Consider the following 72,089-nt stretch of genomic DNA (forward strand, 5'->3'; position numbering starts at 1 on the left):
CGCAAGAGCAGCTAGGGCAGTAAGGGTCCACTCAGAGCCCCGCGTGCCTGAGTAAGCCTTATACAACTGAGGTGCGGCAGGTTCCCCAGAGGGTGCCCGCTAACTACCGTTCCATCTCTACAGCCATGCATCTCATCAGCGCACAGCACACCATGAGATTGAGGTTTTTTTTTATAGAGGTTTATTCCTTCCTCGCGATCCAGGCGGTCAAGCCAAGATCCTCATGCCCTGAGACACACCACGTTCCACCGCCGCGCCGCACGGTGGTCGCTGAAGTATGCCCAGAGCTTACGATGACAGGGGACTGGCGGCGCGTACCAGGCCCCAGCTCAGGAACCCCGGGATTGCCAAGCCCGTACCCAGCAAATGAATGCCGAGCCCTTGGGGCCGCAGAAGAAAGTTCGTGATTGAAATTTCGTGAGAAGTTCCCGCCGCAACAAAAAACGCATTTGTCTTAATGATGATCATCCTGAATCCTGTATCGTTTCAGTGACACTCTCTCCTGTATTTCAAGATAATACAAAAAGTGCTGGCCTTCTTTGAAGTTTTTCGACGTACTTCGTGAGTCGTATCTGGTAAGGATCCCATACTGCGCAGCAGTATACTAAAAGAGGACGGACAAGTGTAGTGTAGGCAGTCTCCATAGTAGATCTGTTACATTTTTTTAGAATCCTGCCAGTAAAACGCAGTCTTTGGTTGACCTTCCCCACAACGTTCTCTATGTGTTACAATTTAAGTTGTTCGTAATTGTAAATCCTAGGTATTTAGCTCAATTTACTGCCTTTAGATTTGACTCATTTACCATGTAACCGAAGTTTAATGGGTTCCTTTTAGCACTCATATCGATGACCTCACAATTTTCGTTATTTAGGGTCAATTGCTAATTTTCTCACCATACAGATATCTTTTCTAAATCGTTTTCCAATTTGTTTTGATCTTCTGGTGACTAGACGATAAACGACAGCATCATCTGAAAACATCCTAAGACGGCTGCTCGGATTGTTTCCTAAATCGTTTATACAGTTGAGGAACAGCAGAGGGCCTGTAACACCGCCTTGGAGAACGCCAGAAATCACATATATTTTACTGGATGACTCTCCGTCAATTGCTACGAACTCTGAGCTCTCTGACAGGAAATCACAAATCCACTCACATAACTGAGACCATATTTCATAGGCACGCAATTCACTACAAGCCGCTTGTGTGGTACAGTGTCAAAAGCCTTCCCGAAATCCAGAAATAGGGAATCAATTTGAAATCTCTTGTCAATAGCACTCAACACCTAATGTGAGTAAAGAGCTATTTGCGTCTCACAAGATAGATGTTTCCTAAATCCGTGTTGACTGTGTGTCAATAGACCGTTTCCTTCGACGTAATTCATAATGTTCGAACCCAATATATGTTCCAAAATCCTGCCGCACATCGACGTTAATGATATGGGACTTTAATTTAGTTGATTACTCCTACTACCTTTCTTGAATATTGGTATGACCTGTGCAACTTTCCAGTCTTTGGGTACGAACCTTTCGTCGTGAGAACGGTTGTATGCGCTATTCCATCATCACACTCTGAAAGGAACATCATTGGTATACAGTCTGGACCAGAAAACTTGCTTTTGTTAAGTGATTTAAGTTGCTTCGCTACCCGAAGATATCTACTTCTATGTTACTCATCGAATTCTGGAGTATTTACTTCGTCTTCTTTGGTAAAGGAATTTCGGAAGGGTGTGTTTAATAACTCTGTTTTGACAGCACTGTCTTCGATAGTATCCCCATTGCTATCGCGCAGAGAAGGCATTGATTGCGTCTTCCCGCCTCCATGCTTCACATACGACAAGAATCTCTTGGGGTTTTTCGTGCGGTTCTAGGCGCTACAGTCTAGAACCACGCGACCGTTACGGTCGCAGTTTCGAATCCTGCCTCGGGCATGGATGTGTGTGATGTCTTTAGGTTAGTTAGGTTTAATTAGTTCGAAGTTCTAGGGGACTGATGATCTTAGAAGTCAAGTCCCATAGTGCTCAGAGCCATTTGAGCCATTTCTTGAGATTGTCTGCCAGGTTTCGAGACTAAGTTTCGTTGTGGAAACTATTATAAGCATCTCGCATTGAAGTCCACGCTAAATTTAGATTTTCTGTAAAAAATCGCCAAATTTGGAGATTTGCGTCCGTCTAATTTGGCATGTTTTTTTCGTTGTTTCTGCAACAACATTCTTACCCGTTTGTGTGCCATGGGAGATTAGCTCCACCGTTTGTTACTTTATTTGGTATAAAACTCTCAATTGCTACCGAAACTATTTATTTGAATTCAAGCCACATCTGGTCTGCACTTACATTGTTAATTTGGATGGAGTGGAGACTGTCTCTCAGGAAGGCGTTAAGTGAATTTTTATCTGCTTTTTTTAATACATATATTTTTCGTTTATTTTTGGAAAATTTGGGTGTTACAATATTCAGTTTCGCTACGACAACCTTGTGTTCACTAATCAAAAATGGTTCAAATGGTTCTCAGCACTATGGGACTTAACAGCTATGGTCATCAGTCCCCTAGAACTTAGAACTACTTAAACCTAACTAACCTAAGGACAGCACACAACACCCAACCATCACGAGGCAGAGAAAATTCCTGACCCCGCCGGGAATCGAATCCGGGAACCCGGGCGTGGGAAGCGAGAACGCTACCACATGACCACGAGATGCGGGCTGTTCACTAATCCCCGTATCCGCTTTGATGCTCGTTATTAACTCAGGATTATATGTTGTTAAGACCTCAAGTGCGTTTCAACAACCGTTCGTGTGGGTTCATGAACTAACTGCTCGAAATCATTTTCAGAGAATGCGTTTAGCACAATTTCGGATGATTTTTATGCGTACCTACGGAATTAAACATGTATTTCCGCTAACATATCGAAGGTAAATTGAAGTCACCACCAACTATGATGTGTCGACAGAAGTGCCGACACAGTATGATTTGAGGGGACCGCAATGCACGCTATAAACACACGAAGGATGGCGTGAGGTCTGAAACAGGATACGTAATGAATGCTATAAAGAAAAGTACGTAGCTTTTGGAATACTTAACTTTAATCCATCCTTGTTGTATACATCGTTCTCGATGAGACATGCTTTATACGATAAGTATCAATTGCTATGCAAGGCTAATGGCGCCTTGCTAGGTCGTAGCCATGGACTTAGCTGAAGGTTATTCTAACTATCTGCTCGGCAAAGGAGCGAGGTTTCGTCAGTGTAGTCGCTAGCAAAGTCGTCCGTACAACTGGGGCGAGTGCTAGTCCGTCTCTCGAGACCTGCCGTGTGGTGGCGCTCGGTCTGCGATCACTAACAGTGGCGACACGCGGGTCCGACATGTACTAATGGACCGCGGCCGATTTAAAGCTACCACCTAGCAAGTGTGGTGTCTGGCGGTGACACCACAAACTATAACTGTGTGAGTCGGGTACGTGTTTACTTTGAACCATTCAGCAATTTTATCATCTGAATTGGGAGTTCGGTAAAAGGATTCAATTATTATTTTATTCCGGTTGTCAAGAAGGACCTCTCCCCATACTAACTATAACGATTTGAACATCAGCGCTTTCTATTAGCGCTTTGAGCTCTGGTACTTTTCCAACACAGCTACGACAATTTACAACTTTTATACTGATCGTTCGTGTACCTACGTTCTTCCTGTGTTCGGCCTGCGACCTTTGTGACTGAAGCTCTTTTTGTATTTTCCCAAGAGCCTGTAATCTAAAGAGTGTACTCCTGGTTGTGACATCACTTCATGACTTTACATTTTTATGGTGTACTGTTGTTTGCTCACTAAGGTGTCCGTACACATTTCATGCGCTACGTAGGCAGTAGAGATTCACCATTTTCGTGTCCACACTTTGTTACAGAAGCATTTTCCGGATTCTAATTATTCAATGGTATCCGCCTTGTGTGTGGGGTATTACAGATAGTTCATTAAAAAGTGTATAATATATGCCTACTTATTGCTTAGTTCATAAGATGATTGTGCAGTGCCCATGCGTCAGTAAAACATTGTAGTTAATGTTTCTAAGACTGTGCAATTTCGGGTACAACGTGAGGTATTGTATTCTGTCTGTCATATGAAAAAACTCGAAGTTTGTTGATATAAACACAGCATGTAACGGCGCAGTGCCTCAAACCTACACAAACTACACAAAAGGAAAAGAATCGTTCCAGAGATTACTTCTATTCTATGTTCACTAATGGGCATTATACCAAGCCGTTTAAAATATTTATTTCTTAGTTAAGTAAAATCTGAAGGGCTCTGTTCAACTTACTGTTATCCTTGCAGTGTTTCAGCTGAGAGTACAATCTTGCATTCTTATGCTGCTTAAAGTAATTGAAACAAATGTAAATTTCTGTAGTTGTCTTATGTTTCACAGTACGTAATTGTAATGTTTAGTTATCCGAACCATAATGAAAGTTTGCTTGCTTCTGGATTCCTGTATTGAATAATTTCCATTGTTCTTACTTATTATTTGGCTAGTTTTTGGATTTTGCGTGTGGAGTAGGGAGAAATCGTTAGAAAGGGAAGATGAGGAACAGATAGAAAGATGGGAAAGCAGGAGATGGACAGAGAAAGAATTTAGGAGGCGACGTACAGAGGAATGAGGGAGGAGGAGATGGGCAGCACGAGGGGGGAAGAGGACTGAAAGAGGGAGTAGAATCAGATGGGCCAAGAGAGGTGGAGGAGAAGATAGAAGTAGACGAGAAGAGAAACAAAGACAAGTTTAGGAGGAGATAGAAGTTGAGGAGGAGATGGACAGAGGTGGAAGGAGCCGATAGACAGAGGAGGGTGGAGGAGATGGACAGGGAAAGAAAAGAGGAGGGGATGGAGAGCATGAGGTGGAGGAGGAGATGGACAGAGTGAGCGGGAATAAGAGATGTACGGTGGGAGTGGGCAGGAGCAAATGTACAGACAGAAGGGATAGGATAAATGAACAGAGAAAGGGAAGTTGCGGTGATGGACAGAAAGAGGGGTGGGGGGGGGCTGTAGGAGATGTACGGAGAGAGGGGGAAGTAGGAGATTAACTAATAGAATACTGGAATCGATAGATAACTGGGTAACTCCGGGTACTCAGCTAGTATATTAGTAAATAAGTAAAGAGGGAAAGTGAGAGTGAGTGAAAAAGACGGAGAAAAGTGCAAGCTGAAGATTCAGTACGACCCAATTACAACAAATAATCGTGGAGAGCTTAAGATACGAGGAAGTAGGCTTGACTAGAGCAGCTGAACATCATTTTGGATGAGGCATAAACCTTTCACGTCAGCCTGACGAGAGTGAAACACGTGGACTTCGACGTCATAGGACCAACCTCAACTCTTTTAAACAAAAGAAAGCCCATAGAAGAAAAAGAAATAAAATTATGTTTTAGCTACAATTTACGTCTTGCAGAGGAGGAATTAATTTTATTTTACGGCATTTCTTCTTTAATTTCAAATCATGGGTGGCTAAGTACTTTAATTGCTCGATCGAAGAACGAGAAAGATCTTCGATAGAAGAAAAAAGATGAGTCTCTTTAACGACATCTCTTAGAGAAGTCTCAATCACGTACTGGGCCCGAGTATGGTGACATTGGCGATTGAAATTCAGGGCTAAGGGTAAGGAAGGGGGCTCTAAAAAATGTAGTTCAGTGGTCAGCATGTCTTACTGCCGTAAGGAGATCGCAAGTTCAATTCCTGGTACTCCCAGGGATATTTTGCTTCATGGGTAGACTGGAATATGGTGCACTCAGCCTAGAAGTGATAAGTGAGAAACTACTTGCGGACAAGTAGCGACGCTAGTGTCTGGAAAGTTGACACCATGCAAGTACATACTGGCAGAGAATAACACGCAGGCCCGTCGGCTCTGAAAGACCTGTTACATCCGGAACACTTACGACAGTAAGAATATTCATAGCTGTAACGAAGAAAACTATATATGGTGACATAATACGCATTTTATCTAATCGATTCCAGTCCGTCCATTTCAAAATAACTTAAATTGAATGCCAGTATTATTTCTTTCGGAACGACCCAGTCTATTTCCCCCATCATCGTTACCCAATCCGAGCTCATACTCCGTCTCGAAAAACCACATCGTCGACGAGACTTCAAATTTAATCGTTCTTTTCTTTTAGGACTCCAAACGCTAGAACATTATATTATTACAGGTCACTGTAGCAGGACGTACACTGTTACTAATGACCACCACAAAAGCAACCACTACCACCAGTTTCTCCTGACGAAAAGAATGGTTGATTTCGTCGAAAGCTCAAGATTTTACCCAGATTTAACGCGGGAAGTAAACCTAGAATGTTTAGTAAAATTCTGTCATTATGACATTTTTAGGGAACGAAAATATCCACAGAAACTTAAAATAGATTGCGTAAACAAAGAATTTGAAATAACTCACCTCGTTCTGTTCGTTCATGAAATTCGGAGCACCGTTGGTAAAGGTACCCTCGTTCATACAGTGTCCCTTGAGTTCCCGAAGACATTATTACAGTTCCACATAGTCGTTTAGTGAACAAACAGCAAGCTTACCAAGTTTGTAACCAGATTTGTGACTGAATGCAAGACTTCCTTGCAGATAGAACTCAACATGTGATCTTAATGCAACGACATCGACAGATGTAAAGGTAACTTCGGCAGTAAGCGAAAGAATTGTTATAGAGCCGTTGATGCTTGAAATGTATGTAACTAGTGGGTTTAGTGGATAACGTCGGAAATTCCATGAGGGTCTTCGCAGGCGATGCTGTTGTCTATGCGGGGGTAACTAAGCCAGAATACGAGCGAAATGCAGGAAGACACGAAAACAATCTAAGACTGGTGCAGGAACTGGTTGTTGAACCTGAACGCGGATAATTGTATCGTATTCCATATAAATAAGCGAACAGATGCATTACAGTTAGATTACATCGAAGACGATAGATCGCTGGAAACTAGAATCCGGAAAACACTGAAGAATAACCGTCCAGAGCGATCTAAAGGAGAAAGACCAAAATGAAATACATTGTCGAAAAGGCGGATACTATACTGACTCATTTGAAAAACCTTAAGGAAATGTAATTCATCCAGGAAAGAAATGAATTACGAAACACTTGTAAAACTTACTGCTGAGTATTTTTTATTAGTCTTGTACCCTTACCTCTCTGGATCAATATTCATCTTTTGGATTTGCAGCTCTAGTATTACTTCCGTGTTTACAGTTAAAATTACTGGATATAGGTTCCACCGTTTATGCAAACCACTGTTTTTTCTTGTTACCCAAACACGTTTCAGCACCTCTGTGTCACCATCAGTGGGTTTTATTTACTGGGAAACTGTAAAAGTCAATATATTTTAGGTTGTAACTGATTTAACGAAATGAGGCCTGGGAACAAAAACGAACAAGAATTGTCCTTACACCTATTTTTTTAGTTATGTCCATTTTTACAGTTGTCCAATAAACAAAGCCCACTGATGACGGCACAGAGGTGCTGAAACAGGTATGGATAACAATAAAATACAGTGTTTTGCATTAAAGGCTGAACCTACATCCAATACTGGATCAATACAAGAGATACAGAGGATCTATCGAAGAACGCCGCGTTTCGTCACGGGATAGGGGATAGATTCGTAAGCACTAGAGCGTTACGGACATGATGATCTGACTACAGTGGCAGACGTTACAAGAGAGGTGGTGTGTATCATAGGTAAGAGTTCTCCAGTATTTTGGGGAGGTACGTTCTTTCCTTTCTCTTACATTCCTCTCGAAATAACCAGAATGAGAAAATCGGAGATATTTGAGCTTATACGGACGCTCATCGACAGTCGTTCTTCCCACGTACCATTCGCGAATGATACGGGGAACGTGGGAAATGGTATGCTCCACCATACGACATAATGTAGTTTGCGGGGTATAGATGTAGACGCAGATGTATAACGTAAACCGGTCCGTCGGCCACTGTATATATTCGATTTCTAGCATTAGCAGGCTTCTCAATACTGCGGAGCAATTATTTCACTTTACTTCATTGATTTATTCTGTATTTTGAGCAACATTGCACATCAATTAGGAAGCCCGTTGTTCTCGCACAATACTGTTTCCCCAACGAGTAGAGCTGTATAACTATAACCCGTTTTCCGCGAGCAGTTCGCTCTTACGCGCAGGACCAAAGCGTCCATTAATGGAGACAGCACTATGCCAAGCCGACAGGAACAGAGTCCGTTTACGGTGCGAGCACATTAAATTAGACGTCTAAACAAGAGGAGCGCATTGTCGCGCGGACATCAAAGCCCCGCAGCCGCCGCCCCTCCCTGCGTTACCTGTCGGCACGGCGGCCATTGTAAACACCGCTCACTCACTTAGCGCTGAGCGCAGCCACCTTCCGGCGTTTCTGCAAGCCATACGTTATCGACAATATAAGAAACCGCACATCGCATAATTATCACACGAAAAGGCCACGCAACAGGACTACACTTCGGCAGTAGATTACCCGTGCACTTGTGTACGGTGCCGCAAATATTAAAGATCACAATTACATAAGCAGCAGCAACTCTAATCTCAATCCTATACTTCGAGACAAAGAACTACTGCTTCGAAAAAAATATTTTTTCATTACTGACAAAAATAAGTTAAGTATTACGGCAACAAACTAAGCAATAGAATTTTCCAAAGTGCTACCGCTATGTAATGTACAGTGAGAAAGACAGCCTGGGATGCGTGCCGAGATGTTTAGCATACCCCTAAGATGCTCTAATTCCGGCACCCGGTGACATACAGAGAAGGGAAGCTCCCCACTAAGACTGTGCAGTTTTAAGAGGAAGACCATGTCGCTCAGCGGAAACATACACGATGACAGTTATTGAACTATATGAAAAAACGTAAATTAGTTACATATTGCGGCGTGCACACACTTTACTCAACATGTAAACATCATTACAGATTTTCTGATTTCTATTATGACATGTTCGATATACTGACCATCACTGGCGAAGATGTGACGCAGACGAATAGCGAAATTCTGCGTGACCCTCTGAAGCGTCGGAACATCGACGCTGTCGATGACCTCCTGAATGACTGTTTCCGGCTCAGCAATAGTTTTCGGGTTGTTGCTGAACACCTTGTCTTTAATATAGCCGCCGGACGGTGTGGCCGAGCGGTTCTAGGCGCTTCAGTCTGGAACCGCGCGACCGCTACGGTCGCAGGTTCGAATCTTGCCTCGGGCATGGATGTGTGTGATGTCCTTAGGTTAGTTAGCTTTAAGTAGTTCTAAGTTCTAGGGGACTGATTACCTCAGATGTTAAGTCCCATAGTGCTCAGAGCCATTTGAACCATTTAATATAGCCACACAAAAAGGAGGCGCATATGTTCAGATCCTGAGAATATGGTGGCTAATCGAGGCCCATCCCAGTGGCCTCTGGATACTCCAGAGCCAGAATGCGATCCCCAAAGTGCTCCTCAGGGACATCAAACACTCTCCTTCTTCGATGGGGTCGAACTCGGCCTTGCATGAATCATATCTGGTAGAAATAAGGTTACCTTGGATAATGGGGTTGAAGCTATCGTCTAGAACCTTTACGTACCGTTCGATAGACACCGTGCCATCAAGGAATATAGCACCGATCATTCCTTGCCTGGACTTTGCACACCACATAGTCATCCATTGAGGGTGAAGAGACATCTTGATCGCGAAATGCGGGTTCTCAGTCCCCCAAATGTGCCAATTTCGTTTGTTGATTAACCCATTCAAATGAAAGTTGGTTTCGTAGCTAGACCAAACCATACATATGCGTACTAATTCCCATCATGCCCCGCGGCCAATGGTGCAGTTTTAACGTCCTAACGCAAGCCGCTCAGAAGTTATGACGATTTTATTTCACACAGTTCAATAACTGTCACACTGTACAAAAAAAAAAAGAAAAAAAAAAAACAGTTCAACTGTGTGTGAAATCTTATGGGACTTAACTGCTAAGGTCATCAGTCCCTAAGCTTACACACTACTTAATCTAAATTATCCTAAGGATAAACACACACACCCATGCCCGAGGGAGGACTCAAACCTCCGCCGAGACCAGCCGCACAGTCCATGACTGCAGTGCCGAGACCGCACGGCTAATCCCGCGCGGCTGTCACACTCTACGAGGATGTACTGAATAGTAACGCCTCAGGAATATTATGTGAAAACTCTTAAAGCTTTGTAAATAAAACAGTCGTTACCGTCATTGTACATCCATACTCTTCATGTCCTCATATTTGCAGCCCTCTGTCACTAGATGGCAGCGAGTTGAAGCGTGTAACAGCGCGGTGTGTAAAGTAATTATGTCGGTGCTTGAGAAACAAAGTGCTGTAGGCGAGTCTCAAATTCCAAGACTTCACCCACACATAGAGCACCTTCTCCTTCAACCCGACAATGCCAGACCACACGCGAGACCTGCGACACTTGCAACCATCCGACATCATTGGCTCATTGTCATCGATCATCCTCCATACTGTCCCGACTTGGCCCCATCCCATTTTCATCTGTTTGAAAAACTTAAGGAACACCTTCAGAGACTTCACTTCGACAGCGGTGAAGCCGTGCAAACAGAGCTGAAGTTGTGGCTTCGTCAGCAAAGGCAAACAATTTACAGTAATGATATCAACAAACTGGTCTCCCGTTGCGAGAAAAGTGTTCGCCGCCAGGGTTACTGTGTTGAGGGACAACTATGTAGAAATGAAGATTAATTATTGGAATGTTAATACCGTTGGTTTTACTTAGAAACGTTTCAGAGTTGTCACATAAAAGGTTCTGACGCATTACTTTCCAGCACGTCCTCGTATTACTGAGTAGTAACTATCAGGGTTACATAATCTGGAATGAAAACACGGACACCGCACCACACATGGATATACACTGATGTGACAAGAATCATTGGAAAGAAATATGCACATATTCAAATGGTGGTAGTATCGCGCATACAAGATACAAAAGGGCAGTGCATTGGCTGAGCTGTCATTTGTATTGAGATGCTTCATGTGAGAAGGTTTGCGACGTGATTATGACCACACAAAGGGAATTAACAGACTCTGTAACCGGAATGGTAGTAAGAGCTAAATCCATGGGATATTCCATTTCGGAAATAGTTAGGGAATTCAATATTCCGAGATTTACAGTGTTCAGAGTGTGCCAACAATATCAAATTTCGGGCATTACCTCTCATCACAGACAACACAGTGGCCGACGGCCGACCGAGAACCGCGGCGTTTATTTAGAGTAGTCAGTGCTAACAGATAAGAAACACTGTGTGAAATAACCGAAGAAATCAACGTGGGACGTACGACGAACGTATCCGTTAAGATAATGCCGCCAGTTCCTTTGCTGAGAGCACGACATCGCCTGTAGCGAAAAAATGGTTCAAACGCTCTAAGCATTTGGGACTTAACATCTGAGGTCATCAGTCCCCTAGACTTAGAACTACTTAAACCTAACTAACCTAAGGACATCACACACATTCATGCCCGAGGCAGGATTCGGATCGGTAGCCGTAGCAGCAGCGCAGTTCCAGACTGAAGTGCCTAGAACTGTGGTGTCGATAGTAACGATGCCACAGTTTCAAAGGTTGGCACTACCACAAGACACTGACGGCAGCGCCCTCTAGCTGGTGCTGTGCAGCTCTACGAGCTCCGCGTCTGCTTCAGCCCATTTCATCAGGTGCAGACAGCCAGGACACTTCGCTTCAACTTCGTTCCACCTTGCAAACTAAGTAATATGTTTGCATATGTTAATCCACTGGTAAAGGTGCTTAAACAGTATTTGCAGTACCGAGAGATTAGTACCTTTTCCTGTTCCTGTTCCTTACCCACGCGCCGCCTCCCCGGCGGGATACAAATAGAGCCGGCCAGCTCGCCTGTAGCGCCTCTTCTTGGCTAGTGACCACATCGGTTCGACCCGAGACAGCTGGAAAACAGTGGCCTGCTCAGAAGAGTCCCGATTTCAGTTGGTGAGCCCTGATGGTAGGACTCGAGTGTGGTGCAGACCAGACGAAGCCATTGACCCAAGTTCTCAATAAGGCACTGAGCAAGCCAGTGATGGCTGCTTAATGACGTGATGTGGGCTGTGTTTACATGGAACGGAGTGGGTCCTCCGGCCAAACTGAATCGACCATTGACTGGAAATTTTTCTGTTCAGCTACTTGGAGACCATTTGCTGCTGTTCATGGACTTCAAGTTCGCAAACAGTGAAATTTATACGGATGACAATGTTCCATGGCGAGGGTCCACAATTGTTAGCGACTGATTTGAAGAACGTTAGAACAATTTGAACGAACGACTTGACCATCCTGATCGCCCGACAAGAATCCTATCAAACATTTATGGGATATAATCGAGAGGTCAGTTCGTGCGTCAAATCTTGCACTGGCAACACTTTCGCAATAGTGGACGGCTGTAGAGGCAGCATGGATCAGTATTTCTGTAGGATACGACCTGTTGAGTCCATTCCACGTTGAACTGCTGCGCTACGCCGGAGAAAAGGAGGTCCGACACGATGTTAGAAGGTATCCCATGACTTTTGTCACCTATTTTGTAGACTGTGGCCAAGGAATGAGTTCTCGGCTCCAAAAGTAAGTATCTCGAAAACTAAGAGCGATAGTCCAGTGCAACAAAAGGCATGTTCATTGTGAAGGGTGTCAGAATTTTATAGAGATGTTTCGCAATAGCTCGGAAAGCTGCTAGCAAATAGCGCTGTACTCTGTGCAGCACGTACACTATAAGCGTGCATATTTAAACTCGTACTCTGAAAGCAGACTTCCCAATCACATCGCTATCTTAACGAAATGTTCACCACTCGCAGAACAGAGAGGCCCTAAATGAACAATGAAATTTGCCATCACATCCTATAGTGTCTCAACAGAAATGGATTCGGATGCCCACACAGCTCGACGATTGAAGCTCGTCCAGCGTGGTGGGATGGATCTTGGAGACAGTGTATTTCGATGTGTCCAACAAACAGTAGTCATATGAAGGCTAATCGGGTGAATGTGGAGGTTTATACATTCATGCGCCAGTAAATTTAAAATTATGCAGTACAATGACTCTATCCCAAATTTTTCATCAAGAAAGCGAAACATCTTTTCGGTAACATGTGGTCTGGTCAAATCTTGCATTAACCGCTCGGTGCCTGGTAGATCCTCCAAAAAGAGCTACGTGGCGACAAAATTGCCATGTTACGTTCACCAATGATGGTTTCCCATATGAAAGAAGGGTCAATAATGCTCCATCTGCATACCGCAGCCCAAACAGTAAAATACAGCGTTTTCCCTTCGTATAAATAGGGTCTTCGGAACCCCAAAAGCACCAGTTTTATTCATTCTCGACTCTATTCAGGTAGAAGAGTCCTTCATCTGTGCACTAGATGCCACCAACATCAAATCTTCATTATCAATCATTGTGAGACTCCGTTTCGCAACGTAAGCCCTATTTCGCACAGCTCCTACAGATGTGGCTTTGTGGCCCTGGAATTTGAATTGAAATATGTGTAAGCTCTGTCTCAAAATTTTCTTCGTGCTAGAACGCTTCAAAACAGTCTCTGCTGCAATTCTTCGGAGGAAATTCCTTGGAATTTGCTGACTAATTCCAGGACCCCTGGTGACACTTTCAAGGGTCAATATTCGTTCAAGCATGCGTAAGACCAATACAGGAACTGCAACTTACTATTTAGTAATTGAAAACACCTTTGTTTTAATGATTGGCACCCAAATTCACGTATAATATTCGGGATACACTCACCCCTAAATCACAACAATAGAGAAAGAGCTGCCCTTCTTTGAACTTTTTCGATGTCGTTCACCAATCCAATGTGATGCGGACCTACACTCCAAAAGAGGACTATCAAGCGTGGTGTCGGCATCTATGTAGTAGATCTGTTGCTTTTTCTAAATGTTCTGCCAATAAACAGCAGTATTTCGTTCGCTTTGCAAACAACATTATCTACAGGGTGCTCCATTGATCGTGATCGGGCCAAATATCTCACGAAATAAGCGTCAAACGAAAATAATACAAAGAACGAAACTTGTTTAGCTTGAAGGGGGAAACACAATGGCCCTATGGTTGGCCCTCTAGATGGCGCTGCCATAGGTCAAACGGATATCAACTGCGTTTTTAAAAATAGGAACCTCCATTTTTTATTACATATTCGTGTAGTACGTAAAGAAATAAGAATGTTAGTTGGACCACTTTCTTCGCTTTGTGATAGATGGCGCTGTAATAGTCACAAACATATGGCTCACAATTTTAGACGAACAGTTGGCAACAGGTAGGTTTTTTAAATTAAAATATAGAACGTAGGTATGTCTGAACATTTTATTTCGGTTGTTCTAATGTGATACATGTACCTTTGTGAACTTATGATTTACGAGAACGTACGCTGTTACAGAGTGATTACCTGTAAATACCACATTAATGCAATAAATGCTCAGAATGATATCCGTCAACCTCAATGCATTTGGCAATACGTATAACGACATTCCTCTCAACAGTGAGTAGTTCGACTTCCGTAATGTTCGCTTATGCATTGACAATGCGCTGACCCATGTTGTCTGACGTTGTCGGTGAATCACGATAGCAAATATCTTTCAACTTTCCCCACAGAAAGAAATCCGGGGACGTCAGATCCGGTGAACGTGCGGGCTATGGTATAGTGATTCGACGACCAAGGCTGGTCCAGGCGGAGGTTCGAGTCCTCCCTCGGGCATGGGTGTGTGTATTTGTCCTTAGGATAATTTAGCTTAAGTAGTGTGTAAGCGTAGGGACTGATGACCTTTAGCAGTTGAGTCCCATAAGGTTTCACACACATTTGAACATTTTTCGACGACCAATCCACTTGTCATGAAATATGCTATTCAGTACCGCTTCAACCGCACGCGAGCTATGTGCCGGACATCCATCATGTTGGAAGTACATCGCCATTCTGTCATGCAGTGAAACATCTTGTAGTAACATCCATAGAACATTACGTAGGAAATCAGCATACATTGCACCATTTAGATTGCCATGGATAAAATGGGCGGCAATTATTCTTCCTCCCATAATGCCGCACCATACATTAACCCGCCAAGTTCGCTGGTGATCCACCTGCCGCAGCCATCGTTCGTTTTCCGCTGCCCAATAGTGCATATTATGCCGGTTTACGTTACCGCTGTTGGTGAATGACGCTTCGTCGCTAAATAGAACGCCTGCAAAAAATCTGTCATCGTCCCGTAATCTCTCTTGTGCCCAGTGGCAGAACTGTACACGACGTTCAAAGTCGTCGCCATGCAATTCCTGGTGCATAGAAATATGGTACGGGTGCAATCGATGTTGATGTAGCATTCTCAACACCGACGTTTTTGAGATTCCCGATTCTCGAGCAATTTGTCTGCTACTGATGTGCGGATTAGCCGCAACAGCAGCTAAAGCACCTACTTGGGCATCATCATTTGTAGCAGGTCGTGGCTGACGTTTCACATGTGGCTGAACGCTTCCTGTTTCCTTAAATAACGTAACTATCCGGCGAACGATCCGGACACTTGGATGATGTCGTCCAGGACAACGAGCAGCAGTCAAAGCACACGCCTGTTGGGCATTTTGATCACAGTAGCCATACATCAACATGATATCGACCTTGTCCGCCATTGGTAAACGGTCCTTTTTAACACGGGTAGTGTATAACTAAGCAAATACCGTCCGCACTGGCGGAATGTTACGTGATACCACGTACTTACACGTTTGTGACTATTACAGCGCCATCTATCATAAAGCGAAAAAAGTGGTCCAACTAAAACATTCATATTTCTTTACATACTACACGAATATATAACCAAAAAATTGGGGTTCCTATTTAAAAAAACGCAGTTGATATCCGTTCGACCTATGGTAGCGCCATCTAGCGGGCCAACCATAGCGCCATCTGGTTTCCCCCTTCAAGGTAGACGAGTTTCGTTGTTTGTAGTTTTTTCGTTTGACATTTTCCGTGAGACATTTGGCCCGGTGACTATCAATGGACCACCATGTATAGGATTGTTACAATGTAAGTTATTCATAACTGTAATCCATAAGTACGCCAACGGCCTTGCCGCAGAGGCAATATCGGTTCCCGTCAGATGAACGAAGTTAAGCTCTGCCGGACTGGGCTAGCACTTGGATGGGTGACCATCCGGTCTGCCGAGCGCTGTTGGCACTCAGTTCTTGCGAGGCAAACCGAGGAGCTACTTGATTGAGAAGTAGCGGCTCCGGTCTCGGAAACTGACATACGGCGAGGAGAGCGGTGTGCTGACCACATGCCCCTCCATATCTGCATCCAGTGGCGCCTGTGGGCTGAGGATGACACGGCGGTCGGTCCATACCGTTCGGCCTTAATGGCCTGTTCGAGCGGAGTTAAGAATCCGTAAGTATGTGATTGTATTTACAGACTTTCGATTAGTGTGATTTATTGTGTAACCGAAATTTAGCGCATACCTTTTAGTGCTCATGTGGATTGATTTACACCATTCTCTAGAGTCATCTGCCACCTTTGGCACCATAAGATTTTTACATTGTGCATGAGTACGACTCGACAGATTTAAACTCGGTGATTTGGCGAATACTCTTATTAATCGTTGTCTTACGGTGTGCACTGAAATTACAATAACTGCTCACAATCTCCGTACCTTCATTGATAAAATGCTCGCTGATGATAAATGGTGATGGGGGCGGGGGGGGGGGAGGGTTAGGGCAACCTGAATATTTATTTCATCAATAACTTCCTTCAATCTTGAACTAAACAACTTATTACATCGGATAACGCTAAAGGACGGAACGAGCAACCTAAGGAGATGATAATTATCACCATAGGATTCCATTTTAATTAGTGACTCAGTTTACATTACTTCACGGGGTAGACCTCTTAAGGATTGTTTTGTCAGGTGGGGCGCCGGGTAATGAAATTACTAGCGTGAAGAATATGAGGGTAACTCTCATTTAAAGATACAGTTTCTTACAACACGGTGGCCCAAATCTCAGGTGAGGACGAAACATAAAAAAACTATTTCATGTGCTGATAGCGCTCAACATCTATACCCAAGCGGTTATGTAATTTACTGTCAACGGGGTTGGGGAAAAAATATGTTCCAACCGGGATACTTGTGCCCCCAACGTACTAGTCAGTGGCTACCGTTTATAGTAATTATGTAAACAACATCACTACTAGTGGTCTGAATAAAACTGGCGGGAACAGTGAGTAAATAATAGCAAGATATCATTGCGTGGCAAGTGAAGATCGAACAGACAAAAATACACGTTACAGAGTATCCGAAACAAACAGTACATCCTAATAAATCTTCAGGCGATTACACGTTTAGCCTGGCATAAAATTCTTCATGAACGACCGATACTAAAACTTCCTGGCAGATATAATCATATATATAATCATATAATATCATATATATATATATATAATCATATAATATCATATATATATATATATATATATATATATATATATATATATATAATCATATCAGCGCACACTCCGCTGCAGAGTGAAAATCTCATTCTGACGACCGATACTCATTGACTACGTATGGAAGATCATATGGGTGATTGGAAGTCAATTGCAAAATTTTGTAAACACCATGTTGGATCGTTCTTGGATTATTAGAAAAATTCCACACGCAACACTTCTACTATGAATATCCGCAAGAACCATCATCAGTCATTGGCTGTGTGTGCCAACACCAGGTGGGTGACTGGAAGGTAATACCAAGATTATGTAGTCATCACATTGGATCTTTCTTGGATTACTAACAAAATTACACGCAAGTGCTACTCTTAATTAACTTAGGAGGCATATGGTCCTTTCTACGTATAGTATGTCCTCGTGGGAGCATGGAGACAAATACCAAACAACATGAAACAGATATAATCAAATAATTCTACTTGCAAGAATCCTTAAACACTCGTATTGCACACTATTCACTTTACTGTAAGTTGAAGCTACAACAAATAAATGAAAGTACCTGCTCTTTGTTACAGCTGTTGCAATGGCATGGATGGCGTATAGACAATGGCTAAGCCCTATATCACAAAGAAAAAAACCTTAAGGAACCTGAAAAATTGTTAACGAAACTCAATAAACGAAGCTCATTGTATCATCAAGTCGTCAAACATTAAGTGCTCTGAAAACTGCAGAATTAAAGACTCTTCTTGGGCGACTTTTATTTTTAAAATGATGAAAAATGAATGATATTCAGTTTGTGTGTGGAGGGAGGGAGGGAGGATGATGGAGGGGGGGGGGGGGGAGGAGGGATTATTAGAATGAATGACGAAGAAATTACTGAGGCGTCACAAGTGCCTCGCACAGCTCCTTCTCAGATACGAAACCTAACTACTGAAAGTGAGGGTATACACTTGTTACAAAACGTACTTCCCCTGCATTACTCCTCTCCATTGCGGCACTTGCTTGACATGCACACTGAAACCCCATTTAAAATAACCCAAGTTAAAACGTGTGCACAGTATTTACCGTTGGCAAATCACCTGATTGTTGCACCCCTTACTTCCGAACTGGCAGAAACTTCTGTGCAGTGGGTGGACTATGTAAGGAACCTGTAACCACCACCGCGTTAATGCTACAAACTGAGCCGACCGGGGTGACCGAGCGGTTCTAGGCGCTACAGTTTGGAACCGCGTGACCGCTACGGTGGCAGGTTCGAATCTTGCCTCGGGCATGGATGTGTGTGATGTCCTTAGATTAGTTATGTGTAAGTAGTTCTACGTTCTAGGGGACTGATGACCTCAGACGTTAAGTCTCATGGCGCTCAGAGCCACTTGAACCATTTTTTTTTTTTTTTTTGCTACAAACTGAGAAAAAGTAATTATTGATAATTTATATAATCAGTATTAGAGTCTTACAAAATTGTGATAGTAGTAATGATCTTTTGAAAAGAGACTCGAATCGTTTATTTTTTACCGCTCATAAAATTTCATTTTACCCCTCAGGGATAATTACCCCCAGGTTGGGAAAAACACCCCCACGCCCTAGGGAACGTCTCACACCAGACGAGTGTAACCCCTATGTTTGCGTGATAGAGTAATGGTAGTGTACGCGTAGGTGGAGAACTTGTTTGCGCAGCAATCACCGACATAGTGTAGCTGAGGCGGAATAAGGGGAACCAGCCCGCATTCGCCGAGGCAGATGGAAGACCACCTAAAAATCATCCACAGACTAGCCGGCTTACCGGACCTCGACACAAGTCCGCCGGGTGGATTCGTGCCGGGGACCAGGCGCTCCTTCCCAATCCGGGAGGCCGTGCGTTAGACCGCACCGCTAACATTTAATACATAACTGATAAAACATATAAGGAGTAGGAGAAATGGATGTGCGTCATGAAATAAATACGTAAAAACAGCCGTGTCCATCCCTTCGCCAAAGGCTGTTGATACCTGAAGAAAATGTGAACGTGATCAGTGTGTCATTGACAATAAAGAACACGGGCTACTTCCAGAGAAAGTAACGCGGCGGAACTAACACTTCCCTTTCAATACATCGTCTCTGAATCATTTGGCAATTGGTTTGCATCTACATATATACTCCGCTAGCCAACAAAGTGTGTGTGGTGGAGGGCACAATTCGCTCTAAAGTCATATTTCCACCTCTCTGTTCCACTAGCGGATCGCGCGAGGGAAAAACGACTGTCTGAACGCCTCAGTACGAACTCTAATTTCCCTTGTCTTTGAATGGTGATCATTGCGCGATTCGAAAGTTGGTGGTAATAATATATGCTCTACATCCTCGGTGGAGATCGGATTTCGGAGTTTAGTGAGCAGCCCCTTCCGTTTAGCGCGCCTTCTATCTGCAAGTGTGTCCCACTTCAAACTTTCTGTGAGATTTGTAATGCTCTCGCGATGGCTAAACGTACCAGTTACGAATCTTGCCGCTCTCCTTTGGACCTTCTCAATCTCTTGAATCAGACCCAACTGGTAAGGGTCCCATACAGACGAACAATATTCTAAGACTGGACGAACTAACGTACTGTAAGCTATTTCCTTTGTTGAAGGACTGCATTGCTTCAGTATTCTACTAATAAACCGCAATCTAGCGTTTGCCTTTACCGTTACTTGTGTAATCTGATCATTCCATTTGAGATCATTTCGAATAGTCACACCCAGATACTTGACGGATGTTACGGCTTCCAATATCTGGGCATTTATTTCGTACTCGTACATTAATGGGCATTTTCGCCTTGTTATACGCAGTAGGTTACATTTAGTAATATTGAGAGGTAATTGCCAGTCATTACACCACGCATTTATTTTCTGCAAATCCTCATTGATCTGTTCACAACTTTCGTGTGATACGAATTTCCTGTAGACTACAGCATCATCGGAAAACAGCCTAATGCCGCTGTCAATACCATCAACCAGATCGTTTATGTAAATCGTGAGAAGGAGCGGACCTTTTACTCTGCCCTGGGGCACACCTGATGTTACTCTTGATTCTGTTGAAGTCACCTCCTTCAGGACGTCATACTGCTGTTAGAAAACTTTCTATCCAACCGCATATGTCATCGGACTTTTTGGAGCAAACGACAGTGCGGAACTGAGTCGACCGCCTTTCGAAAGTGGAGAAATATGGCATCACCCTGGGAGCCGGTATCTAGAGCCTGTTGTATATCATGCACAAAGAGGGCCAGCTGTGTCTCGCATGACCACTGTTTTCTATAACCGTGCTGGTTTCTGCAGATGAGCTTCTCAGAGTCTATAAAGGTCATCATGTCTGAACACAAAATATGTTTCATGATTCTACAACAAATCGATGTCAGTGAAATTGGCCGGTAATTATGTGCATCCGATTTTCTACCCTTTTTATAGACTGCTATGACCTGGGCCTTCTTCCAGTCCCGCGGAACTTTCCGCTGTTCCAATGATATCTGATAGATGATGGATAATAATGGTGCTATATTTGTAGCACAGTCAACATATAATCTTATGGGGATACCGTCTGGGCCAGATACCTTCCTGGCGTCTAAGGATCTTAACTGTTTTACCATCCCAGATACACTAAACACTGCCAGCCGGAGTGGCCGAGCGGTTCTAGGCGCTACAGTCTGGAACCGCGCGGCAGCTACGGTCGCAGGTTCGAATCGTGCGAATCGTGCCTCGGGCATGGATGTGTGTGATGTCCTTAGGTTCGAATGGCTCTGAGCACTATGGGACTTAACATCTATGGTCATCAGTCCCCTAGAACTTAGAACTACTTAACCCTAACTAACCTAAGGACATCACACAACACCCTGTCATCACGATCCTTAGGTTAGTTAGGTTTAAGTAGTTCTACGTTCTAGGGGTCTGATGACCTCAGACGTTAAGACCGATAGTGCTCAGAGCCATTTGAACCATTTGAACACTAAACACTATGTCAGCCATCCTTGCGTTTGTTTGATAATTGAAAGGGGTAATGGTTCTGCAGTCCTCAACCGTAAACGAGTTTTTGAAAGCTAGGTTTAGAATTTCGGCCTTCTGTTTATCATCATCAGTTACATTACCCGTACTGTTAGCAAGAGAAGGTATTGAATTATTTGTAGCGTTCATAGATTTTACGTACGACCAAATTTTTTAGAACCTGCAGATAAAATATTGCTTTCAAGTTCGTTAAAAGAATCTCTCGTTGTCCTTCTGACAGCTGCTTTCATTTCGCATAATTTCTGTTTGTCTGCGAGGCAGTGACTACGTTTTAAACGACTTCGAATTTTGTCTGCTTTCTCAGCAACTTCCTAATATATTTGTTGTACCAAGGTGGATCCCTTTCCTCCCCTATATTTTTGCTAGGCACATACTTTTCTAGCACATGACTTTACAAGACGGTAAATAACACACTCCTAAGCAAATAGCCTAAGAGGGCGGCTCAGATGTCTCCTAAATCGTTCATCTAGATCGGGAATGGTAGAGGGCTTACAACACTACCTTGGGGAATGGCAGATAATATTTCTGCTTGACTCGATGACCTTACGTCCATTATTACAAACTGTGAGATTTCTAACAGGAAATCGCAGATCCGGTAGCGTAACTGAGACGATAATCCTTAGGCACGTCAGTTCATTAGAAGTCGCTTGTGAGGAACGGTGTCAAAAGCATTCTGCAATTCTAGAAATATCGAATCAATTTGATATCCTCTATAGCACTCATTACTTTGTGAGAGTAAAGAACTAGTTCTGTTTCACAAGAATGGTATTGTTTGAATCGGTGCTGGCTTTATATCAGTAAATCGTTTTTTTCGAGGTAATTCATAATGTTTGAACACGGAATATGTTCCAAAATCGTACAGCAAACCGCTGTTCGTGAGACGGGTCTGTAATTCAGCGGATTACTCTTATTTCCTTTATGAGTATTAGTTTAATCTTTAGAAGATATTATATTATGTTTGCGATACAGACAAATAAATAATTTTTTCTCAATCTACATCTTTCAATAAACACAGATCGCTTATTTCCAATTTGACGATGCCAAATAACCGCGAAAACGAGCCCGATGGAAAAAAAGTAAGTATACTACTTATTATTACAAAAGTAGTCGACATAACTCAAAACATTTATCCCACTGTTCGACAAGACTGTCAATACCTTCAAGGAAAAATATATGCCGTTGCCTACGGAGACACAATTATACCCAGGCGCCTTACTCTTCGTCTGAAGCAAAGTGATGACCACGAATATTTTTCTGCAGCGCTCCGCCCACATGTTGCTAGCGTTATTTCGACTGCGCTGCGGAAGTTTCGCTGGGTAGCTCTTACACATCCTGCACACAGTCTTGATCGCTACCCATGCGATTTCCATATTGCTGGAGCCGTGAAGAAAGACATTCGTAGGCATCGATTTGCTTCGGAAGAAGAGGTACACTCCTGGACACAATCGTGCTTCCCTAGGGAACCGCAAATATTTCTCCACGAAGTAATTGGTGTCTTGTCTCACAGTGGAATACATTTATTAACAGTTATACCAATTAGTTATTTTATATGTATAAGTTTCTTGTGACATTAACCTACAATCAGAAGTGTACAGTATATAAAAAATTGGTACACACATGCAGAAAAAACATTAAATGAGAGATATAGCAATTAATTACTGATCAGAGGCCTATCTGCAAGGTGGCTACTCTGTTAGTAATGTGACTATGAATGCAACCAGTATCATAAGCCTTGATTTAATGGCACTGATTCTTGTAATGAAGAAACTCATGATCCAATAATCAATTTTATGATGCTATCTGACTTCGAAAAATGAATAAGCAAGTAAATGCTTAACCTACACGTACAATAAATAGGGTAACTAGTAAACGGCAGGCATAGCGTGTTTAACTGAACGTCAAACACTGTGAAAATCATTCGTAAGATTCTACAAAAATGGCAAGAGCGTAATAGTGCTGATAATACTTCTCGAGCCGGCAGGAGTGGCCGAGAAATTCTAGGCGCTACAATCCGGAACCGCGCGACCGCTACGGTCGCAGGTTCGAATCCTGCCTCGGGCATGGATGCGTGTGGTGTCCTTAGGTTAGTTAGGTTTAAGTAGTTCTACGCTCTAGGAGACTGATGACCTCAGATGTTGAGTCCCATAGGGCTCAGAGCCATTTGAACCAATTGAATACTTCTCGAGATCATTTGAACAATGGCATCGCTCGAAGAGACTGGATATACATGAACTATTGCGGAACACACAACGCATCAATGCACTCCTGTGTGCAACTCACTTCGTGGAACATGAGAATACACACTGTATATTATCTTTCGCAGCAATTCTGCTTCGGTACTCATGACAAAACTTATCTAACACCTGAAAATTGGCCTGCAGAGAATGCGATATTTACTAGTGTTGAAGAAATGAAGCTATCTGAGAAGTGAAATGATTCATTATATGTGTTTTTTAAAACCATTACGAAGAGAAAATATCTACTTTCCAACAGGCGTGCACAAGTTGGCGTCAGCCAAATGTGCACCAGAAATACACGTGAATATTCAACAAATGACTTAGTAAAGTAGGGACGAATAACAATAAAAGCAATTTAATTACTTTTATTGACTTCAAATCGAGCAAAAAAATCAAACGAGCCACTTGGCTTTCAAGGTAGAGATGGAATGGAAGTCGAGAATTATAGTACTTACACCGATTATAATTTGTATTTACGACTTTCAGTAAAATACAGAATGATCTAAATCTGATGGGAGAGTGATGAAACTGAACACGTAATCTTTGGGATTGAATGCGCACGACATAATCTTGTAAGTAACTTCAAGCTCACTGTGCTCAGAAAACATGTAACACCTCTCGCCAAAATATCACCTCGCTTCCCAAATTCATAACAAGTTTAACGCTCGAAATTACTGACAAATAATCTGCTCAACACGAATTCCATACGAAAGTATTGACTGCAACACGTTGCATGTTGGCAACCACTTCGAATGAATCGAACATTTTCACCAAATCTGTCGAACTACTACCACCATCTCTGATCTGAATATACTTACGGCACGTCTCCTGGAACATGACGTTTCAAACTTCCTAGTGACCACACCCATCTAATGGCCAGTGATCAGACCGACTGGGAGCGCGCTGAAACGCCCAGAGCTAATTACGCTTCCGCAGCAACATATCAGAGACAAATAGAGCAACTTACACTGCATATCCACACTTGTTACAAACATCCTTCCAACAAGGTAGCAAAGACAGGATCTTGAGTCCGTGACAGTAAAACTATTTAAAAATTGAATGTAACAATTGAAACGCAACTTTCAACTTATCCTGCATTTCCCATAAACTGTAATCTGAACAGTCCATTATAGCACATCACTTAGAACCGTGACCTGCCATTCACAGGTCTCTTTCAAGATTATTCCAGCAATCTATTCATCCTACCGAATGAAACAAATCGCATCCGTGCCGTCTCAGAAGTATACTCCAGCCACTGCCTTCAAGCCTAATTAGAATACGACTATGTGCTAATTCACGCACCTCAACACTCCGTCATTTTTCCCATAAACAACACATATATATATATATATATATATATATATATATATATATTAAAGTCTTCTTCAGTAGGCTACACAACCAATTCCTTGCCTGCTTCTACCAGGAATCTCCAACAACTTCTTTTTAGAATGAGATTCACTCTGCAGCGGAGTGTGCGCTGATATGAAAATTCCTGGCAGATTAAAACTGCGTGCCCGACCGAGACTCGAACTCGGGACCTTTGCCTTTCGCGGGCAAGTGCTCTACCAACTGAGCTACCGAAGCACGACTCACGCCCGGTACTCACAGCTTTACTTCTGCCAGTATCTCGCCTCCTACCTTCCAAACTTCACAGAAGCTCTCCTGCGAACCTTGCAGAACTAGCACTCCTGAAAGAAAGGATATTGCGGAGACATGGCTTAGCCACAGCCTGGGGGATGTTTCCAGAATGAGATTCACTCTGCAGCGGAGTGTGCGCTGATGTGAAACTTCCTGGCAGATTAAAACTGCGTGCCCGACCGAGACTCGAACTCGGGACCTTTGCCTTTCACGGGCAAGTGCTCTACCAACTGAGCTACCGAAGCACGACTCACGCCCGGTACTCACAGCTTTACTTCTGCCAGTATCTCGCCTCCTACCTTCCAAACTTTACAGAAGCTCTCCTGCGAACCTTGCAGAACTAGCACTCCTGAAAGAAAGGATATTGCGGAGACATGGCTTAGCCACAGCCTGAGGGATGTTTCCAGAATGAGATTCACTCTGCAGCGGAGTGTGCGCTGATGTGAAACTTCCTGGCAGATTAAAACTGTGTGCCCGACCGAGACTCGAACTCGGGACCTTTGCCTTTCGCGGGCAAGTGCTCTAGCAACTGAGCTACCGAAGCACGACTCACGCCCGGTACTCACAGCTTTACTTCTGCCAGTATCTCGCCTCCTACCTTCCAAACTTCACAGAAGCTCTCCTGCGAACCTTGCAGAACTAGCACTCCTGAAAGAAAGGATATTGCGGAGACATGGCTTAGCCACAGCCTAGGGGATGTTTCCAGAATGAGATTCACTCTGCAGCGGAGTGTGCGCTGATGTGAAACTTCCTGGCAGATTAAAACTGCGTGCCCGACCGAGACTCGAACTCGGGACCTTTGCCTTTCAGGGGCAAGTGCTCTACCAGCTGAGCTACCGAAGCACGACTCACACCCGGTACTCACAGCTTTACTTCTGCCAGTATCTCGCCTCCTACCTTTCGAACTTTACAGAAGCTTCTGTAAAGTTTGGAAGATAGGAGGCGAGATACTGCCAGAAGTAAAGCTGTGAGTACCGGGAGTGAGTCGTGCTTCGGTAGCTCAGTTGGTAGAGCACTTGCCCGCGAAAGGCAAAGGTCCCGAGTTCGAGTCTCGGTCGGGCACGCAGTTTTAATCTGCCAGGAAGTTTCAACTTCTTTTTAATTTCTGTTGGTAAATCGAAGCCTGTATAGTGGCACCTCGGCCACTGTTAACACCACAATATGAACAACGTAGATAATTAATAAATAAATAATATAAAATTTTTCATCATCCTCTACTCGTCCCTGTTCTAGGTTCCACCAACTACTCGCATTCAAGTGAATATTCAGATTCTCCCGGTATAGAGTTCCATTCGCTTCGCTCTTCATACAGTCACCCTCTTCCTATATGTGCCATACTTACGCAAAATCCGCCTTATTACATAATAATATCTAAAGCCCAAAACTGAGATACAACGTCGTTATTCACAGCACCCAGCTCAACACTGTCATCAGAATCTTATCAATAGAAATTGCCCTTTATAGTTCTTAATACTCATTTTTATCTGTCTTAAAATGCAAAATTTACTCATCTTTTAAGTTGTATTGGGCAGACCAGCAGCTATTACCAATCCCCAACCATCCAAAACGTGGTGGGGGAATGAAATGATGAATAGACAACAGGAAACCGAACTATTATGAGACGTTTACACAATGCTCTAGCATGTAGCCTTTAAACTTCATCTAGTGTGCCTGTCTGCAATATTCTTTAGTATACAAAGACAATGCAAACTACTGTACAGAGAATGGCGGAGGCTACTTGTACCACCTCTCCTCCGTGTGCAGAACACTAATACTACCACACTCCACAGTCGCAGCTCGTATATTTCTTGGGAATGAGCGGCTACATCCTGGAAGTAAGCCGCGGCCGTTGTCTTCCCCATTACGACCACTGAATCGATAAAGCGGCGGCCGGACTACTAAGCACTGCCGTGCGAGGCGTAAAGCCGGAGAGGGCTTAGGCAACCGCTCCTGCAACCAATACACAAGTTTTCATCACCTAAACTCACTCGTTCATCCCTTACATCCTGAAGAAAGCAAAATCTATCAACATTGGAAAGCCTTTGTTAGGAAGTAGTAAGCGTAAACTCATAACGTTGGGGTTCATTAATTGTTTAGCATAAGACTGCAAGCGAAGGTGATGGAATCTCGTGTTACACTTGTTGTTTTCTTGGGGACTGATGACCTCAGAAGTTAAGTACCATAGTGCTCAGAGCTTTTTTGTAGTTTTATTGGTTATTTCCCTTTTATTCTCGTCAAAGTATAATCAGCTTTCTGTAGTGCCTAAGCTAGTTAGAAAGTCAGTCACTTAATCGGCAGATTACGTTGAGACTGTCTCCCACAGCATATTAATTAGTGTACGAATTGCAGTAATAGTCTGAGCGTGGACGAGAATTACTCTGCTTGAATGAACGTACTGCATACAGGATACGGTATTTCACTGTTATGACGCAGTGTGTAAAATTTTATACTTGCGTTAAAAATAGCCTGATGCCATCGGTTAAACATAATAACACAGAACCACTAACTTGTGTTGTGAATCGCATTTTTTTTTTTTTTTTGTTATGAAACACTTCTCGTTCTGTGTAATATCTGGGAAAATATTGGTTTATTACGCTGAGGTAAGACAAGCAAATGAGACATCGTGGTTAAAAAATTGAAGGGAATAGTTTACCATTAACGTACTCGCTTCCGGAAGGGTCAGAGACAAACATTCCGATTACGTAATTTAATGAAAAGAAGAGAACCACACATTACTCAAAACCCAGTCCTCCCCGATTTTTAAACATAGATCGAAGAGGGAAATAGCGGTGCAGTCGCATATATTTGGTCGTTAGTCTCAACAACTAATTATAACCATTAACACTCCGATGCTGGACTAAGAATACAGATAGATGAAATGAAATATTATGGCAACCTACATTCTTAAGCTTTTTATACACTTTGCAGTTTTTGACAGAGATTCAGTTCCATGACAATACTGCAAAGTGATCTTCGACGAGACTTAGATTACGCATTAGTCACTTTTGCACTATCTAAAGGCTGACAGTATTATTTCGTTAAATTACCCGCCCGGATAGACGTGTGTGTTTAAAGCGCTGCTTTCGGGACAGCTGGGTGCACCGGTCCCGGATCGAATCCGTACGGCGGATAAACGAGGGGCTGTGTGCCACCCAGCCTGGCTGTCGCTTTTAGACAGTTTCTCACATCCCACTTCGTGAATATCGTGCTGGTGCCCAATTTACGACTCAGTTACACGTTTCACAAACATTTAGAAAACTTTCGGTCGCTTTCAAATGAATAACACTACACACAGACAGCAGGGTACACATATTCCGTCGTGGGTGGTAACGGAATGGCAACAGAAAGGGCATGTGGCCATCCGTTAACTTAACCATACAAAAATATATAGGTGTAGGATCGTGAGAAGAACTGTGTGAGTACATGTCTTGCGAAAAATTCATTTTAGCCAGGAGATCTTTGAGATTATCTCGCAGGCTCTGCTTCTTGGCTTCAGATACTTCACTGTTCTTTAACACCAACCAGAGAGGACGTGTGACCTAATGAAAGACACAGACGTGAACAATCCTTGTCCCTCCGACGAGGAAGATGTGCAGATACTCTCCATAAGTGGGGCAAATTTTCATCACCATCTTGTGACTGCGGTGCGAAATGACAAATTGGTGCTCGTGTTGAATCATTATGTGCTGTATGAGCCTACAAAGATCATTTCGCAGATTTCAGGACAGTGACAAGTGATGTGATAAATTACATAAACGACCTATATATCCGCATATGAGCGTTGACATTTGTGCTATCTTGTTCAGGGGAGTTGTGATTAAATGTTGACATGTAGTGGATTTGTAATCTTTGTATGTATAGTGCACATACGACAAATAAGCAGATAACCACGCAAAATCTGTTCACGACCACGCTGGCCCTGCGCCGACGTGGGAAAAATGCGTAAAAAAATGACGATGATGTTATCATTTTGTTAAGATATTTCTACTTCAGAAACTTCTTGCTTTCAGCAAAGGCATCCGGCGCCGCCTGCAAGAATGCCAAACATTCATCAGCGCAGGGTCCCACGAAGCATGAAATAGATGAAAAATTCTTAAATGAGATATTCAGTGCTCCTAAAATACTTCACCAAGCGAGGTTAAAACTGTTTAATGCACTTGATTCTTATTCAGGAACGTAAAGGTTAATACTCTGTTCTGTCATACTGATTTAAGTTTCGAGTGGTTTTTCTAAATCGATTGCGAACGTGTCCTGTTTTGTCCCCCACCCTTGGTGTTGTCATCAACGGGACTGTACTCAATAATTCTATTATTTTTTCTTTGATATATATGTGACCATATATATATATATATATATATATATATATATATATATATATATCACAGGCTAACAGCACACAAGAGAGAGCAAGGTTTCAAACATGTTTGCTGACAAGAATTTCAATAGACAACTGAATTACAGGCACCTATCACGTAGGGTGTAGCTTCCTTTCTCCCATATTTACGACTCTGACACATCAGAAATATGCTGAAAAGGATAAAGGGGTAGAGAAACAACTGCATGTCCTTGTAGTGGAAGTAATAGAATGGTGCACTGTCATGCTGAAGAACTTTTGTCTGTGCGGGTGCTGAGGACGATAAAATGGTTACAAGCAATATACATCTACACAGATATTCCGCTAGCCACCGTACGGTGCGTGGCTGAGAGTATCCTGTACCAGTACTGGTCATTTCCCTTGTTGTTCCACTCGCAAATAGAGTGAGGGAAAAATGACTATACATATGCCTCCGTATGAACCATAATTTCTCGTATCTTATCTTTGTCGCCCTTACGCACAATGTATGTTTGTATCGCCTTCAAAAGCCGGTACTCTAAATTTTCTCAACAGTATTACTCTTAAAGAAAGTTGCCTTTCCTCCAGGGATTTCCATTTGAGTTCCTGAAGCATATCTGTAACACTTGCATGCTGATCGATCACATGAGCAACAAATCTAGCAGTTCGCCTCTGAGTTGCTTCTATGTCCTCCTTCAAACCTACCTAGAAATCGACAGTGCTCAAGAAGATGTCGCACCTGCATCCTATATGCGGTCTACTTTACAGATGAATCACTCTTTCCAAAAATTCTGCCAATAAATCGAAGTCGACCGTTCTTCTCTCCCACTACAAAGCTCACATGCTCGTTGCGTTTCATATCACTTTGCTGCAATTCACCACACCAGCTAGAAAGTCGTCTTGTATCTACCTACAATCACTCAACTTCAACAGCTTACCATACACCACAGTATCATCAGCAAACAACCACAGATTGCTGCCCTCCCCGTCCGCCAAAACATGTATGCATATAGAGACCTACAGCGGTCCTATCACACCTCCCTGGAGCACCAGGGACAACATCCTTGTCTCTGATGAACACTCATCGTCAAGGACAACATACTACGTTTTATTACTTAAGAAATCTTCGATCCGCTCAGATACCTTTTGACTTAATCCATATGCACGTACCTTCGTTAACAGCCTGCAGTGGGGCACCGTGTCAAATGCTTTCCATAAATCTTTGAATATGGGATCTGCATGTTGCCCTTCATCCATAGTTCGCAGTGTGCCATGTGAGAAAAGGGCAAGCTGAATTTCGCACGAGAGATGCTTTCTAAAACCATGCTGATTCGTAGATGTAAGCTTCTCGGTCTCAAGAAATTTTTTTATATTTTGAACTGAAAATATGTTCAAGGACTCTGTAGTAAACCGGAGTTACGGATATTGGACTGCAATTTTGCGGATGCTTTCTTTTACCCTTCTTATATACAGGAATCATCTGCCCTTTTTTCAGTCGCTTGGGACTTTGTAGTGGGCGAGAGATTCGCGACCAATGCAGGTTAGGTAAGGGGCCAATACGAGCTGGCGGGTACCTATAGGTACTAGTTTAATGAGATTTCTGGCTGAAACACATATCTTTTTGCGTATCTATACCCTGACTTTGCTACAGAATGCCCCACCTTTACTGTTCTTCTAGCCAGTGCGACACATTTGTGGGTGAGAGGGTGGTGCAGAGTCTGTTGTAGTTGGATGTTGTTAATGGCCCACATCTCATTAAGAAATGGATGGTCATGATCAGACAATAGTTTCCTGCAAACAGTTTTCTAGTAAGCCTTATCGCCGAAAATAACTCTCTTAGCTGTCTGTATGGAAGATTCTCGTCCAGCCTGGATTCTTGTCAGATTTGTGCTACCTGTTCTTATATGCAGACGGTCCTCCCATGTTTAAATCCTGGCAGCAACAATTTTTGGTAATTCGAACTTTGTACGTATTGCACAGGCAACAATTTCTCTTTCACAAGTGACAATTCCTCTGTATGAGATATAGTGTTGGTATTTTATGTTTTGAAGGCTGAGAAATTTTAAGTAAGGCCTATAGTGGCTTTAACTGCGGAGTATCTAAAACAGATTGATGTTATTAACTCATCACAAGTGACATTGTGTAGCAAGGGAGTGGGTTACAGTGCACACTCCATTCCATTTTTATGCAACTTGTTGAATAAAAATTTAATTGCTGCAGAGAATTATGAAAATGTACCTGGTGAGGTAGATTATGGAGTTTATGAGTTTATTTGTAGGTATCTAAGGGTTTTCACGAGTTAAACTGAATCTAATGGACGCGCAGAAAGGCATACTAGGGAGAAGAGCGTTGGAAGAAAAAATGGCCGACATTGGGGCGTTTCCTGTTGGAATGGCTTTAATGGCTGGTGGAACATAGCTGCATGCCATCGGTTTCACAGTCTCATATATTGACACACTGATGCTTCCCCTGAATGACTTTGTCACGCTGTAGTATAGCTGCGAGAAAACCCTTTGAATAAAATAATTGAACCTTTCATTTAGCGGAGCAGAAGAGGACGTGAAACATTGTACATGATATTTATAATTTTTGAACATGCTGGTCAGATAGGTGTAATGGGACGAATGCTACGTACTTCAAAGAACGGTTTTTTTGTTCCAACATATGCTCTGGAGAAAGATCACTGGACAGTCACGGTTGATGACAACTTTTCGGACGTGATAAGTAGTGCTTTGACCCACATTTTACGGCAGGAGGCATTTTCATGGAGAATAATGCATAATGCGTGGTGTCGGAATGCTTAAAGAAAACGTCCTGAATAAAAGACATACGTCTACGGGAGCTTTTGGCACCTACAGGTAAAAAGAAGCTACTTAGTTATTTGGCACTGTTTTTACGACTAGAGCAGTTGAGGCTCTATTGACTGTATCGTGACTATCTAATCGCTGATGTAGCGTAGCGGACTACGGCAGTCTCAAATAAGCCTCCAACACGGGCGTGCCTCGTGTCTGGAAACAATCTTGACGGTAGTTTCCGAATCGCTGATGGGTAAATGTTCGCGATTACTATTGCTAGAAAGGAAGTGCTCCTATTCTTACTGCTGTTTTACGAGTGTTAATTTACAATGTATTACGGACAAGTACTAAAAACAGTTTATTCTGTGGTTAATGTGTATGACGCACATGACAGGATACAACTCGATGTGGCAGTAAATTTGATGAAAAAATCCTGCAAACAGGATATAAAACTTTGTGCCACGTTAGCTGTACTAACAAAATGCGCCTGGGAAGATACACGCTTACCACTGTTTTGGTCTCTTGGAATCGCTTTGCTCTTGTACCGCAAACAAGAGTTTCTTGGGAAGAGCGTATTCTGCAACATATTGCTTTATGAAACCACCACTCTGTTAATTAAGGTCTAGTAATTTTTATGTGGTAACTCAGTTGCTATTCATCTAACGCAGCAAATCCTCTAACGATTAAAACGCTTCGTATTGATTAACTATTCGTGTTGCGACGGTACCTAATAGATATTGCTACGCAATTGCTCTTCCTAACAGCATGCCATGCGAGCAAACCAGTTGCGTCTTAACCTGCTGTTATTCGTACTTTAGGAGCTGAGGCTATGCACAGTTCCCTGTAAAAAGAATAGTTCTATGTACTCATAGGATAGAGCCGTGCTCGTCTGCTTTCATATCCTGCAGCTGATTCACTGCATGTAGTAAGCTGTAGCTGTGGTCCTGTGGTCATAAAGTCTATGCATTCGCTATGGTTGTGAGTTCATGAAGTACAGAGAAATACAAACTTAAATTATCGAATAATTTTATAAAGAGGGCTCTATTCTAATGTCTGTAATTGCTGTAGATGACAGAAAATTACACTGAATAACGTTTATACCTGAAACGACCTCTCAGATTAATGCAAAGTGGTCCTACAATATTCAGTTAAAATACAGACAGAAAATACCTTTATGAAATGCAATGCGATGAGCGCGTTATGAGAATAGTAGAAAATAGTAGTCATCAAAGACACGCAAAAGCTACTTCCAATTTGCTGTCACAACACACGAACTATTCACCAGCTCCAAACAGTTCAGAGTTCAAAATGATGATTTAAAAAGTAATACTCATTATGCAAAGAACAGTAACTCATACACTGTCTATCCTCAGCTCCTTAACACAACCAGAATAAGTTGTAGTCCTACTCTGGAGCACATTCACACAACTCGAAATATAAAGTCCGTTCAAAAATTACAGTATTGTAGTGGCCATTCGCTGCATAGAATCAGTCACCTGTATGACTGAATCACACACGTTACTAAAGGCAGAACTACTTTCTTCCACCGCTCAGTGACCACAATTGCTCCCTTGACCTCTTCACTCCAAAAGGTCCAGCCTCCACTTGACTCCTGTAGTGTTTTGCAACAGTCTGCTTTTCCACTGACTGAAGGCCACCCCCACCAAAAATACACCATTGTTACGCACTACAAACATGATAAGCTTCATCTTGACCACTTCCTGGGCTAAACGAATGAACTACAGTATTTAAATAAAGAAATGTTGTAAACATTCAGTCACACTCAAATCATTCACAATACATAAAAGTAAAGGTTTCTCCATAAATAAAGAAGACAGTGTTCTTGTGCGAGTGCACTCATTTTAAATGACAACAAATTGTTGTTAAATATTATTTAAACAATTATTTATGCCTTCGTGACAGAACGGTCTTATGGTTTTCTTGTCAATTGTGGGATCCTATAACACATGCGATTAACCAGTTTTACATTAGCGCAGTTTTCTAATAGCACTTGCAATAATCAATATTTGAATAAAGTTACCAGAAAAGTAATAAACCGTTCAGTAAACAAACACACACGTATGATAAACTAAGAGGCATTGCTAGTGTGTTAATTTGCTGTGTAAATGTGGAGAATACGATGTTCTGACAAAGAAATGCGTAATGAAAAAGGTACAAAAACATCGTGAATCAATAAATAGAATAGATACTGACACATATCATTCAGGAATGATAGCGTTAGTGGAATGCTATAATCTGAGATATCGTTAGCTGAAATGGTATCAAACGATTAAAAGTTGTTAATTCAGAGGTTCTCTGTGAAATGTTTATTCACTGCGTAATATTAACTTCTGTTGTTTTAAAGATGTTGAAGTATTGTTGCATCACTGGATGCATCACATTTTTCTGCGCTCGCGTATGTATTCGGATTCGCCAACTTCGACAGTTTACCATACACCACAGCGTCATTAGCAAACAACTGCAGATTGGTGAGTATCCTGTACGACAAATCATTTATATGTATGGAGAACAACAGCGGTCTTATCCCACTTTCCTGGGGCACTCCTGACGATCCCCTTGTCTCTGATGAACACTCGCCATCAGGGACAACACACCAGGTTCTACCACTAAAGAAGTCCCACCATGTCAAATGCTTTCTGGATATCTAGAGGGAACCTTGCATCTTCCTGAAGTTACTATACTTCAACAGCTTACCATACACCATAGACACACTAGCAAACAACTGCAGATTGCTGAGTACCCTGTACACCAAATCATTTAGGTATATAGAGAACAAAAGCGGTGCTACCACACTTCCCAGGGGCACTCTTGATAATCCCCTTGTCTCTGATGAATACTCGCCATCAAGGGCAACATAACAGATTCTACCATTTAGGAAGTCTTAGGGCCACTTACATGTTTTTGAACTTAATCCATATGCTTATACGTATGTTAACATCCTGCAATTGGGCAGCATGTTAAATGCTTTCTCGAAATGTCGAAGTATGGGATCCACCTGTAGCCTTTCCTTCGATAGTTTGCAGTATATCATGTGAGAAAAGGCAAGCTAAGTTTCGCATAAGCAATGCTTTCTAAAACCATGCTGATTCATGGATATAATCTTCTCTTTCTCAAGAATATGTTCAAGGATTTTGCAGCAAACCGAACTTAGAGATAATGGTCTGTCCTTTTGTAGGATCCGTTCTTCTACCATTCTTATACACAAGAGTGACCTGTTCTTTTGCCTGTCACTTGGAACTTCGTTCTGGGCGAGAACTTTGCGATAAACGCAAGCTAGGTACATCTACATCTACATTTATACTCCGCAAGCCATCCAACGGTGTGTGGCGGAGGGCACTTTACGTGCCACTGTCATTACCTCCCTTTGCTGTTCCAGTCGCGTATGGTTCGCGGGAAGAACGACTGTCTGAAAGCCTCCGTCGCGCTCTAATCTCTCTAATTTTACATTCGTGATCTCCTCGGGAGGTATAAGTAGGGGGAAGCAATATATTCGATACCTCATCCAGAAACGCACCCTCTCGAAACCTGGCGAGCAAGCTACACCGCGATGCAGAGCGCCTCTCTTGCAGAGTCTGCCACTTGAGTTTGTTAAACATTACCGTAACGCTATCACGCTTACCAAATAACCCTGTGACGAAACGCGCCGCTCTTCTTTGGATCTTCTCTATCTCCTCCGTCAACCCGATCTGGTACGGATCCCACACTGATGAGCAATACTCAAGTATAGGTCGAACGAGTGTTTTGTAAGCCACCTCCTTTGTTGATGGACTACATTTTCTAAGGACTCTCCCAATGAATCTCAACGCGGTACCCGCCTTACCAACAATTAATTTTATATGATCGTTCCACTTCAAATCGTTCCGCACGCATACTCCCAGATATTTTACAGAAGTAACTGCTACCAGTATTTGTTCCGCTATCATATAATCATACAATAAAGGATCCTTCTTTCTATGTATTCGCAATACATTACATTTGTCTATGTTAAGGGTCAGTTGCCACTCCCTGCACCAAGTTCCTATCCGCTGCAGATCTTCCTGCATTTCGCTACAATTTTCTAATGCTGCAACTTCTCTGTATACTATAGCATCATCCGCGAAAAGGTAATTGAACAAACTGAGAGTCCATCTGTATCTGGAGACTAATTTGCTTTCAAATCTTAAAGTTGTTTCTCTACACCAAGGTATCCATATTGGACTCTGTCCAATGGTCAAATGATGGTATGTTTGTACGATTCTCCTGCATGGACGGTTTCTTGAATGCAAAGTTTAAAACCTTGGCTTTTGTTTTGCTACCTTCAACTGCCACAACAGACTGGTCAGTATAGGACTGAATGGAACTCTTAGATTTGCTTACTGATTCCGCATAGGACTAGAAATCCAATGGGTTTTCTGCCATATCTTCTGCTAAGATATGACTGTGGTAGTTGTATGCTTCGCGCATAGATCTTTCCACAGACACACGAAGCTCTACTAACCTTTGTATGTCATCATTTGTGCGTTCTCTTTTGAACCAAGAGTGCAAAAACCTCTACATCCTTAATATGCTCCGAATTTCGTAATTAAACAATGGTGGGTCTTTTCCATCGTTTATCCACTTACCAGACACGTAGCTCTACAGACCTCGATTTACAATATGCATGAAGTTTGCCCATAATTCCTCTACATCCATCTTACTCGAACTAAGTGACGTTAGTTCACTCTGTGAGTAGCCAACAACTGCCCATCTGCTCTATCTCGCAGACACGCTATCCTTGACTGACTTACTAATTTTCATAATGATAATTGCTATGATGATGTCATTATCGCGAATCCTCTTTTCTATACTGACATTGTTGATAAGGTTTGGGCAGTTTGTAGCTGCAAGGTACAAGATATTTCCACTGCATGTGGGCTACCAAACTAGCTGCTGATGACATGTTTTAGAAATCATGTTCAAAAGTAGTTTGCATGACAGTCTGTCATTATATCTCCTTCTCACATTACGTCTCTATCATCTTAAAAAATACCTCTTTATATTTCTAATCGCTAAGGAACTTCCAGACACATTTTATCGGAAGCAGAAAAAGTTAAACTTACTGAAACTGATAAAGAAACAAAAGGATATTATACTCTTGGTAAAATGTTATTTCAAATGAAATAATTATGCAATACAGCTAACAATTTTTCCCCATCATATGTAAAGTAAGCTGAACCATCAGTTTCAATAATTTGTATTTCATATATAATTGAGCATGATTTGGATGAACACAGCCACCACAAATATTTGTATTAATTTCAGCATCTTTACTAGGAATACGTCATTTTTTTACTTTCCGCAAACAGTGGAAAATAATACAATTCTTAGTTCCTAATTTTGTACATTTATAAAGATTAAAATATATTACATTTTTAATTTAAAATAAACTTTTTTTATCAGCATTACTAAAATATAGGCAATTATTATTCTCATCAGTAACTCAGTTCTCATGACCATGGACCTTGCCGTTGGCGGGGAGGCTTACGTGCCTCAACGATACACATAGCCGTACCGTAGGTGCAACCACAACGGAGGGGTATCTGTTGAGAGGCCAGGGGCAGCCTTTTCAGTAGTTGCAGGGGCAACAGTCTGGATGATTGACTGATCTGGCCCTGTAACACTAACCAAAACGTCCTTGCTGTTGCGGTACTGCGAACGGCTGAAAGCAAGGGGAAACTACAGCCGTCATTTTTCCCGAGGGCATGCGGCTTTGCTGTATGATTAAATGATGATGGCGTCGTCTTGGGTAAAATACTCCGGAGGTGATGATGGCGTCGTCTTGGGTAAAATATTCCGGAGGTAAAACAGTCCCCCTTTCGGATCTCCGGGCGGGGACTACTCAAGAGGATATCGTTATCAGGAGAAAGAAAACTGGCGTTCTACGGATCGGAGCGTGGAATGTCAGATCCCTTCATCGGACAGGTAGGCTAGAAAATTTAAAAAGGGAAATGGATAGGTTAAAGTCAGATATAGTGGGAATTAGTGACGTTCGGTGGCAGGAGGAAGAAGACTTTTGGTAAGGTCAATACAGGGTTATAAATACTAAATCAAATAGGGGTAATGGAGGAGTAGGTCTAATAATGAATAAAAATATAGGTGTGCGGGAAAGCTAATACAAACAGCATAGCGAACGCATTATTGTGGCCAAGATAGACACGAAACCCACGACTACTACAGTAGTACAAGTTTATATGCCAACTAGCTCTGCAGATGAAGTAGAAATTGATGAAATGTATGATGAGATAAAAGAAATTATTCAGGTAGTGAAGGGAGACGAAAATTTAATAGTCATGGGTGACTGGAATTCGACAGTAGGAAAAGAAATAGAAGGAAACGTAGTAGGTGAATATGGATTGGGGCTAAGAAAAGAAAGAGGAAGCGGCTTGGAAGAATTTTGCAGAGAGCATAACTTACTCATAGCTAACACTTGGTTCAAGAATCATGAAAGAAGGTTGTATACATGGAAAAACCCTGGAGATACTAGAAGATTTGAGATAGATAATATAATGGTAAGACAGAGATTTAGGAACCAGATTTTAAATTGTAACACATTTCCAGGAGCAGATGTGGACTCTGAGCACAATCTATTGGTTATGAACTGTAGATTAAAACTGAAGAAACTACAAAATCGTGGGAATTTAAGTAGATGGGGCCTGGATAAACTGACTAAACCAGAGGTTGTACAGAGTTTCAGGGAGAGCATAAGGGAACAACTGACAGGAATGGGGGAAAGAAATACAGTAGAAGAAGAATGGGTAGCTTTGAGGAATGAAATAGTGAAGGCAGCGGAGGATGAAGTAGGTAAAAAGACGAGGGTTAGTAGAAATCCTTGGGTAACACAAGAGATACTGAATTTAATTGATGAAATGTGAAAATACAAAAATGCAATAAGTGAAGCAGGCAAAAAGGAATACAAACGTCTCAAAAATGAGATCGACAAGAAGTGCAAAATGGCTAAGCAGGGATGGATAGTGGACAAATGTAAGGATGTAGAGGCCTATCTCACGAGGGGTAAGATAGATACTTCCTACAGGAAAATTAAAGAGACCTCTGGAGAAAAGAGAACCACTTGCATGAATATCAAGAGCTCAGATGGAAACCCAGTCCTAAGCAAAGAAGGGAAAGCTGAAAGGTGGAAGGAGTATACAGAGGGCCTATACAGGGCCGATGTTCTTGAGGACAATATTATGGAAATGGAAGAGCATGTAGATGAGGATGAAATGGGAGATATGACACTGCGTGAAGAGTTTGACAGAGCACTGAAAGACCTAAGTCGAAACAAGGCCCCGGGAGTAGACAACATTCCATTAGAACTACTGACAGCCTAGGGAGAGCCAGTACTGACAAAACTCTACCATCTGGTTAGCAAGATGTATGAGACAGGCGACATTCCCTCAGACTTCTAGCAATTCCAAAGAAAGAAGGTATTGACAGATATGAAAATTACCGAACTATCAGTTTAATAAGTCACAGCTGCAAAATACTAACGCGAATTCTTTACAGACGAATGGAAAAACTGGTAGAAGCCGACCTCGGGGAAGATCAGTTCGGATTCCGTAGAAATGTTGGAACACGTGAGGTAATACTGACCCTACGACTTATCTTAGAAGAAAGATTAAGGAAATGCTAACCTACGTTTCTAGCATTTGTAGACTTAGAGAAAGCTTTTGACAGTTTTGACTGGAATACTCTCTTTCAAATTGTGAATGTGGCAGGAGTAATATACAGGGAGCGAAAGGCTATTTACAATTTGTACCGAAAGCAGATGGCATTTATAAGAGTCGAGGGACATGAAAGGGAAGCAGTGGTTGGGAAGGGAGTGAGACAGGGTTGCAGCCCCTCCCCGATGCCATTCAATCTGTATACTGAGCAGGCAGTCGAGGAAACAAAACAAAAGTTGGGAGTAGGTATTAAAATCCATGGAGAAGCAATAAAAACTTTGAGGTTCGCCGATGACATTGTAATTCTGTCAGAGACAGCAAAGGACTTGGAAGAGCAGTTGAACGGAATGGACAGTCTCTTGAAAGGTGGGTGTAAGATGAAAATCAACAAAAGCAAAACGAGGAGAATGGAATGTAGTCGAATTAAGTCAGGTGATGCTCAGGGAATTAGATTAGGAAATGAGATACTTAAAGTAGTAAAGGAGTTTTGGTATTTGGGGAGCAAAATAACTGTTGATGTTCGAAGTAGAGAGGATATAAAATGTAGACTGGCAATGGCAAGGAAAGGGTTTCTGAAGAAGAGAAATTTGTTAACATCGAGTGTTGATTTAAGTGTCAGGAAGTCGTTTCTAAATGTATTTGTATGGAGTGTAACCATGTATGGAAGTGATACATGGACGATAAATAGTTTAGACAAGAAGAGAATCGAAGCTTTCAAAATGTGGTGCTACAGAAGAATGCTGAAGATTAGATAGGTAGATCACATAACTAATGAGGAGGTATTGAATAGAATTGGGGAGAAGAGGAGTTTGTGGCACAACTTGACTAGAAGAAGGGATCGGTTGGTAGGACATGTTCTGAGGCATCAAGAGATCACCAATTTAGTACTGGAGGGCAGTTTGGAGGGTAAAAATCGTAGAGAGAGACCAAGAGATGAATACACTAAGCAGATTCAGAAGGATGTAGGCTGCAGTAGGTACTGGGAGATGAAGAAACTTGCACACGATAGAGTAGCATAGAGGGCTGCATCAAATCAGTCTCAGGACTGAAGACCACAACAACAACAACAAAATAAGATCTATTTCTAAATACTGAATTCTTATATCATGAACTGGAACAAATAAAGGCTGTTTTGATTCATGAATTATGGGAGCACCAATTTATAGATTATATTTCAAAGAAGCACTAATATGATTTTTTTGAAGAATATTTTTCCTTCTCTACAGACACCCCATCAGCTAAATTACAGTCTATATCTATTAATTCTAATGGTATAATTTTCAGTACATTATTAGCAACAGTTTTTATTCTTAGCTTACATAATTTGCTTATTAAGCTTGCGGACGGAATTGTAGAGCATAGTAATAGGTGCTGGGGAGCAGGCATTTTCGTTGTGCCTAAGAAATCTATGGATGGACCTAAGAAATACAAGTTCTGTTGTGACTACCGGTACCTCTATAGTAAGAGAGTAACGGACGCATACCCCATTCCAAATATATCGGAGACTTTGGATGACTTAGGACAGTGCCAGTACTTTTCCACTATGGGTTTGATAAGTGGTTATCATCAGTTAGAGGTGGCTCCAGAGAATCGTCCAAAAACTGCTTTCTCTACTTCTGGAGGCCATTACTAGTACATTAGAATGCCATTCGGTTTGAAAAACGCTTTGGCTGGGTTTCAGAGGTTGCTAGACAGTGTCTTGAGGGGTTTGAAACCACGACAGTGTCTGGTCTATTTGGATGACATTATAGTGTTTTCAAGTAGTATGGAGCAACATAGACAGCGGTTAAGTGAAGTCCTTATGAGGTTAAGATCAACTCATTTGACGCTGAGCCTGGAGAAGTGTCATTTTGCATTAGAAGAAGTAAAATATTTGGGTCATATTATCACTAAGAACGCAGTGTGAACAGATCTGAGGTTGGTACAAGCTGTAAGGGACATTCTATAACTGAAAACATTTAACGAAGTCCAGTCATTAATCGGAATTTGCAATTTCTATCGAAAGTTCGTGAAGGGTTTTGGAGATTTAGCACAGTCATTGATGCGATTGTTATGGAAGGGTGTGAAATTTGAGTGGATAGAATCGTGTCAGAAAGGGTTTGACTAACTGAAAGAAGTGTTAACATCAAGTCCGGTTCTTGAAAAGTAGTTTATACTAGCATGCGAAGCAACAAATCAAGCATTATGGTGTATTCTTAGTTAGGAAATTAATGAGAATGAACATCCTGTAGCCTATGAGTCTAGGCAGTTGAATGCAGCACAGAGGAATCACTCAATGACAGAAAGGAAGATGCTTAGCGTAATCTATGGAATCACATATTTTAAATATTATTTACATGGGAGAAGATTTCGGGTAGTAACATATCATGCTGCATTGAAGTTGTTGTTGGGGTTGGGCTCCGTCCGCTAGACTCGCTAGATGGGCTGTGAGGCTTAGTGAATTCGACTAGGATCTGGTGCACTAGCCAGGGAATAAGCACGGTAATTGTGGATGCACGAAGTAGGAAGGTGGCAAAAGTAGAAGTTATAGGTTATTACCTAGCAGTATGGCAAAAATTGCAGGATGCTGACAACGATCGTAAATTTTATCGGACAGAGCCAAAATTTAATCTGTATGACAGTCTTCTGTGCAGCGAAATGATGTTAGGACCAAGGATAGTTGTGCCACCGAAGCTGAGGGATGAGGTTTTAAAGCAAGTGTGTGCCACGTGTTATCTGGTCATGGTGGGTGTAGACCGACGAATAGGAGAGTGGCAGAGTGGTAACGCTGGGGAGGTAGGAAAGGAGATGTGGATCATTATGTCAAGAATTGTATACCATGTGCGCGGAGAGCAGATTTGAGTCGGAAACATACAGCTACAACGGTTACCAAAAGCGACATGTCCACTTCCTTTGTTGGCGATTGATGTCTTAGGACCTTTCATGCGAACACCATTGGGGGACAGATTGTTTCTGACAATAATAGACAATTTTTCAAGGTATGTGAAGATGGTGGCTATGTGAAATCAACAGGAAGAATGGTCGCTCAAGCATTAGTAAACAACTGGATTTTGAAGTTTGGAGTACCGGAGACAATAATTGCCGACCAAGGGACTACTTTCATCTCAGATTTAATGAAGGAACTGTGTAAACTGTTGAACGTAAAGAAGTTCAGGACCAGCGTGCTGCATCCACAGGCCAATGGAAAGACAAAACGGGTACACAGAACAATCAGGAAGATGCTGAGTTTTTGTGTGGATTCTCATGACCATCAGTGGTACGAGTATTTTAACAATATTGTATGCACTAACGATGCAAAAGTCCATACAAATACCGGTTTGACTCCATATGAGGTAGTGGCCGTCACCATTTGATTTGATGTGGCTACAGAAAGGAAGAGCATGTGAATCTGTACGTTAATTCGCAAGGACAATTTGGGATGTTTGTAAACGAGTACAAAAGGCCAATATAAAGGGTTTGGAAAGGCAGGAAGACGCAGTAGAGCGGAAAGGAAGTTCACCGCAACACAGAATGGGGCAATGGGTAATGCAGTCTAGCCCCTATATGCAAAAAGGGGAGACGAAGAAGTTCCTGACGAGGTATCAAGGGCCATGCCAAGTTTTTGAAAACACATCCCCCGTTAATGTTCAGCTTCAGCTGCCAACTAGAACAACGATAGTACACATTGGGTGGTTACCGCCCTTTAAGGGTTGCCCGGATGTGATTCCAGGCGTGTCGCAGGAAGGAAAGAGGAAGAAAGAGAGAGTGAAGAGAGGTGCTAAGCACAGAAAAAAAAGGGAAGATAGAGTTCAGCATGAAGTACCGTATGCTTTGCGATCCAGAAAGTAGTAGATTATTTGTAGTTGTTTTTGTTTCCGTGTCATGTATCACTGGGTTTGCGTAGAGTAATTAGGCATTGTATTTTCATATGTTGTATGTATTTTCGAATATAGCCTGCTGTGGACAACAGTCCTTCTGAAGAGGGAGGAAGGGTGATGGTGATCCCTGTCCTCAGGTCACTGAAAGGGGGATGCCTTGGATCTTCTCCATCTGCAAGAATTTGGTAGTAGCACCAACCTTCCAACAGCGTCAATTTCAGGAGTCATTCAATTGAATGTTACGCAGCCACAGCTATACTGGCCAGAAGCCACTTTAGAGTTTTTGCCACGGCAGAATCTGACCTTGTTAAATAAAACTCTGGAGACAGGTCTGTTGAGATCCGTAAACCAGTTTATTTTAGAGCAAGAGTTACGCATATCAGCCAAAGAGCTTGTGCAACAAGTCGCTCAGTATTGGCGAAGGCAACAGCAAATAACGATCGTTTTGAACACCACTGTGCCAAGTGTCATCCCAGCCTTAACTTTGTTATGTGTTGTTTTCTTTCTGATCAGGCGGAGAGCTAATTCCAAAAGGGAACCAAGGGTAGTCCCAGTCCCAGTGGATTGGATACCGAGGGCGTGAGACGAGTGGGTAAGGGGGACCGAGCAGTGGTCGTCCAGTCAGGAACTTTTACGTTTCGTTTCATGTCATGGTTCTAAGGGGCACTAGACCACATTTGAGTTTTCTAATAGTAAGGAAATATGCCATAGGTGCCGACCCAAACAAGTTAAGAGCTAGTTAAGCAATGACCCAGCGACCGTGTCTTTCCGAAGGGGGAATAACGTAGCGGCACCACCGTTTAGGATAGGGAAAGTTAGACTTGTACAATATTCTGAGCACAGGTTACAGCTAGGTGCGAGCCGGGTTGCAGTGGGTTGCGCATACCAACAGTTGTGAAGTAAAATAGAGGCTACAGGGCAGTCAAATTGCTGAAAGAGTATACACGGCAGTTTTGGAAGTCACAAATCACAGGCAGAATGGGCCCACTGGCTAACCTAGTGTGGTATGAATATCTGACATGAAGTGCCACATATCGCAAAACAGAGGCGCACAGCCACGTATAAAGAGGTTTGGGTTTCTAACGAGATTCATTCAAGTGTGGCAGCTCTCCTGGATGGCGGGGCGTGTCACACCACCAGCTACACACAGCATCAGATGGGGCGCAAGCGTTCCAGTCTACAGTGGGTCACTGGTTCAATACTTTGAGGCCAATGCAGGGTCTGTAGCCAGCCAGCAGTGGGCCACTCCAAGGCTCGCTACCACGGGCAAGCCAGAGGCATCCTGAGGAGGCATCCTGAGGGGAGGGCCACAGATTCAGACGCCGGATCGCAGGCGCTTTTTGTCGCTGCTATCTCAGCCACACCAACGAGAAGCATGCAGCTGGCTGCCTGCAGCTCACCCCGAGCGGCGCTGAGTTGGCAGGGATGCAGACCGCTGAGTCAACTGCCAGCATCCTGACGATGCTGCAACACCACTGGCGTACAAGGCTGACACACAGTGCGTGCACGGGTCACTGAGGCAACCATTCCATGCTAAGCCATTTCACGGCAGCAAAGTGGTGTCCTCAGCATTGCGGGACCCAGTAACACAGACTGCGGAGAACACAGCACTGTAGTTGGAAACAATAAATCACTTGGAAAGCTCAGACAACTCTTAACATGGTGCCTTCTACATCTTCCCGCTACATTTAGTTATTCTGATACATTCGATGGCCTAAGTTGGCACTACAATAGAGAGATATTTATTTATTTATTTAACCTGATCTGATCAGTGTCATCAGGCCCTCTCTTACATCAGACTAGGTTTTCACACATAAGGTACTTTTTTACATTGTTACCTAAGAAATAACAATCTTAATATGACAAATAGCATTAAAATTATTTTGGTGTCTGAAGTGACGTTGCAAGTAAGGACTGTGAACTACTGAAGTTAATATTTGCAGTGCATGTACTACTGCTGTTGCCACCAGTAACAGCGATAATAGTGTAGGGTCCTCCAAGCTGGAAACCCTACTGCAGGATGGAGACCGTGGACATGTCTGTCGTCGTTAGACGGAATAAAACAACATTCGCAATTATACCATTTATTAATGAAAATACAAGTCTTTACTCTTTCCTGGGTATCGATTGGGGGCTATGTAATCCAGAGAAGAAATTGCTGAATAGAATACTGGACTCACGACTGCTGAGGACGCTGTGTCAGCTCGGAGTGGAGGTTGATGAGACTCTGATACGGTAGTTTTACTACACGCTCGTGAGGTAGGTACGCCCTGTCGGTAGCTCGGCTTGGATGTGACAGTGATCACAACATGTGTTTTTTGATTCACATGCTGTTTTGGGAAGTACTCAGTCTCTTTCAGGTCACTGCCCATGTTGACTCCTCAGGAGGAAAACGATGGCTGATGGTGTCTTCTTGTGCTGAATGCTGAACCTGGCCTGCCGGAAGGTATGCCCTCAGATCTGTGCGACTCTGGAGGTTAGGGCAGCTTCTGCCTTGGATCAGAGTCATGTCGGTAAATCGTCAGGCAACACACGAGAATTAGCTGTTGGGCTTATGTTAGTACTGGACACTGGAATCCATCAGCCATGGCTTCGGGTCGCTGATCGTTTTGTAGGGCAGAAAGTGCAAGAACATCAGTAGAACAATCTCACACACGAGATTTTACAGTGGCATAACCAGGGAATCGAGTGTGAACGATATGAAGGGCATCTATCCTGCTGATCGAGTGCCAGAAGTTAGTGGGGGTGGAGTGTTTAGGTCGCCAAGGTGAGGCTCGACGTCATTAATAATGATAGAACTGATTCTGCTCTTCCAGAGTCGTCAGAGATCTTCAGTTCCGCTACATTTACTTAACAGAATCGTTAGAGGATCTTTACTGCTGTCTTTGTGACTCAGCATTGGGTTGAAGTGTTTACTTTTCCCAGATGGCTGCTGGCGACACTTCCGCCTCATTGAATAACACTGGCTGTTCTAACTTAGGCAAAAAATTTTGTTATGTAACGATAGTAATAATAATAATAATAATAATAATAATGTAAGTAGGCTGTTTATGTTTTCTTATTGGCAACGTTACGTAGCGCTCTGTATGAAAATCTCTGACTGTGCTGTGTGCAGTCTGTGGCTAGCTTGCATTGTTGTCTGCCATTGTAGTGTTGGGCAGCTGGATGTGAACAGCGCGTAGCGCTGTGCAGTTGGAGGTGAGCCGCCAGCAGTGGTGGATGTGGGGAGTGAGATGGCGGAGTTTTTAAATTTGTAAGACTGGAAGTCATGAACTGCTATATATATTATGACTATTAAGGTAAATACATTGTTTGTTCTCTATTAAAATCTTTCATTTGCTAACTGTGCCTATCAGTAGTTAGTGCCTTCCGTAGTTTGAATCTTTTATTTAGCTGGCAGTAGTGGCGCTCGCTTTATTGCAGTAGCTCGAGTAACCAAGATTTTTGTGAGGTAAGTGATTTGTGAAAGGTATAGGTTAATGTTAGTCAGGGCCATTCTTTTGTAGGGATTACTGAAAGTCAGATTGCGTTGCGCTAAAAGTATTGTGTGTCAGTTTAAGCCCAGTCACGTGTATAATTTTTCAAAAGGGGACGTTTCATCAACAATACCAATAACAACAGTAGTAATAGAGGCCGGCATAAAAAAATTGTAGTTGTACAAAATAGATGTTTTCTGACATAGCGAGCTATGAGAAAAGGAAATTTAAGGAGACTGCACCAGCTAATGTCGAAGATCGGGTTGGGAAGAAGGTTGTCTGTACACGGACAAGGGCAATAATTATTGTTGTTTTAGCGGATATGTCATTAACTTTCTTCTGACTCTGAAGATGGCATTTATTTTTGTAATATACAACAGCAGGTTATTCCATAGTCAGGTTCCCCCTACTGAGAAGGATGTGGTGGTGGTGGGTAGTGTTTAACGTCCCGTCGACAACGAGGTCATTAGAGACGGAGCGCAAGCTCGGGTTAGGGAAAGATCGGGAAGGAAATCGGCCGTGCCCTTTCAAAGGAACCATCCCGGCATTTGCCTGAAACGATTTAGGGAAATCACGGAAAACCTAAATCAGGATGGCCGGAGACGGGATTGAACCGTCGTCCTCCCGAATGCGAGTCCAGTGTGCTAACCACTGCGCCACCTCGCTCGGTCCCTACTGAGAAGGACTTCGAGGAAGTGGCTGAATGATGGAGTGACAAAGAACGGAGTTTGCTGTGATGGGAACAAGTGTTTCGGCCATGCTGGTCAGACAAGAGCGTTAAGATCGAGGAGAGATATAAGGAAAGTAGTTGGCTTTTGGGGTTTCTGGCCCACCTCAAAATTTATATATAAATTAGCTCAAAACCGTTTTTAATAAAAAAGATAAAAGCTTCCCGTCGCACGCCAAAATTTATCAAATTTTTTGCACACTTCGTCGAACATTCCATAGTGAAGAGACATCTCCACACAACCACAAAGCTAAAAGCGCGCAATTTTTTTTTTTCTGAACCGACATTTTCCCATTCCAACTACATACTTAGACTTTTACAATAGACTATTAAAAATTTATCCTTTATAAATGCAAGAGACGATAAAGAAATGCATGCAGTGTGGAGAGGAGAAGCCACTTAGCGGATATCATTTGCAAAGAGTTAAAAAAGATAAACACATATGCAAAGAATGCGCAATAAGGTATACCCGAAATAGGTATTTTGTCATTTGTGAAAACTGATGGAACATTAAAAAAGTGCAACACATGTCAAGACACTAAAGATATCGATTGTTTTATGCAAATCCATCTAATAAGGACAGACATGCAGGCACATGCATATCTTGTGTACTTGAAGACAGAAAAAATAAAGTGATGTGTTAAATAAGCGCAGATTTATATTACATCTTCTTTCTAACGAGCATCGAAATTTATCCAACTATCTTCGCTGTTGATCTCCAATTTCGTAAAACTAATAAAAATTTATCCTTAATAAATCAGTAGCCAACTAAAACAATCTTCGCCGCTGATCTCCAGTTTCGTAAAACTAATAAAAATTTATCCTGTTAAATGAGTAGCTAACTCCAGCAATTCACTGTTTCCGATCTTCGCTCCTTTTGTAGGAGCAAAGGTTGGAAAGGATATAGTACGATGAGATAGAGTTAATTGATTTTATAACTAAGCAAATCATTCAAGAAAGATGGACTAGCTGAAGACTCTGGAGAAAACTGCCTTTCTCTAAAGCTGAAAGTACTGATGATACTTTTAAAACTGTCGATGATAAACCACTGAAATAAGTATTTCCATTTTCTACCAATGGGTTCAAGAGACAAAGAGACAGGACAACAGTTAATCAATATCTGGTTAATAAAGCATTTGCAGAGAGATTTCAACCAATAAATTTCGAGAACATTATAAACTTGCTTGACCCAAAATTCTTCTTGCACCCATCAAAGCAAAAAATTATTGAAACCATGAAGGAACAACTAAAGATTCAAAGGGCAATGAAGATTAATTTCACCCTCTTCTGCGAATACCAGATGCAAACAGATCAAAAAATGGCAGAGTTTATATTTCAAACACCATACTACACAATCATTACAGAGATTGATTTAATTAAACAATTAAAGCGTGGAAAGCAGGATATTCTAGTAAAAATGAGTAATTTCCAAGCTCGTAAATCATATAGGTCATTAAAGAGAATTTTTGGTCGACAACTAGGAGTTAATCGATATGTTCCATTCAGAGGATCGTCGTATATTGAATTACCAGAAAAAATAAGTGTCAAGAAAGCTCGCATTAATGTGAAAACTAATGATCAAAAATGCTTCCTGGGGTCAATAAAATCTGCATTATATCTATCAAAGAAACATCCAGAATGTGTAAGCAACTACCAAACCATTGGTCTTGAAATTGATACAAAACTCGAAAATATTGAATTTCCTATAACAGTTGACAATATTCCAAAAATTGAAAATAAAATTTATGTAGCCATCAATGTATATTCGTTTAGTGAATATCATGAAGTATATCCACTGAAAGTTACGAATGCAGAAAAGATAAAAATGTAAATCTGCTTTATTTAAAAAAAGGTGAAAATTCGCACTACTGATGGATAAAAGACTTATCTCCTCTTGTTTCGACTCAGATAACAAATCATAAAGAATCAAAATTTATCTGTTATATGTGTTTACTCCACTTCAATGACAAAGCAAATTAGCTGATCACACGCTAAACTGCTTAGTTAACAAGCAATTAAAAGTAGAATTACCACACAAAGGTTCGTATGTAAGTACTGAAAATTATCGAAATACACAGAAAGTCCCATTCGTAATTTTTGCCGATTCTGAAAGTATACTCCGAAAGATGGACAGCTGTCAACCAAATCCTGAAGAACAATACACTATGAAATATCAAAAACATGAGCCGAGTGAATTCTGCTACTACAGTATATCAGGTACATTAATGGGCATTATAAAGATCCAGTTGTATATAGAGGGCCAAATGCCCATAAGAAATTTATTGAGTGCATGAAAAAAGAAGTTGAAGAAATCGGAAGAATTTACTCTGAAGTCGAAGAAATGAAACCACTTACACCTGAAGAACAATCAGGACATGCAAGAGCAAAAGTTTGTGAACTATGCAGATGTCACTTAAAGTCCATCACCATGATCATCTGACTGGTAAATACATTGCCCCATTGTGCAATAATTGTAATTTGCAACTAAAGCATCCTAGCTCTGTGCCTATTTATTTATATAATTTATCTGGATATGATTCTCAGCTCTTTGTGAAAGAACTTGGTTATGAGGGAAAAAGAGACCGATTTCATCCTCAACAATGAAGAGAAGTATATCAGCTTTGGCAAGAAGACTGAAAATCTGAAGATGAGATTTATTGACACATTTAGATTCATGGCCTCCTCACTCGATAAACTTTCATCAAATCTGAAGAAGGAACAAATGGAAAACATTAAAAAGCTTTTTTTCAGAAGATTTAGTCAGTTTCATGATCAGAAAAGGAGTTTATTCCTACGATTACGTGGACAGTTGCAAGAAATTTGAACAAACACGTCAGGAAGAATTTTACAACAAATTGAACGACTGTGAAATAAGTGATGAAGATTACAAACATGCAAAAATAGTCTGGGGAAAATTTGGCATGAAAAATCTTGGGAAATATCATGACCTGTACCTTAATTGTTGGTAAGGCGGGTGCCAGAGTCCTTAGAAAATGTAGTCCATTAGCAAAGGAGGTGGCTTATAAAACACTCGTTCGACCTATACTTGAGTATTGCTCATCAGTGTGGAATCCGTACCAGATCGAGTTATTTGGTAAGCGTGATAGCGTTACGGAGATGTTTAGCAAACTCAAGTGACAGACTCTGTATCGCGGTGTAGCTTGCTGTCCAGGTTTCGAGAGGGTGCGTTTCTGGATGAGATATCGAATATATTGCTTCCCCCTACTTATACCTCCCGAGGAGATCACGAATGTAAAATTAGAGAGATTCGAGCGCGCACGGAGGCTTTCCGGCAGTCGTTCTGCCCTGAGCCACACACCGTTCGGTGGTTTGCGGAGTATAAATGGAGATGTAGATGTAGAAAACTGGTGTGCTGTTACTGGTTGATGTCTCCGAGAATTTCAGAAAAACTTGTATAAAAGCCTATGATGTAGATCCATCTTTGTATTTTACAACTCCTGGTCTGTCTTGGGATTCAATGTTAAAAACGACTAGACAACCACTTGATTTAATACACGATTACGATAGGATTCTGATGCTCGAAAAAGGAGTTAGAGGAGGAATATCACAGTCTTGCAAAAGATATGTCAAGATAAGCAACAAATATCTGAAGGATTTTGATGCGGCTCAGATAACAAATTATTTAGCTTATTTAGATGCAAACAGTCTCTATGGCTGGGATATGAGTAAATATTTACCAAATGCAGGATTCGAGTGGGATGACCCAAAAAGCTTTGACTCTGAAAAAATAAGCGAAATGTGAAGCACTTCTCGAGAGAGATATATATTTGAAGTAGATCTTGAATATCCGAAGGAACTGCACGATTTACATAAAGATTTGCCACTTGCAGCTGAAAATAAGATTGTACCTGGCACTAATGAGAGCAAGTTGTTGATTACGCTGAATGACAAACATAAATATGTGATCCACTACAGAAATCTGAAACAGTGCCTCTCTATGGGAATGAAACTCACAAAAATACACAGAGTCTTAAAATTTGAGCACTCTGACTGGCTGAAGAAATATATAGACTTGATCACACGGATGAGACCCAAGGCTACGAACGACTTCGAGAAAGATTTCTATAAGCTGATGAATAACTCAGTCTATGGCAAGACGATGGGAAACATAAGAAACAGATTAGACATAAAATTAGTATCAAATGGAGAAAAATGTGATAAACGTATAGCTAAGCCAAACTTTAAGGGAAGAACTATATTTAATGATAATCTGGTTGACATCCGTATGAATAATACAAAAATCACGTTTAATAAACCTATCTATGTTGGAATGAGCATACTCTATCTGTGTAAAGAACTGATGTACGATTTCCACTATAGAATAATGGAAACAAAATATGGAGAAAATATTGAAATTCCATGTACGGATACCGATTCATTCATTTACAAGATAAAAACGGAAGATTTCTACGAAGACATGAAATCGATGATTGATTGCCTTGATACAAGTGACTATCCGAAAGATAATAATCTACAGCATTCCTTAAGTAAACAAGAAAATTTTAGGTAAAATGAAGGTTGAATGAAATGGAAAATTAATGGAAGAATTCTGTGGCTTAAGAGCAAAAACGTATGCCTATAAGGTTGGTGAGAACAAAAGAGAAAAAATCAAAAGGCATCTAGAAATGTGTAATAAAGAACAACATACGCCTTCAAGACTGCAAGGACTGTCTGTTCAACAATATTGAAAAATATAGAACGATGAACCTGATTCGAGGCGAAACACATGATATCTACACACCTGAAATCAATAAGAAATCGTTGAGCCCCCATGACAACAAGAGATATGTCTTGGATAATAGAATACCTACATTACCATATGTACATTACAAAATCTAAGTTCATTATCGTCCTGTTTCGTACATTTGTGTACAAAAATTTTTAGTAGCTTTATGAAAATTAATGGGGACGAACCGTTCCCCTTAAGAGGTAATGAAAAATAGGCTATTTTTATCAATGAACCAGAGAAAGCAAAAACAGTTTTAGACTGCATCATGTTAGAGAAAAAATCGTTTTGTGTACAAAAATTTTAACCTGAACGAATCGTTCACCTTAAGAGGCAACGTCATTCGCCCGTTTTAGACTACGTCATCACGAACGACATTCTAGCATTTTTGTACGGAATTCCCGAGGGAGAATATTCTCCCCCTACAAAATTCGCAACAATTTAAAGTCGCCTACAGACTTACGACAATTTCGATAGCGGTGAAATGGCGCTACCAAAATATATGAACAAATTTATTAAAAATTGTTTTTCTTAAATGGAGTCAATTGTAGATCTCATCAACAACAAGCTTACATCCAACAATAAGCAAGTGTTCATAATTATTGATGAAAAGAATAATCCATGGTTTTATGCAAATCAAACTGCTGATCTGTTAGGATATATTCGAGCTAGGAAAGCAGTTCAAGACTTTGTTAAACAAAACTACTGTAAAACATTCGAAAATTTCAATAGCACTGAAATGCTGCTATTGAAAAATATGCATCAAAGCACAAAATTTATCAATGAACCTGGTCTCTATTCTCTAGATATGAAATCCAAGATGCTTTTTGTAGAAGATTTTCAAGATTGGGTTTATGAGGAAGTTTTACCAGCCATTCCAAAACATGGAGAATATAAGATAAAGATTGATGTAAAACAGCTCTATGTAGGTCAAATAAATCACTTAAAAGAACTGAATAAGACTGAGGATGACTACATAAAAAACTCGGACGAAATACATGGCAGAAGTGTAGAAACTTTACGAAAAAGAAATGAACAAATTAATACATTATTACCCTACGTTGTTCCTCAAACAGTTAATGGAAATTTAAGGCCACCTTTTATTCTTTTAAAGTTATTTGACGATGAACGTGAATATGATTATTATGTGTTTAGAACAAAGAGGAAAAATTTACGAAAACAGCTATATAGAATCGAAGATCGACATCCAAATTGTGAAGAACTGTTAATACTTAATTATAACCCTAACTTAGTCAATTTATACCAAAGGATGAAAGAAAATTTGAGAATTATTTATTGGCACGATTAGTTTAATATTTTGAATGATTACACTCAAGAACAGTTGATTAACGATGTAATGAATCTTCATCAGATTGGCGGTGTCTAAAGATGGCGGAGCCGCTGCTTCAACAGTCGCTGATTTGGTAGTCCCATTTCAGGATTACCTAAATATGTACAAAAATCATTTTCTTTGTGGACTGGTGCAGTCTACGACAACTTTAGCTGTCGCTGAATTGATAGCCCTATTTCAGGACTATCAAAATATATACAAAATTAACCTTTTTTCGTTCGCTTACGCAGTCTAAGACTGGCGCAGTTAGAAAGGCTGGTGACTGCCGTCAATCACCGACTCTTTATTCACCCAACTGTTGTGCGAATTATCGAAGTCCAACCACCTAACAACAACTTTATCTCCCTTCTTTCTCAGAACTTTTGTCAACGAGAGACGCAGCTGGATATTTTGTCTTCTGCAGCTCATGCTCATAAAAATTTACTCTCACTTCTTCACCACCTAGAGCCTTCAATTTATATGTGACTGGGCTGGAATGGACAAGAGATGCAATTTAAAAATTTTCGTTGACCAGTTTGCTGTGTAACCCTTCTCAAAAGGCCTTTCAGTTTGACAACATAGGTGAATGAATGAAAATGAATAAGTGGAGATTGATGAAAAAAAGGGAACAACAAGAAATGGACAACATAGATGAATGAATGAAAATGAGTAAATTGAGATTGATGATCGCTATCTGGGCGATTCACTCAATCACCAACTTTTTCGATGGTTAATTTTTTTATGAAATTCCAGGCGCTAAATATTTACTACCTGAAAAATTAACAGATTTCTGTAGAATTTCAGCGTTCATGCTCCAAATGCATATGCAGACGCAGTCTGAAGACTGAAGCGACAGCGTGTGAAGCAACTGTAGATAAACTCATTTCTGCAAACCGAAGAAAGAAATAAAAAATTCGGAGCGCGCGCCCATTCCACTTTGAACTTACGTGTTCAGTCCAATTTATATTTTAATCTATTGTTGCTCCTAGACTCTTTTCTGACGGAAAGCATTTGATATTTGCCTCATTTTGAGATAACGACATTACGGATTCCCGAAATTCCGGCTAATGAGCCCGCAATGGCCAAGCAGTACTATTTGGATTAGGGATGAATTGACTGTCAAAGGGGTTGCTGAAGTCTAAAATGCACATGATAGTCCCTCATAGTGCATCCATGGCAAGCTTCATGTTATCTCTTGCCTTTATTAAGGCGATGGTGTTCTACGGTGTTTACGGAAACCTCATTAGTATTCGTCTTGGTTCAAATTGCTCTGAGCATTATGGGACTTAACATCTGTGGTCATCAGTCCCCTAGAACTTAGAACTACTTAAACCTAACTAACCTAAGGACGTTACACACATCCATGACCGAGGCAGGATTCGAACCTGCAACCGTAGCGGTCGCGCGGTTCCAGACTGAAGCGCCTAGAACCGCTCGGCCACACAGGCCAGCAGTATTCGTCTAGTAGATTGTTTCTGGCTAGGTAGTTTTTTGCCTCTTTGTGGGCATGTATTCTAATGCCTTGGACACTGTAGGTTAGAATGCAAATAGTTCTGTCATCAGAGGGTGTTGTGGCAAGGTCCTTTCTAGGTAGCTGTTTAACTAGTCTCTGTTTCAGGGTTTCAGGGAAAACACTTGTGATTAAGGAGTATTTCAAGATACCTCCTATACTGGGCAGTAGCGGGTCAATAATATGCTTCATCATTTTCACTGTGATGTCATTGTTTGCAGTACATCCTCTGAACAGTCAACGAAATGTACATCTTACCTTTCCTGGGGAGGAAAATGACAGAAACAACGTTCGCATACTACAACTGAATGACAACAAGAACTTATGAAGCTTTGTGTGACCTTTTAGAAGCTTTTTATGTAATAGAAATGATATGTAACACTCAGGCATGCCTGCACATTAACCGACAACAGAAACAGGCCAGCTGTCTTCTGGAGAAACCAGCGTAGAAGATAATGTAAGGCCCTGAGGTGTCTGTCATTTCACACGTGTATGCTGAGGTGCAGTATATCCCGGGTGCGATGTGAATAATAGGCATCACCGCACTGTGTCCCTCGTACTACACAATCTGAGTAATTACGACGGGCGTTGCTTGATGTCGAACCGATGTGAATAAGTCACGGCAGATGATATTGAAAAAGAAGTGAAGCTAAACACGGGTCGAGTTTCCATTCAGCCATCGAATACGCAAGAAAAATGTAAATATTACCCTTGAAGTATTTCAGTAATACCAGGAGAAAAGTTACAAACTCTTTTCCGCATTTATTCATTCGCTAAATTTTCTTACGTGTTTATTCAAAAAGCGCGCAGAGTACTTAAAATCGGATGAAGATGAAGAGTTCAACGTGCACGATCATTAGAGACGGAGCACAAGCTCGGATTAGGGTTGGGATCGAGTAGGAAATCGATCATGCCCTTATGAAGGAAAAATCCTGGTATTTGCCCGGAACAATTTGGGAACTCACGAAAAACCCAAATCTAGATGGCCGGACATGGACTTGAACCGTCGTCCTCCAGAATGCGAGTTCAGTGTGCTACACACCCTGTCAACTCGTTCGGTAAAAGCCACATGAAGTCAGGTTAATGAAAAAACTTTTTCCTGCTGATTGATAGCTGAATGATGTTAATCAGAAGAAAGGTTTTCCGAACGAGTATGTGAGTGACAAAACGACGCTGCTGGAAGATCGCCTGGCCTCTATCAACAGTTTCAAAGTCTTTTAAAAGGCAAAATGTTAAAAGAGACTGGGTACCAAAGAGCCTACAGTGTATTGTGCGGGCATACAGTGTATTGTGCAGAAGCACTGGGACCAACAGGCTAGGAAAGGGTGGAAATCACTGAGCGTCAGATACGTTACATAAAACAGATTTCTTGAAAATTTCACACCTCAGCAAATTGCAGTGGGTGTTCCCTTGCAAAATAGCCTTTTATTATCAAACCTCTCATAAGAACAATTATTACGTCGGAATGTGATGATTATGTAAACCGGCAGCAGCCCAATATTTTTAAATTGCTCTTAAAACAATTCCTGATGCAACACTAAAGAAGTTGATCCGAATTAAATATCAGTTGCACTCAACAAACAGTTATTTACAAGAGCATCAAGTAAGTTGCCTCAATTGAGATTACAGTAGAAACACTAGTATATTCACAAGTCCCAACCACTGGCTAACGTAACTGCACAGGTGATAATTCTGCCAAGGTTACAATTTTAAAAGATAAGGTTGACCGTAAATTTAGGTAATGGTTTCACTAAACAGATTTTTAACCGTCACCATTTGACACCTGTTGTACTCAGAACAGCAATCAGCAATGACCATAAGCGTGTATCAACCAAATTCTGCCTACTTCATCCAGCAGCGAGATCAACATTAGAAATCATTATAATCAACCAAAAATACCAGAAATGATTCCCCCCATTTTCCAATGTTTGTTCAATTTCCATGTGTCGTTCGTTACACGCAAATACTCGTTTGATCGGTTTTCGCGTCCTTAATACTGTATACAAATTATCTCATAGTTCACGTGAAACAACGCACTTTTAGAAAAGACATTGCCATACTTCACAAATGTATATGCTCACAGCAAGTTTCAAGTAAATCAGCAGAATCAAGTAAATACATTGAACATGTTTTAATGTAGTGCCTGCAACGGTTACCATTGAATAAATAGCAAATAAATATCACAGTAATGAAGGTGAGCCTAAAGGAACACGAGCAATTTGTAGATGACTCAGAGTTTATCAGTTTCATTCGGATTAGCAACAAACGTAAGAGGCAGTAACGACGAAATCACAACTCGTAAGAAACGCATCTCTAATCCAAATGTACTTGAAAGTAGCGTGTGGGGCACCAATTCTAGCAGCTGCTTCGAGAGCAATTACAGCACTTGACAGCAAGAAGCCATAACCAGGGACACAATGATCATTACACGGTACCTGAAAACACTGAATCTCCAACACCGTTAAGGTGGACGATTTCTACACATCTTATTCCTTCACGAAATTCAGTGCTCAGTACACTCGTGACCGATATGCACAATAAAGACGTCTAGTGAGACAGTACACGCCCCTTCCGTCTAGATCGAAGTAAACAAGCTGTCTGCGCTGACCGTGCGTAGGCGACGCGCACTTGTTGCTTACTCGCTGTCACTGTACCGAGTCACTCCCCTCCTTCTACATCTACGCTGGCACCGATAAAGCCTCACTTCAGTCAAAGAGGTCATCTCAGCATCGATAGAGAGTGTATCCAACGTAACTATAGTGTCGAACATAGCACGTACACCACCGTCGTTAAGCAATACGCCTAAGGAACTAAGATATCAGCTCCGAGCATCCTCCTTCATCTTCGCCCTGATACCTTCCCTGTCGTAAACGGCTCCAAACGGACGGTGATACGTGTCAGAAATTTTTGAATTTCGTAAGGCCCACGGAATCTGTTTGGTTATTCCTTCCGAAGCCTTACTCACAGCTTGGAAATTCTGGAGAAGTATTGTGTCCCCAATTCGGTAATGGTTTGGACACCGCCCCTCGCTATGCTGTACAGTTTTTTTCCTATGTGCCTTCTGTATATTCCTCTTCGATCTCTTTCATTGTGCAATCATCTGCTGAATATTCTTTCTTCTGGGCGCAACCAGTCATATATATGCGATAAATTGCATAGTGGAAGAGCGATTCGGTAACTTAGGAGAAAGCTAACAGGTGTGGCCTGATGATGCTCGTCGCGTGCGGTGATGAACGCCAGGGTTTGCCAAGGAAGCTTCGTCCTCGCTATCATATGCTACAGGGGCAGACCGAGGATTTCTGTTAAACCTTTAAGCATATAATGGATTGCGATAAGATGGAATAGTGGTGTTGTGTCGTGTACCCATCCCAAGATAGAATTTCTTAAATTGGTGTGCTGTGATCGACATTGCATTTCGATAACTGTGAACTGTGGGGAGCCAAAGGTGCCATATATACATTGCAACTTCGTAATAACGACTTGTGCGGTTGTCCCTTTCATCGGTAGCAACCAGACAAACCGTGTAAACGCATCCGCACGCACCAAACTGAGTTTTCCCGTCTTTGGATCGAGGAAGAAGGCAGACAAAATCCATATACATACGATGAAAAGGTCTGTCTACCGTCTTGGAAGCTAGATATCAAGCACTGCTATGCAGGTTGGGCTTGATGACCGCACATACTTCCCAATTTCGTATCCCCTTTCGAATGTCCTTTTTCATAACTAACCGATAAATTATTGCCAAATCCTTCCTTCTGATTTATATGAACCTAAATGGCCACCGACTGGCGAATCATGAAAATATCTAAACAGTAGTGGAACCAATTTGCAAGGCACAACTATGTACATGTCACCCATACCCCTTTCCTTACAACAAACACGCCTTCCATCGAGGTAGGGCCTAGCATTCTCCCCTCTCAGCAGGCTCTCTTTAATTCTCTTAAGACGTTTATCAGCGTCCTTAAATTCCTTGATGTTGCCAAAATAGCTGAGGTATTTCTGTTAAGGTAGAGGTCACTATTGCTTTCCGACCATCCTCCTGTTCTTCGTTTCCTTGCTCCCTTTTCTCTTCCCCAAACATACGGCTTAAATCATCAGCAATCATCTTCTCTGGCCATTATATATTATTCACCTTAAACTTGGATGTTAATATCCGTGTCGCCCATAGGGCTTTCGGGGCCTCGCCAGCATCCATATAAGCGCCTGGTACTCCATTTCCAAGGTGAAGTGTCAATGCTCAAGGTAGTACCTAAATTTCTCCATCCCGAATAATACCACCAACTCTTCTAACTCACAGATTGAATAGCGTTTCTCAAAATCATTCAAAACCTCCGGAAGCACCGGCAGTAACCTTTTTGCCCTCTTCTTGTTGTTGCAGTAGGACGGCTCAAAAGCCAAAGCTGATGCATCAGTTTGAAAGATAAACTCCTTATTGAAATCTGGCGAGACTAATACTGGTGTTGACCGCAAGACTTCCTTTAATGCGACAAACCAAGCCTGCATGGGTCGGACACCACTCAAACTAGTAATTCCTCTTCCTAATTTCATTGAGGGGTACTGGTTTCCCCGTGAATCCACAGACACATTTTCGCAAGAAATAAGCCATCCCAACAAATCTGGCCGCTTCCTTCACGTTTCGTAACTGGGGATAATATCTGATTTCTTCCACTCTTTCAGGAATGATGGGAACAATTCGCTAGAAATCATATAACCTACAAACTTCATGCTAGAACAAGCAAACACGACCTTTTGCGGATTAACGGTAAGTCCTGCCTCCCTTTCCCTTAGGTGTTGAACATGCTCGTGATCGATTTACTGTAAGTGACCAGAGAGTGAAGATAACAACAACTATACTGAAATTTCGTTTCGGAGAAGATTGAATCCACCAAATGAGACAGCACAGCTGCACCTGTAGCCAACTCAATGGCACACCATTAAATTCAAACAGATTCCAAATGGCGTTACATTCTTAGATCCTTCCCTTAACAGCATTTCACTGTTTACTGATTAATATCTAATGTGGTAAATATCTTGGCTCCCTTGAACCAACCAAAATGTGAATGAAAGTTCGGCGTGGGTATGAAACGTAAAATTTATTTCTCATTCAAGTCTCTATAGTCCACCACAGGACGATACCTCCCCCCCCCCCCTAGACTTCTGAACCAAGAATATTAGTGCCACATAGGGTGATTTAGATGGTCGCATCACGCTCTGTTGCAACATTTTGTCTACATATTCTCCTAATTCCTTTATTTTATGTTGTGACAGCCTATATGGCCCCTTTTAACAGGAATCTGATCCGTTAACTCGATATGGAATTCACTAAATTAGCTACCCACAATTCTTCTTTTGAGATGTCAGGAAATTCGTCACATACGACCTTCATTTTCTCCCTCAAAAAACCGTCCACAGACCTAATTGCCAATCAGTAGAATTAGATTGGCTCTAGTAGTCTACTCCAACATCCTATTTATCATAGGTTACAGTGATCATCTCACTCTGTCCATGTTGGCAAAAATTTAATTTGATGTGAGGCCTGAACTTAAAATAAAACTATCGGTCCGCCAAATCCTGGATCAATCCTGTTCTAGCAACGATATCAGAGCCCAAAATGCAATCAATAGCAAAAGTTCTATCACTTCGTGGCGATTTTCCATTATTACTTTAAAATAAAAGTTTTAACTTGTAAAATGAGTGTGGCACCCAAATGTGACCTACCTGCCGTAAGACATTTAGCAGCATCACTTATTAACTCCCCCCTCCTACACAGACTCTTTACGTGAAAAACCATTTGTAATTAACAGCAGAAAATGAACTCCCAGAATCAGTTAAGGCGCAGAACGATGTGTTATAATGGCTGCGCACGCAGATGGCTAACATGGAGTTCCACCCTCTCTGATTGTGCTAATCAAATTTCATGGGTCTTGCCACAATTGTCATAAGTGTTGTTCTGCATTCACTGTGTCGCTGCACTGTCTCCTTACATGACCCTATTTGCCACAGTTCCAGTAAGTTACCCTCCCTATCTGTTTTCTCATCTGCCCTAGTAAATTTATGCCTTCTGCATACATTGTCATTGTCATAGATCCCTCCATCTGTTTTTTACTTGATTGCTGCCGTTCACACTGCATGCCTTGACTGCCATTACTAGTACGAAAATCTGTTAACGCTGAGGCCTGTATATGGCGAACTAGTTCATAATCGCATTATCGTATAATAAGCAAATTCTGCCTATTTCATCCATCAGTCAGATCAACATTTGAAATTATTATTATCAACAAAAATCATCAAAAAATAATCATTCCCTTTTGCAGTGCTCGTTCAATTCCCAGATGCCGTTCGTTACGTACAAATACTCTTCTGATCGGTTTCCAAGTCCTTCAGTGGTATACAAAATATCTAATAGTTCACCTGAAACAACGCAGTATTAGAAAAGGGACAGCAGAATGAAGCAAATAATTGTACATGTCTTAATGTAATCCTGGCACTGGTTACCACTGAATAAGTAGCGGTGATATATTACAGTAATGAAGTTGAGCCGAAGGTCACATGCACAAATAGTAGTTAACGCAGCTCAGATGAGCAACACAAACGCCGGACGAGGTTATGACTAGAGCACAAAAGGTAAAAGAATGCGTCTGCAATCAAGGTGTATATCAGAGTCTCAAGTGAGGTATCAAATCTAGCAATTTCTTCAACGGCAATTAAAGTACTTGGCAGCAAGAAACCATAACCTGGGGCACAGAGTGAGAAGCACACAGAGAGGAAAGGTGTACTGGGTCTGGCTAAGGTGGTTCGACCAAGAGGAAATGCAAATAAGGCGAGAAATAGAGCACCAAATCCGGGAGAATGTGAAGGTAGGGCATAACATCGAGACCCAAAACAAGGAGGCATTGAAGAACATGGTACAAGACAACGCAGTAGTACTTCTGCCAAAGTTGGGTTCAATCAAAAACTTGCAACATAAATTCGAAGATGCAGCAACAGAGACTCATTTAACACTGTTTTCCATCCCACTGTCAAATAGACAGGAGGTTTGCTAGGCATTAGATAACATGTTAAATGACAGCAGTCCCCTGCATGTTGTGGCAAAGACGGATGAATCGATTCGCCTTATAGTAGATTCTCAGCAGATCGCTGCTATAATTGCACCTGATCAGAGAGTCTCCATCATACCACAAAGACGCAGCATTTCTCGCGTTAGGCCGGTGTTATCAGTTCTGACATTTGCTATTTGGTCTGAAAATCTCGTCAGCTGACTCATTCACAGTTTGGAAGTGATCCTCGAGGAGTCATTGAAGCGATACATTACCAGCTATATGAATGGCCTGCGCACATCAGAGGGCTCGTGAGAAGACCATAATCGGGTGCTGAAAGCGCTGCTCACGACTTTAAAAGACCACAATGTCACTGTAAACATCGAGAAATAGTGTTTTTAAAGTCATACGTGAAATTCTTAGGGCACGTTATTACAGCTCAGGGAGCAGCGCCTGGCCCGGATAAGACAGGCTATGGCTCACCTTGCACCATCCAAGACACGAAAGGGACTGAGAAACATCCTAAGTCTCAACACCTTCTGTAAGAGATACATGAAGATAGTAACATTACCATCACCATGCCTCTGCGAGCTAACGGGGAAGAACACAACTGAGATGTGGGATCAGGCTGCAGAGAGGAGTTTGACGCTCTAACCACAACACTAGTTATGCCTCTAATACTGTCACAATCAGAGTTATCACAGGATTTTTGTATGGCCACAGACAGCGGCAAGACAGCCTTGAGAGTGGAAATTTCTCAAGAATACGAGGAGAATGGAAAGACTGTCAGAAAAACGATAGCAATCGACAGCCATGTTCTATCGAAAAGTGAAAGGAATTATTTGGTAACCGAACTGTAGATGCTGGCAGTAGTCTAGGCCTTCCAAAAGCTTCGTTATTTAATGTGCGAGAAAAAGACAAGAACATACACCGACCAGAAGGCACAGCAATTCATACTCATATCTAAATAGCTAGCAACGACGACTGGCAATATGGATTTCGTACCTCCAACAGTTCTATTTTTCGACCACCTACGTACCTGGATCCTCAGACATTGTAATGGGAGCATTTTCATGAACTCCTATCAGATTAACATGAAATGTAAATGAATTATTTGAGGAGAATCACTTCTATCTTTTTTGTCTCACGAATGTGGTCTTTGAAAATTTCATGATCACATGCATAAAAGATATTGACAAGTAATGAGGTAAAGATCTGGCGTTTCTTGCAGTAAAGAGCAAGTGGTAGGACGGAAGTCAAGTAGACACTGGGTAATATTACTCAGTAAGGAAGGGAATTTAGTTGTATCAAAAGAATATATTTGAACTGGTAAGATTACTTTGCTTTCATGAAGAGAACAAATGCAGACTAGTGCTTTTCATTTATTATAATGTTGTTCTACCAAGGACTGACGGAAGATTCAGTTAACGTGATTTGCCCATAGTCACACCAATCTGCCACCCATCAATGTACTGAGGAATCAACAGCCACAAGATTGCGTAAGGGAATGGAAAAGAATGCACGGGAAACAAGACGACACTGAGACATATTCATGTTGAGCAGAAAGTTCTGGTGAGATAGCACTGTCTCTTCAGCAGTCAGAAATCATTATGTCAGAAGCTTTTCTCAAAGTATGAGGGGCGTCTGACAATCTTCATAACTATACATACAAATGCTGTAGACCTAGAACAGTGAAATCAGGGAGGTCAGTTTGTGTTAATCAGGTGAGCAATAGCAAACCATTTATTGAATAATGAGCAGTGTAGTATATATGGGACAAGAGAGGATGTAAAATTTAAATATATGTCAGGAGTAATTATTTTCATGTGTATCAGGTTATAAATGAAAGGTACATATCCGTTTTTCAGAAATAGTTAGTTGTAGGGTATTAGTATATTTTTGTTAAATATGTCGAATGGCTTGATGAGGATAATAAATGTTTTCGTAATAATGTTAGTGATCGATTGCTCTGTTTTTCTCTAACGATATTCGTTATGTAGGAGGTCATGTTAACTCTCTCTCTCCAAATTAAGAAGTCATGAGAATGGGGGAAGTTGTATTGGATTCGTTGTGACATAAGGGCATGAACATGAATTCTGATGAAAATGTTTATTTTGGGGCTACACAGAGGAGGTGGAAGTTCGAGGAATAAGTAAGGGGTAGTGGAGTGTTACGAAAATTTGGAAAGCCTCTTATGAGCATTGAATGTAATGTGGGAAAGTTTTGCCGTTCAAGGTATCGTGAGAACGTAACAAACTCAGTGTTTAGTTGGTTGGTCTTAGATTGCAGCAGGCCGGTGTGGCCGTGCGGTTCTAGGCGCTCCAGTTTGGAACCGCGTGACCGCTACGGTCGTAGGTTCGAATCCTGCCTCGGGCATGGATGTGTGTGATGTCCTTAGGTTAGTTAGGTTTAAGTAGTTCTAATTTCTAGGGGACTGATGACCTCAGCTGTTGAGTCCCAAAAGTGCTCAGAGCCATTTGAACCATTTGCACCTTAGATTGCAGGAGAGTTAGAGTAGTATTGTATAGAGTATATGGTGTCCAAGCCATGGAAGGATTTGGGTGAGAGTTACTGAGGAAGGTTATGTGTATTTTATTCACACTGAGAGTGTCAGGACTGTATGCTAGGAGATGATTATGATTTAGGATATTCAGTATTGTGTGCCGGCACTCGTAATAGGAATTCGGATACTTTTTAGTGTAATTTTGTTTAAGCAGCGTAGAAGGTGTCAGAAGAAGTGGATCCGAAAGCTCAACGAAATACGGCAATTGTGTTTTGGGCACAAATGAGATTTCGAGAAACACCAGTCGAAAACCAAAACTCATATACATGGAACTTTAATTTAAGTAGGGGGTCATTGTCTTGATAATTGTCTTGTCTTATGAATCCAGTTTACATATAGTTACATCAGTAAATATAGAAAGGGAGATGATGAATTCAAGGATAACATGGACATGTCAAAGAGGGCTCATGAAGGATGAAATTGTAAGAAAAGAATCAAAATCAATATGATGAAGTATGAAATTAGATCATGAAAGTGCTTGACAAGCAGTAAAGGTCTAAATCAGTCTTATGATAATTAGGAAAAAAGTTAAATTTTCTTGATTCCATGTTTCTCGGATGTCCATCCGGATGCGCTCGTTGACGTGCCACGATATGTCGGGCCTAATCTTTCCGCCATCATCTGGTGGTTCTGACGGAACGGTCTGTCTGCATTTCTCTCTCTCTCTCTCTCTCTCTCTCTCTCTCTCTCTTACTATAAGTCTTACTTGAAGGCTGATTTTGCTGAAGTGTTTTGTCTTTGTGACATTTGCTTCTGCTTTTTGGAGTGGGTGGGTAATGGTCCTGGCCTTTGTTTCTGTGGGTTCCTGTCGTTTGTGAGAGAAGTGTTTGGTTTTCCTGGGTTTATCTGGGATCAGGTGGCGGGTTTATGATTTTTCATGTTCGTAGTGATTTGGGGATTTTGATCCTGAATTCTCTTGGATTGTAGTTACCAAGAGAACTTACCAGCGCATTAGCGGATTGTCTGGCTCTATCGTAGAACGCTTGGGCGAGATTTTTGAACCTTGTTTTAAGTGGTTCTATATTGACGGCAGCGTGCAAGTCTGCAGTTGGGAAAGGGGCGTCTATGTGTGGCGCTGTTGAAGGCTCTCTTCTGTATTGCTTGCAATCTTTTGATGTGAGTTTTTGCAGCGTAGCTCCATACAGGGCAGGCGTATTCGAAGATGGGACCCACTAGACTGCAGTACCCACTTACCCTTACACTGGCTGGTAGGCTGCTCTCTCTGTTTAGAATGGGGTGTAGTACATGGAGCCTTTGACTGGCTTTTATCCTTAAGGCTTCTATGTGACTACGCCATGTGAGGCGTTGGTTCATAGTCATCCCGAGGTACTTTACGCCAGGCCGCCACTAATTGTTGCGCCTGTTGAGACGGAGGGTGGGGTGTGAGTTGCGCCGTGGAGGTCTCTTTCATTTTCTATGCGTAAACATAATGGCTTGGGTTTTTTTCACTGTTCAGGGTTGTGCTCCATTTCTTGGCACATCTGTCTGTTTTGTCAAGGACGTTTTGTAATCGTCATGTGACGAGATTCCTGTTTGAGCTCTGTGCGAAAAAGGAAGTGTCATCATTGTACTGTGCTGTTTCTACTGACGGTTCCGTGGGGGTGTCCTCTGTATACAAATTGTGTACAATGGTTCCTATGACGCCACCTTGGGGTACTCCTCCCCGGATGCGCCTTTTTGTTGAGTGTGAGTTGACTTTTACTGCGAAACTACTACCTGAGAGGTATGCCTTTTATGAGTTTGACTATGGGCCCTCGGAAATCCTGCGTGTACAGTTTATATAGTAGTACCTCGTGCCAGACCGTATCAAAAGCTTTGTCTAGGTCTAGTAGAACCATTTTACAGTAGCCTCTGCTATTTAGGGCTCATTAGTTGCTGTGGAACAGCGTGGCGTATCTGAAAGCCAAACTGCGTCCTGGGGAGTATCTGCTTTTCCGCTATGTGCTGAGAAGCAGGAGGAGTTCGTATAGTTTGCTTAGTGATGGTAGCAAATTTATTAGCCTGTAGTGTTGTGTAAAGATTGGATCTTTGCCTGGTTTCGCGATTGCGTTCACTTCTGCACGTTTTCATTCCTTAGGAAACTTGCGGGATCGTGTGATCTCATTGAAGATATTCGTGATGTGCGTAATCGCTACCGGGAAGGGGGGGGGGGAGTTGTTTCAACAGTTCGTTTGTGACTTTTTCGTGGCCAGGCGCCTTGCTAGCTGGTAGTGATTTTATGACTGCTACGACGTCTTCTGCGGTGAAGAGCGGTAGCGCGTCATGCTCATCGTCTTGTGCTGCGAGGAAAGCGGCCAGCTGCCTCCTGACGATAGCGTCGTGTTCCCTATCCTGTGACTCTGCCGCTTGGAATTGTTTTCCGAAAACGCGTTAGCCTTGTCAGCAGCCCTGAACGCGAGGCCTCGCTCACCGGGACACTCCACAGGATTCTGCACCTTCCACCACCCAGCGCGACGCGGGGGCGACGCGGACCTGGGTCGGCGCCCGCAAACGGATTGTAGGCGGCCGCAATCGAAGCATCGGCGCTCGAAATCGGAATGTCGGCAGCCGCAATCGGACCGTCGGCGCACGGAATCGAGGCCCGACTGAAGGACATAAGTAACACCGACGTGAGCAGACAGAGGCACGCACGCACGCACGTACGCAGTGCGGATCGAGATGTCGGAGAGTAAGGAGTGTATTGCAGCGAAGGGTGTGGCAGATCGCCGTCCGGCGGCGGTTGCGTCGTCGGCGGCACCATCTGGCCCTCCACCTACGACGACTCGGCAAGGAAACTCTATATACGCAAGGGATGTTTCTTTCGAAATTCATGGGCTCACGCCCCAGGAACTGCACTCAATCATGCATCGCCTTAGGTGCCTCGGTGACTACTACAGGCGTGAGGCTGATGAGCGCACATGGCGCGCATACCAAAAATTCGCTGCCGCGTCGGCCTCTGTCAGAGAAGAGGCTAGAGCCCCGCCTGGCATGTTGACTCAAGACAGCACGACCCAGCCGGAGGCGGCCTCAGCGGGTGCTGCACAGCCAGGCCTGTCACACCACCGGCCGTCGTCAATGAGGAGGCCGCGGTTCCGACAGTGTTTAGCCAGCCTCACGTGACAATTAAAGATGTCACTGTGCAGCCGGGTGCGACATCTCTTCCTGCCGACCAAAAGACGGCTGAGATAGCAGAGGCAAATCTAGGAGACCCGTTAGGGGAGCAGGAGGCAATGGACACCTCTCTGTCATCACGAAAGAGGCTCGCTGCCTCCGAGGACGCTGACTCTTTACGTAACTGTGACTCCGCCCCCGGACTCCGGCAGAAAAAGAAACCAACGGCGGCCACTGCCGCTAATGCGGCTCAGCCGTCCGAACAGGATGAGGATGGGGAGTTTGTCGTCCCCAAGCGTAAGCACACTGCCCGTGCAAGACAGCTCGAGCAGGGGCAGCCGCTTCCGACGTCGAACTCTTTCGAGCATGCCACGCTAGAGAACGAGGTTCTAAACACAACACCCGAGCCTCCCAAAAGAGGTGTCCTCCTTTGGAAGGACACCTATTGCGCCTTCCTACGGAAATTTTTCGAAGGTGTGTCCACACCTCCCAAGGTCAAAACAGTCGGGGGTAAATTACTGCGCATCACACTCGCCATCACGGAGGACTATCGCGCAACCATGAAAAAGATTCGGGATGAGGGGTGGTTTTCCTAAGCTCACGACGCAGAGCGACTTCCTCTCCTGGAGGTAGTCTTCCCTCATCTCCCCATTAGTATGGAACCATTTCATCTTAAGGACGAACTCCTTGCTTTGGGGTATGGGGCCTCATGAAGTCACCCAGGTCACGGCGGGACATGCCACTGTTCCTCGTAGTCCTGGTTGACAGCATCGAGGCTAGCAAGATATTTCAGTTAAAGATAGTTGCTCGAATCAATATCGAAGTCGAGCTGCTCAGGTCCAAGGGAAGGCGAGCTCAGTGTTTTTCTTGACAAGGCCTTAATCACGTGGCTCGTTTCTGCACGTTGCCAGCTCGTTGCGTGAAATGCGCGGGCTCGCGTCAAATTAAGGATTGCAAGAAGACAAAATATGAGCCACCCAAGTGCTGCAATTGCAGAAAACCCCATGTGGCTAGTTACAGGGGCTGTAATCTCTTCAGGAAAACCAAAAACCAACCGTCGCGGTTGTGCAGCTTCTCGTTCAGTCCAACCACGGACCAGTTACGGTGCAACCGCAAAGAGCTCGGACACTGTCCGCCAGCGGCGGCAACAGCCGCCCCATTTCCCTGCGAAAACACCAGCGGCAGCAAACCCATTGTTGCCTGCCAAGGCTAGTTCCAAATCGGCCTCATCGGACACACAAGGTGGCGGACGGCGTCCCCAATCTTCACAAGCAGTCGCACAGGCAGGCGGTTCAGAGGCCTCTGCCTCCCCGCCGCCCTCGGCTGTGTCTATTTCGATGGCTGGTCCTGAGACTCACATCACTCTTGGTTTGGATACATCGGAACTGAATGCGCTTCTGCGCTCACTTAATTCGCTGTTGCAGCAATTGCCTGTCCTTGTCCAGGTAGTCATGGTGGCCCTTCAGGCAATAACCGTTCAGTTTTCGAAACATAGCGGATAATCTCCATATACAGGGCCTATCAGTTTGCGACTGTAACGCAAACGGCCTGGTGAGGCAGCAAGGTCAGTTTCGCAGCTTCCTGCAGGAAGAAGCAATCGACATCTGTCTCGTTTGCGAAACTCACCTTAAGCCAGGCGTTCAAGTTGGGGTATCGAACTATGCCTGCTGTCGGTATGACAGGCCGACTGCCAGTGGTGAAACGGCTGCCTAGGTTCGGCGCACGCTGCGACACCACCCCATTCACCTCCATGGCTACGGGAGTCAGCGTGTACACCGCTATAGGTCAGATTACCTTCGTTGCTGCCTATATGCCCCCTCGCACTACTCTCGAAGTACAAGATGTTGACGCGCTACTGACAGTTGGGGGGCGGGTTTTCACTGCAGGTGACTTCAATGCGAAGCACTCTGAAATGACTTCCCGTCTCACAAATGTCAGTGGCCGACGCCTACTCCAGGCTGTCCAGAGAAATGGCACCCTTGCGCTTGGACTATTTGATCACACGATCTTTCCTGTGAGCCACTTATCTGGTGTGCTTGACATTGCCCTTATTAAGGATATCGCACAGCTGATCTCTGCCTCGACACGTTGTGCACTGTCGTCACATCACGTGCCAGTGATTTATGACGTGGACACCGTTGCTGCTGCTCTTCCGCCGCGTCGCCTGAACTTTAAACGCCTAGACAGCGAACGTTACCAAGAGGAGGTCCTCTCTCTTTTGGTTGACGCCCCAGACCCTGCTGTAGTTGGCACTGACACTGCCCTGCAGTTTCTTACTCACCAACTCCTCCGGGCTGGGGAGGCAGCTTCTCCGCGTCCCCCACAGCACCCACCGGTCTACTCACGTCGCCTTCCGCTGGATATTAGGGAGACGATTCGGGAGAAGATCGACTCTTCCGTGAGTGGCAACTCACGCGTCAGCCACGCACCAAAGCTCGCCTAAACCGTATGCGCCGCGAGATCAGGGCGGTGGTTGAGGCCCACGAAAATAGGAAATGGGCAGATCTGGTGGCAACACTGGATCCTGCGGGTGGCAACGCATGGCGTGTTGCCACATCATTACTGAGGCGTCGGCGCCGCGTTCCGCCTATTCAGGTAGGACGAGACGTCATCAGCCTCCCCGATGAAAAGGCGAATATGTTGGCAGACCACTTTGCGGCGTCTTTTTACGCCTATGGAAGACATTGTGGACTTGGAACACGTTCGCCTAGTCGAAGCGCATCTACCCACCTTCCTGGCTGGCAGGGAGATGGAGACGACATTGAACCGAAGTGGCCTTGCACTTGCGGTCGCTCATCCCGAAAAAAGGCGGGAGAGGACGACGGTATCGTCGGTATCCTCTTGCGTGAACTGCCGGCAGGGACCGTACAGACATTGACAGGCATTTTTAACGTAATTCTGAACACGGTGATCTACCCTTCCCTGTGGAACCACGCGGAAGTGGTAGCAATCCCCAAGGCAAACAATGACCCTCGTCTGGCGGCAAACTACCGCCCTGTTATTCTTCTAGCGTCGCTCTCGAAAGTATTTGAGCGTTTATACGCCGAAAGGCTCCTCAGGCATGTGGAAGCCGAACGTCTGCTTCCCGATAAGCAGGTCGCTTTACGCAAGGTTCACTCCACAGTGCATCAACTCATGCGACTTGTGGAGGAGTCCATGCGAGACCTGCAGACCCGGCGATACCTAAGGGCGGTGTTCCTGGACGTTTCTAGGGCATTTGACTCTGTGTGGCTTGGTGGCCCCATGTATAAACTTTTTATGCACGGGGTCCCGACGTCACACGGGGTTCTACGTAAGTCCTACCTGGGGAACCGAACTTTCCACGTGCCTCTGGACGATGGAGTGTCGACGCAACGACCGATTCAGGTTAGGCTGCCGCAGGGGTTTGTCCTAGGATCCCTGCTGTACTCCCTTTACACCGCGGATGCTCCGCGGGTGGCGTGTGTGTCGCTGGCGCTTTATGCCGACGACACTGTGCTACTTGTATGGAGCATGAACGTGTTCGAAATGCGACGTCGTCTCCAATTATGGTGCGAATCATTAGGGACGTGGTCCACGAAATGGCGGCTTAAATTTAATGCTGCCAAGAGCCAAGCAGTA

At 42.7% G+C, this 72,089-nt stretch overlaps 4 non-coding genes across 4 annotated transcripts; 1 reads left to right on the plus strand and 3 right to left on the minus strand.

The window, feature by feature from the left end:
• Positions 1 to 25,193: 25,193 nt before the first annotated feature.
• On the minus strand, positions 25,194 to 25,270 carry Trnas-cga. The gene has a single exon. It is a non-coding gene; the product is annotated as a tRNA-Ser (tRNA).
• Positions 25,271 to 25,492: 222 nt separating this feature from the next.
• Positions 25,493 to 25,569, minus strand: Trnas-uga. The gene has a single exon. It is a non-coding gene; the product is annotated as a tRNA-Ser (tRNA).
• Positions 25,570 to 26,090: 521 nt separating this feature from the next.
• On the minus strand, positions 26,091 to 26,167 carry Trnas-uga. Its single transcript has one exon. It is a non-coding gene; the product is annotated as a tRNA-Ser (tRNA).
• A 146-nt stretch (positions 26,168 to 26,313) lies between these two features.
• Trnas-cga lies at positions 26,314 to 26,390 on the plus strand. The gene has a single exon. It is a non-coding gene; the product is annotated as a tRNA-Ser (tRNA).
• Positions 26,391 to 72,089: the final 45,699 nt, after the last annotated feature.

This window comes from Schistocerca piceifrons, chromosome X, assembly GCF_021461385.2.
Source record: "Schistocerca piceifrons isolate TAMUIC-IGC-003096 chromosome X, iqSchPice1.1, whole genome shotgun sequence".
Classification (NCBI taxonomy): domain Eukaryota; kingdom Metazoa; phylum Arthropoda; class Insecta; order Orthoptera; family Acrididae; genus Schistocerca; species Schistocerca piceifrons.